Genomic DNA, 72,089 nt, shown 5'->3' with positions numbered 1-72,089 from the left:
ACAACATTTCCCCAGCGACAGTGGACAATACAGCGGATTTTCCCTGGATGTGCTGCAACCGGAACTTTACAATGTGTAATGTTTATTAAAATAAAACCCAACATATATTTTAACAATGGTTGTTTTGATTTTTTAAATGAATCTAGTGTGTCTCCATTGAATAGTCTTCCTGTGCCTTGTCTTGTCACACCACATGTCTCCGGCCAGCATCCTCCCTCACGCAGGCCGCCCAATAAATCATCCTTTTGGGCACCGGGTACAGAGATGGCCCCCTCTGGCCCGTGCCGCCTTGCCACCACAGGCCAGCCTGCTGCTGACTAACTGCCTAGGCATCCAGGGTCTCCAGGGTGAACTGCACCCATATATTCTCCTGGGAGGGTGAGGTATTTATAAACTCACCCCCTGCCTTCCATGTACTAGATCCTGCAGCCTGCCTCTTACATGCAGTTAGATGGCCTCTCCTTGGTGAGGCCCTGCGGCAAACGAGTCAGTTTGCACCGGGGTACTTGCGCTGGCAAGTGGAGCTGTCAGGGAGCGATAAAGGCCAAGAGGTGCCAAAGACCATGTACACTTCAAAGTGGTCTATAGAGCATGGGTTGTTGTTCCTATGTCTACCTCCAGACCCCGTGTCTCCTGGAAAGCACCCCCCCTCACGCTGGACGCCCCCCTGCAATCCACATAAGTGTGTCTCCATTCACGAGTCTTCCTGTGTCTTGTCTGCATGACCACCGCCCCAATCCACCCCCCCCTATCAAAGGCAGTTCGCACCGAGGTACTTGCGCTGGCAAGTGGAGCTGTCAGGGAGCGATAAAGGCCAAGAGGTGCCAAAGACCATGTACACTTCAAAGTGGTCTATAAAGCATGGGTTGTTGTTCCCATGTCTACCTCCAGACCCCGTGTCTCCTGGAAAGCACCCCCCTCACGCTGGACGCCCCCCTGCAATCCACATAAGTGTGTCTCCATTCACGAGTCTTCCTGTGTCTTGTCTGCACGACCACCGCCCCAATCCACCCCCCGCCCTATCAAAGGCAGTTTGCACCGAGGTACTTGCGCTGGCAAGTGGAGCTGTCAGGGAGCGATAAAGGCCAAGAGGTGCCAAAGACCATGTACACTTCAAAGTGGTCTATAGAGCATGGGTTGTTGTTCCCATGTCTACCTCCAGACCCCGTGTCTCCTGCCAAGCATCCCCCCTCACGCTGGACGCCCCCCTGCAATCCACATAAGTGTGTCTCCATTCACGAGTCTTCCTGTGTCTTGTCTGCACGACCACCGCCCCAATCCACACCCCGCCCTATCAAAGGCAGTTCGCACCGGGGTACTTGCGCTGGCAAGTGGAGCTGTCAGGGAGCGATAAAGGCCAAGAGGTGCCAAAGACCATGTACACTTCAAAGTGGTCTATAGAGCATGGGTTGTTGTTCCCATGTCTACCTCCAGACCCCGTGTCTCCTGCCAAACACCCCCCCTCACGCTGGACGCCCCCCTGCAAACCGCATAATGCCACGACATATACACGTCATTCATTCACAAACACACCCCAGTTTCGAATCCTTTATAACCCACTTCATATTTCTAATGAGCACTTCTTTGCGCTTTGCTAGTCAACCCGTGAAGGTGCTGGTTATCTGCTCTTCGTCTCTGTGAACTTCCGTGACCACTTCGAGGAAACTCCTCAGTTTGCAACCTGTGAACTGCTCCCTGTTCTACGACAAGAAACTACTCTGATCCCTCCATCTAACTGTTTGTTCGTCAAGGTAAGGCCATGTACCATAATCATTTTGCGTCCAATTTCTTTTCGTTCAAGACAGTACATGCAAGGAACTAGTCACATGTTCTGAGTTTACATTGGTATTCATAGAGAATTGTTGATCTTTACTTTTCAGAACTTTCCACAATGCCTGCCTGTTCCATTGGCGGTTGCCCTTCGAAGACCCATAATAAATCTGAAGGTACTATAATGCATGTTTTCCCTAAAACAATAGATCAGATAAGAGAATCGGTCCGATATTGCGGATATCCACCGTCTGAGCTTGAAAGTAGAGTCATAGAAGTCTTTGCGGACAAGAGTGGTGATACCGCATCTGCAGCAGGCACTTTACCTCTGACATGTACTCCACATCATTGCTAATAAAGAAGAACACACCGCGAGCGAGGCGAAAATTGCTCTCAACCGCTATTCCCACTCTATTCGTCCACATCCCTCCACTGGTGAGTCAAGTTTACGTATTTATCTCTCGGCCTTGCGGTAGTGTGTAGCATTAGCTAACAATAATTTCCCCGTTTATGTATCCACTCAATATGAAGGCGGAAGATTCTCCATCCGTGTCGTTATTGCAGTCATCAGCCACTTCAAGCGCCTATCGGGTAATCTTACTTGGCTATTCTGCCACTGACTTGTTTTAGGCATGTAAATCAATAGTTTTAATTTATCGTGTAATTATTTTACCTAATGGTACACCCTTGTACTCGTCCTCTAGTATTTGTTTTCAGTTATAATTATTGTTATCCAAAATAATGCAAGTACTGTCTTTCAGGGAGATGCTGAGGAGTCCAACGTATTGACGACTACCGTTGATGTCACTCAGATGCTCGAGGTACGTTTCCGGACAGTTCCATCGATGGAGATCACCAGATCTTGCATTCTTGTAGCGTGATTGTTACACACAATGTTTCTTTCGCTTTTAGCCATTGATATGTCCGTCTGTCGTCGCCCTCCTATGTGTCTTCTTTTTTCAATATTGTGTTCATTACTAATGAAAGTCCTATGTTTCAGGGAGTCGATGGAGCATTAGTCCAAGAAGAAGGGGGAGCATGCAGTTACGGGTCGGCGCAACAGCTTGCAGAAGTGTGCACCGCAGTTACATCGTCCCTTGATGTTCTTATACATTTCGAGGTATGGATACTGACAGTTCGATCAAGCGAAATCATATGACGTGATTACATCCGCTATACTTCCTTCTTTATTAACGCAAGTACTATGTTTCAGGGAGATGACGGACCTTTTTCTACAAGAACATCACCCCTAGTAGTTGATGCAGATCTCTGGGTGGTGACACTTCCAACGATCGAGCAAATCGAATCATATTTACATATCCATTATTTATTTTAGACAACTGATCATTTGTGCAGGTCTATTTAGATGAGCCGTTGACGCCTGCACAAAGTTTCTGTTTTTATCAAAATAGAAAACCATACTAATGCAATTACTGTGTTTCAGGGAGTCACTGAAGCATCATCTTCAATAATATCATCAATGGAAGTCTATGAGGAGCCCGAGGTATGGATCTTGACAGTTCCGTCTAACTAGATCAACTATGCGTGAATAATTGTCGTTTGAATGTTCTACACAAAGCGTTCATTTGTGTTTTGGTATTGAGATGTACGTGGGTATTGGGCCCCAAATACATTTTCTGTTTTCGATATTATTATACATACTAATGAAAGTTCTATGTTTCAGGGAGTCGATGGAGCGTCAGTGCGTGACGGATGTGCTTATCATGAAAATATAGTCGTTGCAGCGCAAGAGGATGGAGACGAGTCGGAGCAACAGCGTCCTGATGTTGAAGTTCGAGGCAAGAAAGTTTCAAAGAAAAGAAAGCAAAAGAAGGTTAGTGTCCTGGTCACTATATTATGTTGTTTTTCACTGTTAATAATTCAATAATGTAAGTTGTGTTTAAACTGAACATCCCTTTTCCAATCTGTCCTCTAGTTGTGAGTGGGTGTACGAACTAGATCTACACAGACAGTGAAGCGAACGAGAGATGTTGCTTGTCAAACCTTTTGGCAGGGACTTGAGACTGGAGATGCATCGTGCCAATGGGAAGAATATGAAGTGATTGACAACGGAGCTATACCACCACCAGCCATTCATAGTGAATGTCCTCCTGGTAGTTCGGATGCAGTCGGAGATCAATTCACAGAATCCACACCCGCAAAAGCTAAGACCGCGAGAAAGTTGAAGAAATTGTCTTATTCACCCATCGCCGGAGAAGGAACAGATGTTGCAATGGAAGGGAATGAAGTGGATTACAATGAAACACCATCAATATCACTGAACATAGCGGAAGACGATATCAGAGATTCTACCTTTCATGTGAGTGACATGTCCTCAACGTTACAGGCTGAACCAGCTGGGATGCAGAGTGACAGTATAAGGAAAGAGGCCAAATTCATTGTATTCGATAGTTGTTTGATTGATATTATTATTCGGTTGAAATGTGGGCATTCGGTAGGTGGGGAAGTATGTGGGGAGCCATTGATTAATGTGACTCGTGCAATTCGAGGCACTAACCTTAAAATACATGCCACCTGTACAAAATATCATCCTTTCTCATGGTCTGCACAACCCATGCTGGGGCAACTGCCAGCAGGCAATCTACTTTGTGCAGCGGCTGCACTTTTTAGTGGTTCAAGTTTTAAAAAGTTAGAGTCTTTCTTTCAGTTTGTGGGAATCCATTTCATTGAGAAAACTCAGTTCTACAAATACCAAACCGATTATCTATTTCCAGCCATTAGCGTAGCTTGGAGAATGGAAAAAATGTCTATTGATAGTACATTCGCGGGCAAACGGTTCAGGCTAGCCGGTGATGGACAGTGCGACAGCCCAGGATTTTCAGCCAAGTACTGCATTTACCACTTTCAGGACATGGAAAGTAAGAAAACTGTGAGTTCGGTGGTCGTGCAGGTGTCACAAAGTACATCCTCAGTGGCCATGGAGAAAGTTGGCTTTGTAGCATCATTGCAAGAACTACAATCGCGGGGAATGGTGATCGACCTGGTAGCCACGGACAGACACGTTTCAATTGCCAAGACAATGAGAGAAGAGTACAAAAATATGAATCACCAATTTGACGTTTGGCATCTTGCAAAAACAATCAATAAAAAAATGTCGGCTGCAGGTAAAAAAAAAGAAATGCAAGGTATTTCAAAGTGGTCCAAGTCAATCAGCAACGATCTTTGGTGGAGCTCAAAAACATGTGGAGGGTCGTTGGAAATTCTACTGGAAAAATGGCGGTCAGTAATGCTAAACTGTACCAACGTTCACCGTTGGAACACAAACCAACATTTCCACAATTGTGAACATGGCCATTTGTCCACAGAGGAGGCACGGAAGAAGAAGTGGTTGATTCCTTCATCACCCACTCACAAAGCCATTGAAAAGATTGTATTTGATAAAACTATAACAAGAGATTTGAGGGGACTCACGGAATTCTGCCACACAGGAGATTTGGAGGTGTTCCACAATATGTGCCTAAAGTACATGCCAAAACGATTGCATTTTGGCATGGAGGGCATGATAAATCGGACTCTTCTAGCGGTCTTGGCACATAACCATAATGTTGGCCGTCAACAAAGAAGGACGACCAGAACTTTAGGGACGCTTCGCTACAATAAGGCCTTCACTAAAAGAAGTAAACAATGGGTGATCAAACCAGTGTTTGAGGATATGCAATATGAGTTTATTGAGAGACTTATTGTTGACGTCCTAGATAGGCACATAAATGGAGTTGTGAACGAACCTGTGCAGGGGACAACTGCATTGCCACCCAACATTGCCTCTGTTCCATGTCCACCTAAAGAAGAGCTCATTGAGAAATACACATCACGGTTTAAATGATTGTAATTTGATTGTCTGTTCTCTCGAGTCTCCTCATGTCGCAGGCCCATTGAATATGTGTATCTATGTAATGTGTAAATAAAAGTGATTGCTCAGTGTACATGCAATGTGTCTATCCAACCTTGTTCATTTGCGCATTAAATTAAACCAAACAGTATTATAAATAATTTTTCAAAAAATATAGAATGTCTCCGTATTTATGGTTCTCTGGGGCTGCAAAGCACGCAGACAAAATGCAAAGATGGAGTGTAAATTTCAAGTCCTGTGAGATGGCCTTACACTGAATGTAGCTAACTAGGAATGTGTGCTCGTTCAAAGTGAAGGTCAGCTGCTTTGATTTTTTGCTCGGGTGCCGGAATGGCCCACGACTCAGTATAAGGTTCTATTGTTATTTGACCTTGACAGGCCGGGACCATCCCGAAAGACTTCTTTTTGGGGGTGTGGGGCAATAATGTAAGAAACGATAATGAACATAATTTCAGAAACGAAAGCCATTTCATGTTCGTTCATTAGAAGAAATAACGTCGGCATAGAAGGAGTGGTATTTAGGGGCTGCCCTACGCACAGACACAATGGAAAATGCAAATATAATGTAAGTAACTCTTTAGATGAGTTTATACCGCAATTTAATTACTATACAGTAGCTTTAAAGACGGGTTAAGTTGTACTTGTTCGTTCTATGTGGCATATTGTTTTGTACCGCGCACTATCTTGGGGAGAACCATCTCCTTTTACGGAAGCACCTCAAAACCTTCCTCTTTGCTTCTGCTTTCTCTCTCCCTCTCCCCTGCTACAACTGGTCCACTGTCTGCGACCTCGGTCCTGGGCCCTTCCACTCTCCACCTGCACTGCCTCCCTGTCAACCCCTGCACTGGGGGACTGTCTCAGTATCCTACAGCCCCCCCTTGACGTATAATACCCAGTTGCACTGTCCTAGCTATGAAATAATTTCCCGACCTAATATATAAAATGAATAATTTTAATAAAGATCTGATGGTGAGACTAATTTCATTTTTTATGTTTTTCAAACAGGTACATCATCCATTATTGTCTGTGTCACGAGTACCAGACACTGGCGGATGGGTTTTTCAACCGCCAGTTGCTTCTCCGCGTGAACAACGTTACCACCCTGACCATTTTATGGGACGATCGCCAAGTACAAGTATGCCCTTACGCGGTACTAACGGCTAGATGCAACATACAGACCGTTGTGGTGGCCTAGTGCCTCGTTGTTGGAACAGCCATACGATTATCAGTGCGACCGAAGAGCTTATTTTATCGGAAACCAACACCCTGTGTACTGCACACGAACATCGCTTGCCTCAAGACAAACTATTTTGGATCGAGAGCAAATAAAAATGCAAATCGCTGAATATTCTCAAAACATTTGATGTCAAATAAATGTACTTTGCCAAATGTACAATCTTGCCGTTTGCTTTTAAACCACAGTTTCATATTCCGAATTGTGGCGCTGTATTGTGAGCTGATCTAAGACCCGATGTACAGCAAAGGAACATCGTGTGCCTCGAAACGAACTTTTTGGAACGTGAGCAAATAAAAATGCAAATCGCTGAATATTCTCTAAACCTTTGATGTCCAATAAATGTACTTTGCCAAATGTACAATCTTGCTGTTTGCTTTTAAACCACAGTTTTTATATTCCAAATTGTGGCGCTGTATTGTGAGATGATCTAAGACCCTGTGTACAGCAAAGGAACATCGTGTGCCTCGAAACGAACTTTTTGGAACGTGAGCAAATAAAAATGCAAATCGCTGAATATTCTCAAAACATTTGATGTCAAATAAATGTGCTTTACCAAATTTACAATCTTGCGGTTTAATTTAAAAGTACAGTTTCATATTCCCAATTGTGGCACGCTGTGTTGTGTGAGCTCATCTGTGTTGATTTCCTGGTTCTGTGTGGAGTCGCGTAGAAGACGCCTGGGCGCGTTTGCCTACGCAGCACAGTCACGTCACGGATAGAGGCGGGGAATATGAATGTTTTGATCAAGTCTGTTTCAGGGGCGGGGGATTTGATTTAGTGCCGCAAAAGCAGGTGAGCCAGGGCGATGGGGGGAAATGATAGGATTATCATAAAATGGCGGGTGTTTTCGAGTGCGTTAATGGACGAAAAGTCGGGTAAGGTCCATAGGAAAGTTTTCTACGATCTACCGATTTATGCTTAAAAACACATGGCCGAACCATAGGAACAATAAAAAAAAAGTCCCGGAACACTCCTTTAATGCGTGAACAATGTAACTTATGTTGTTAACTGTGCGCTTAATGTGTGTTTTATTTTATTGTTTTTTCCTTTTTCTTTTTCTTTTGCTTTCGCTCTTCTCCTCTTCCTTTCTTCCTTTATTTGATGATTGACTTTGATGAACTTTTATTGTCTAAATTATTCTGTTTGCCGATTTGATAACCTGCACGAACTGTTCTAATTTTAATATAATGTACCCCTTGATGAGTGAAAATAAAAAAATGTGAAATTCGAAAACAGTTGAATGATAGCTAGGTAGACTAAAGGAATAGAATGTACACAACTTAACTCATTTATATCATTCCGGTTAGAGGAACTTTTTTTTGTTTTTTCGATTATGATTTTAAAAATGTGTAGTTGTGCCTAACTATGACATTTCACTGTTGTTCACTGTAGTATTTAGCTAATATTGGAATGCATAGTATGTATGTTTATTATTGCCGGTGTGCATTTACTGTGAACGTAGACTGCTGATTTAACAAATTGGTTCACAACTTCTCCTTGTCATGCAAAGCTCACAATCTCTGGGAATGGACACCATTTTGTGAACGACAATTCCTATTTTTTATGTTGCTAATCTAGGCTTCCCATTGGGTTAGATCCACGATCCACAGAATTTTTTGAAATATTGAATGCAATTCACAGATGTGACATGACCTAAGTGAATTCTGTGTAAGATATGCTTTATGTGTAGTATACATAACCACATAGGTAACACATAACGCTGTAAATTCTAGACTAAAATCACAGTTCAGAAAATCGCACATTTTCGAGCACATAGAAGCAAAACAACTGCATGGCGCTGACAATACACACACAGGTAATGTTCATTCCTGGAGACAAACAACAACCCCAAGCAAATCCGTCTGCCCATCTGTTTACAGGATAACAGTGTTCACATCGGTATCAATTGCACGCAGTCATACATCAAGATATCAGGGTGAAATGAATGTATATTTATAGAAAAGAATCTCATAGTTTACCGGAGTAATACGATCAATTTCATATTAATAACAAGGCAGCAATGCACATATGGGAGTTGTTTGATTATTTTATTTTTTGACAAAATGAGACACCCACAGTGTGCATATTAGCCATCCTAACATGATCTAAGATATTGCCTTTCCTGACTGTAATAGGTTCATGAGCATGAATGACATCCGAACTGCTGTCTGAAATGACAACCAATGCCACCAGGTGATAACAATCACGAATTTCCTGTCTGGATGCTGCACTGCACAATAAATAATGCATGTTTCAAGAAAGAAACCACCGTACATTTGACAACTAATGTATTTACATGGGATTTCAATCATCTTCCAATTATAAATGGGAGCAACAATGATATGTTCTAAATGCACACCTGTGAAATGCACACTTGAAAGTGTGGTGTAGGACTGAATGGCAGAATCTTTTGGATGTTGTCCCCAGAGCCACACTTGGTTTATTTACTTTTAGCACATACTGTTATTTATCTCCAGCATGTTCCATGATAATTTATTTCACAATTTAGAAGCCAGCACTGAGAATTCACAATCGTCTGCCTAAACTTTTTTTTTCATTTTTAATGTTTTTTTTAACATTCATATAGGGCTACGAACCCTCAGGCTGCTTATTATTACCAACTGTGTGTGATGCTCATTTATCGACCTTGGAAGGATGAAAGGCTGAGTTTGGCCCTGCCGGGATTCGAACCTGCGTTAGCAGGCTCTGCACAGATGTCAAAGCGAGCGCTCTACTCGCTGTGCTATCTGACCGACTTTGTAAAGTCTGAGAAATCCAGAGCTGATTCACAGTCATATCGATGATGTCGATCACGTGACACCATAGTGTGAGGTAATTCGGCGGCCAGAATCAGCGCGTCCCAGATGTAGGAGACTTAGGAGCTAATTTCATTAGAATACCGTTTTCAGGTGTAGGTTACAGCTGGCATAGGTTAGTGGTACAATGGCGTAAAGTACGGCTGAAAATAGTATTCTCTAAACTTCCAAATTAATCCACATGGAACTTCCACCTGCCAGAAACACAAGCGAGTAGTCTGTATAATTCGCAAAAAATGGCACACCTGTAAACCTACACCAAATTTCTTCTGAAGGACATTCCACCATCAAAGTGTAAAACAGAGTTCAAATGTGTAAACATAAAAACATAAAATATGTTTTGTCTCACAATAAATATTTGCCCACAAAATGTCAATTTACTCCATTCTACTGTCATCATGGAAATGTTTCACTTTCACATTCCACAGCCCACATTTCCACCACATGTCAGATGTAATTTAAGCAACACAACATGTTTTGGCAGGTGATACATGGGAAAGTAAACCTTTGTAGATGTTTAATCTTTTTCCACTGGTACCCAGAAAGTTAAACACACATTACAATAATTTTTCATTGAGAGCTGATGGTGCAAACTTCAAAATGTGGTGCATTATCCTCCATGACATTTGCTCAATGAACACTGATACCGATATATCTGACTATTACTCAGACAAATCCCTCTTACACAACCAGTCTGAATGAAGCAAAGCAATCACCCTGTATGAGTTCCGATTACCGAAGCCAAAGCTGCTTCCTGCCTCTAACACGAGCAAAGCCCTCTTTCAAGTAGTAAAGCATTGTACCAAATGATTACCCAACCCTGATGTAGCAGCAATGTGGGAAAAATTCCCCTTTCCAGACCAAGAAAGTGTTCAAGACTGCATGCATCATCTACAAATCAGTCACGAGTAGCACACCAGCGCACCTAGCAGCTAAGCTCCACATATCTGGTGGCTCCTCGTTTCAACAAAAGGACCAACTGGCTTGAATAACAACTCGTTCGCAAAGAGAGGACTTGGAAACAATCCTTCTGTTGTCATGCACCCACCCCATGGAACTCGATTCCCTTATCATCTCAGAATTACCCCAGAATTTGGCAAATATCTCAAAACATGACTTTTTCAACAACACCTGACCAAGGACCTATTATAATGGATGTACAAAGCAATGCACAGACCAGGGGAAGTGAACTACCAGCAGGCATGACCTGCCAGTAGCCTATCTGCTAGTGGCAGATAAATCACCGTAGCACCGGCAGCATTAACCATGGTGCCGGTGCATCAGTGTTCCCATTCCCATGGAGGCCTGGGAATGGGAAATTACCTTTCCGCCGCCCATAATGTTCTGGTATTACCAGGATATTGGGCGGTGGAAACAGTAAGCAGAGGTTGCCGGCTGCCTACGGGCAACATCATAATGAGGACCAGAGTCTTGTAAAAAATAGAATGAGTACCATGTTCAAGAAGATTCAAGCATACATTCCTTTTATCACAGATATTGTGAAATATAAATACCTTTGGCGATTCTTATGTCCACCTTATTTTTTTGAACCCACATACCACTTATGCGATTGGTGACAAAGTTCTGAAGTTACATAAAAGCGACCATGCTCTGTCTGACTCTAACCCCCATGCTAATGAAGTTCAGTCATGCTTTTATGTTAGCATGCACAGCCAAATTGTAGTCAATTGGTTGGCTGTCCAAGTTTTTGCTTTTGTAACCTGGTCACCCTATGTATATAGCCATCAGCAGCAACTGTATTCTGGGAACATGCCCAACAAAGTATACAGTAAAAGGTATATAAACATGTAATTGCATTATATCATAACTGTCTGTTCTTCCTAAGTCATTTTGGGCACCTTCTCCTCACCTGCTTCCATCACCAGCTGTGGTGTCCTCCAGGGCGCTAAACTCTCCCTTTTGCTCTTTAACACATGCTTTACTCAGCTGGCACTCCTCATTTACTCCTTCTCCGCTAACTTATCGTGCTACGCCATCGCTGACTGCTTATCTGCTATCCAGTCCTGGTGCACCTCCAATGATCTCTGCCTCAATGCAAACAAGACTGAGATTCTTCCCATTAGTACACCTCTTTTTTCCTCTCAGTCTGGCCATCCTCTATGGGCTCTCCCCCTTCATCTTGAGCAGGACTTCCTTAAATTCTGGAAGCTCCTCATGACATTCCTCTTCACTTCCTCTTTCCCTTCTTCCCGCCTCTTCTAATCTCACAGTTGCTGCGGTTGGTGGCCATTGCCCTTATGTATCCCATCAGGGACCTGGCCTCCCATAGACAATCGCCCCAGCCTCTGACTACCTCGCAGCACTTGCCTTGGCACTCACCACCCTCTGTCCTGTAGGCCTGCACTCATCTGCCCACTGCTGAACCACGAACACAGACATTCTAGCACCTACCCCTACTCCCACTTCCCTGCTTCTTGCTGCACTTTCACGCTCTGAATACTCACAATGCATAGTAGGTTCGTCTTTATCCTCCACTGTACTTATTGTTTTTAATCCCATGTTCCTTTCCTGTTGCCCTGTGGGCGCTTTGAATCAGAATTGACTTACTGTATAAGCGCCAAATAAATGCACAATAAAATAAAAATAATTTAAAAGCCTTTGTTAAAAATTGATAAAATGGATACATCGAACATTACTTCATCATGAGAGGTACATTCACAAATAGTAAGAGCATCGTGAAGTGAGGTTGCCCCATATTTTCGAATGATAGGAAAGACCCAACTACATCTCAGGATGCTTTATTTTGGGCATTCCAGTAAGAACTAACCAGTTGTTTCTTCAATTCTCTGGCAAAAGGGGTGCTGCTTATCACCTGCTGGGGACAAATTGTGACTAAAATCAGCTGCTGGAAGCACATTCAATCTGAATTTGAGATATAACACTCATTTAGAGACCGGATAGATTTCATTTAAATATCGTTCTTGAGATACAATGTAGCCTGGAAATCGAGATTGGCATATGGTTTCAAACAAACTAGTTTTCTAAATACAAAACATTGTTTACTTCTTACTTCATGAACAAGTTCTGGAGTAATTTTAGAATCACAATTTAGCAAACTGGTTAGGCCTAGGGTATCCAGTTCACTTCAGGAGAGAAAGAAGAAAAGTAGAGTGTTGTCTGTGTAATAGTGATGAGAGAATTCAAAAGAAGAAATAACTTAAGCCAGAGGAGATGTATAGAGGGATTAAAGAAATGGGCCAAGAACAGAACCTTGGGGGACACCATGAACAAGCGGAAGAGTTCCAGAAACTGAACCAGACCTAGAGACTGAGAATGCCCTTTGAGATAGCTATGACCTAAATCACGAAAGAACAGACACAGAGAACCCAAATCAAGAAAGAAATAGAGAGTGATCAACAGGATCAAAAGCTGCAGACAAGTCTAACAGAATAAGCAAAGATTAATGTTTAGAATAACATGCAGAGAGTGGGGAGTTCAAAAAAGAAAGAGGAGCAGTTTCAGTAGAATGAAAATGCCAACATCCAGACTGAAAACCAGGCAGAATAGAATTATCTGAGACGAAAGTAGAGACTTGAGAATAAACAAGTAATTTTGAAAGATAGGGCAGAAGAGGATAGTATGGAAATTATGGGGACAGGGCCCTTATACTCCTCATGTTATGCTCCACAACTTGTATTTTTTGGTCAAGATTGCTACTTATTTCTTACTTGTAGATAGTAATGCAGGCATAACTGGATATTTTTGGTTTGTGAAGGTTCAGTTTGCTTTGGTCTATTTGTGTGTGCCCCCTCCACAGTGGTGTCAGCTTTCCATTTCCCCATTTGACCAAATAGTGTCCTCACGAATAGTTCACAGGTGATCAGAATATGACCAGAAAACCCTCAGTCACAAATCTGGGGAGTAATTGGTGGAGGTAGCACCGAGAGGTAGAATAAATACATAAGAACATAGCAATTCTTCACGGCTTGAGGTGACTAGAAAGTGTCAGTACATTTCCAATGGCTCATATATAATGTGAGGGGGTCTGTACAGGATCCAAAAGTCTCAGCTGTAGGGGCGAGCTGGGGATTAATGCTTGTTGATATTGCACAGAATAGTGCAACTAGTGATTAGCAATTATCACATGAGCTATCTCATAAACAACCATTCCACTTCTTAGAAGCTCCTTACCAATACAGGAGTGTAGTGGTTGTTGGTAGCACCACATCTCGCAGTATTCAATGGTAATCACCTAGACAGGTTCCCCGGTTTGCTGAGCTCCAGTAATAGCCTGACACACTGCTGCAGGACTTGCTTGTCAATCAACACCTTCTCCGCACTCCCCAAGGGAACAGCAAGAAACAGCCTGCTCTGGCCCTGCTCTGCTTGAGCAAATTGCAGGTGCTTTTACGGGCTCTGGGGAAGGACCGTACCATCGTCACCATTTAAGCTAAATGTCTCCTTGCAGCCCAGCATGCTCCACAGCAGTGATATTAGCAGCAAAAAAGCCCACCACAAGGTCTGCCTGCCCCTGATCTCTGACTCTCTCAACGTTTGATATGGAGCTGCAGTAGTACAGCTGAGGATCGGACTGGGACAAGAAATAGGCCCTGTCACCCAAAACAAAGTGCCCCACCCCTCGCCTCACGACTCTTGACGTCTGATGACATCACCGGAAGTGATGTCATTTGACCCCACCACAAAGTGACACCCCGGGAAGCAATGAAACACGACCTTTCACCCCTTGACAAAACAGGAAGTGGCATCAAATGGCATTGTTCCTAAGTAAAATATTGTTATGATTTCACTAATGTGATATACATTTCATACAAGAATGGATCATCATATGTATCATTAATATCAGGGTGCATAGATCAATATTGTCAAATTACTGTGAATGCAAGCAGACGTCGAAGGCCAAATGATATGTTATCATATAGCACTTACTCTTAAGCTCTTTTCTTATAGAACAAAAATGCATTCAATATCACCCAACCTGTGTTAGTACTCATTTATCGACCTAAGAAGGATAAAAGGCTTTTTGAAGAAGAAAAAAAAGTGAAGACATTTTTTTTTTCAAATTTCTTTTTTTTCAAACCGGCCCAGGAGAGGCCAGAAACCGGCCTCCACCCCCCAGGGACGATTTCGGCCCGGCCACGGGCAGAAAGGCCGAGGGGCCAATCAGACCCTGGAACAGCTCCTAATCTTCTCCAAATCCACTCCACCCACATAAAAGAACATGTTGCCTAAGGGTGCAAAGTACAAAACACAAATGGGCTTAATGTGTCAATGTGCAAAGCACCACACATGTGACAAAGAAAAACACAGGGATTCTCGCAAGACTCCTAGAATGGCCAATCGTCTCGTATTACAAAAACAGTAAAAAATGGTCACTGAGCATAGCACTGCTATACTTATCAGGATCACACACATGGTTTCCTCCCTCTACAAACACTGCAAATCACTCTAAAACTACCAATGTATCAGCCAGCTCTATCCAGCCATACATTGACAGCCAAGGAAACCAATTTAGGAAGCAATTTGATCCTTGTAAAGGCTCTTGAACCTCCCCTCTTGAGTCTTAGGCCATGCAATTGAACGGCAGGGCTCAAACCCTGCCATGAGACTCACGGGGCATGGGTAAACCTTTAGCAAATCCTCACAGAGTACTGTGGAGGGAATTTAACTCACCCAAACATTTCTGTATAGCCCATTCTGAACCACACTTTATGCGTTCCCCATAGAGCAGGGTCTTCAGTCTTTTCTGAATAGGAGGAAAGAGGGGGGGGTATGTTATTCTAGAGTCTGGGCTTGCAACAAGGGAGGACTTTCTTTTGGGTGTTTCCTTCTGGTCTGGCAAAATGATTGCTTCTTCTGCTGTGGAGGTTCCTGAGAGGGTGAATGTTTCACCCAAGTAGTATGTAAGTTTGTTTGTCATAGTCATGTATGTGAGACCTTTCCGCCCTGCGATGCAAGCTATTTTCCATTTGCATTTTTAACTTTAGGCAATCCTTGGATGTTAGATTGAAGGCGGACATGAATTCAAAACAGAGTCATACTGGATGGTGATGTTCTATCTGTTCGAGTGGATGTATCAGTGAGGTTAATTGATTGTTGCATCTTATATATTCATGTATTGGGCTATTTATAATGCACCCATACAGCAATAGCTGTTTGAAGGCACAACAAGACAACAGAGGGAGGGGGGAACAGGGATGAAGAAAAACAAAACGGTCCTACTAGGCTTTGTGTCATTCGGATTATGCAAGTACAGCAACAAGAAGTGTGGGGGAGAGGGGAGAGGCTAGATGGGAGGGGGAAGTGCCAGTCAGGGCAGAAAGGGGGCAATGGGTTAGGTGAGTGCTAAGGGGAGGCCAGGTGGAAAAGTGCCAGGGGAATGCAAAGAGTGCAGGGGAAACAAGGTCCACGTACTAAGTGCGAGGGATGGCCCTGGAAGTTCTCAATGGGGGGGGGGGGGTAAACCCAGCCGGGCAAGTCTAGGGGGAGGGCACCCAGAAGGGCAAGTGTAGGACAGGGGGTGTCAGTGGAGACCAATTTCAGAGGTAGACTGCTCGTGGTAGGCCTTGTGGTAGGCCTGGTGCCCTGTAATAATCAGAAGGCACCAATCAGGCACTCACAAATAGGCAGAGGGGGACATTATCAAAACAGGGGAGAGGGAAGGAGGAAGAAAGAGGGTCTTGAGAAGTTTCTTCAACTTACGGAGATCAGGCTCAGGTCTGATCTCAGGTCTGAGAGGGCCATTGATACCATTCCAGAGGGAGGCACCTGTGGAGGGGAGAGAGTTGGAGCTAGAAGACCGAAGGGCTCTAGCAGGAAGGAATTTAGGGAGAGATGGATGAAGTGGGGTCCCAGGCCCCAGCGATGCAAAGGGTCTTGAAAGCCTGGAGCCTGTGGAGAGATGTTATGGCTGGAGAGGTGAGGCCCCTGGGCTTGAGGCCAAGGATAAGTCATGTAGTCCTATTCTGAATTAGTTGAAGGGGCGAGGGGAGGAATTAGGCAGATTGAGGAAGAGGTTGTTGCAGTAGTCCAGCCTGGAGAGGACGAGAGCTCTGTAGACATAGAGTTTCTGGGGGATGGTGAGGAAAGGGAGAATGCCTCTGAGGAGATGCAGCTGAAAGAGGGCCTTCTTGGCAAGGTCTGTGATGTTAGGAGATTTTAGAGAGAGGCGTCAAAGATGACACCAATGTTGTTTGCCTCACAGGAGGGTGAGGGTAGGGGGCCCATGGAGAGTGGCCAGAGGTTAGGAGGCAAGGAGGGTGCTGGGGTCCCAATGAGAAGGATCTCAGTCTTACTGGCATTAAGGCAGAGATCATTAGCAGACAGTCAGGAATGAGAGAGGAAGAAGAGGAGGCAGTGGAGGGAAGCTTCAAGGAGAGCTTTCTGTCATCCGCATAAAACTGGAAGCTAGGGAAGAAAGCAGGGATCAAATGGACTAGAGGGGCAAAGTATATGTTGAAGAGCCAAGGCGAGATGATTTAGCCCTCACGGACAACACAGGTGGAGAGTGAGATAGAGGAGAGAAAAGAGCCCAGTTAAACCAGAGCAGGTTGGTAAGACTGAAATGTCCTTTAACACATGAAATAGTATATTTACATTTGGTTTCATTAACTGAAGTACCAACTTCTTGAGCATGTTGCTGCTTCTATTCAACACATCAGAGTGGTCATCCACTGGCCATCTCTCGTACAACCAGAGGTGGGTCTTTCTGGATAGGACTTTGTTAGTGAGAAAATATGTTTTTTCTGTATACTGACCACAATACTGAATAATTCAGAAACTGATAAAAAAAAATGCACATTGTTATGTAGCAAGCAGATGTTGCCAGAGAGCAGCAATCAGTGACTGGCCCCAATGGAACCGTGAAATGAAAAGCAACGAAGGTGCGCTTTTCTGAATAGCAAGTGAAATGTCAACACACGATCTGGCAGAGGTGGACAAACGAACTGGAAGGGCGTGGTTCAAACAATACAACAGCAATGTTTGAATATTGACTCATACCACAATGTGCCGAAGATACATTTGTGTGGTTCTCCAAGACCTGAGGGTGTTGTTTTTCTGCTTGGGTGACACAGGAAAATGTACCAACGCTATGTGCTTGTACGTAGCAAGTGCACATTATTGGCAAATTATTATCAGAACAATTGTCTAAGCCCCAGAGAGCACAGGCACATTGTAGAAACACCTTATTCCTCTTCTTCCTAATGCAGACGTAAAGGGAATGGGTTCCCATGGAAACCACCTATTTTTACCACCTGCTAAAAGAGATCCCAAAGCAATATATTGGTAAATGATGTCTGCCATGAATTAATGGCAGGCAACATTTACATGCTCTTACACAATGGACAATGGACGGTACAATCAAGGCATACAGGTGATGTTGCCTGTTTACACGCTATGTTTTTACACTCCATTTAGCAAACATGGAAAATTGCATGAATGAACCCACCATCATTCCCATGTTCTGATTTAGGCGCCCGCTTCATGCAATGACCACTTTTTTGTGAAAGGATCCCCTCCTCCCTCCAAGTCTTTTTAGGGACATAGGCAAGCTGCTTGATGTTAAATTACACAGCCACCCCCAGTTGCCACGATGCAGCTCATCGCAAAAGGCCTTGCTACAATTGGGCTTGCACATGTGGCTTTGGACAAGTTCTTTGTGAACTGACAGAGTGACACTGCAGTCATAAAACATCTATTCTCAGTCTTGTACAAAGGTGTTCATGCCAAGCTAATAACCACCCCAGATGCCCGGTATTATTTTAAATAAAATTGAACATATTATAGCATTTTGCTCAAATGAATCCTCTCTGAATTCCCTTTCCGGGTATATATCACAGTGACGTCAGCACCGAGTGTGCCCCTAGATACATAAGTTCACATCCCATATGGACTCACTATACCCTTCGGTCATCGACTTATTAAATGCAATTCAATCTGTTGTAATGAAACCTATTATGACGCTGCTGAGAAGTCGGATGCACCTGTAGTCAACGTTTGAATGGGATATTATTATTACCTTAACCCTTGGCAACCCAATAACTTGATTAGGTGTCTTCATAATCTGTCAATTGCACAGCTTACATGACCTATTATCTTGTCTCCTTAAACTTAAAGCGATGTTTGATTGCACCGATGTGCAACCCACACATTTTGCAATAAAATAGAAAGGAAATTAATATGTATGCTAATTCACCCGGAAAGCATATTGCGAGGGAATACATAAGTGGGGGTAACATTTTTGAGGTTGTCAAAGCAGACACGCTTTTTGTGAAGCAAGGCCCCCAAGCAGCATTTTCCCTTAGTTGATCGTGTAAATATGAATCCTTGCCATTCAGGCTTAGACGTGTGTTGGAAAACGTGTGAAGAGGAAAGCGGGTAAAAGAGGTAGCCATGAAACACTGGGTGGGAGCACATTCGTTTGCATAATACACATTTGTTCGCAGCATTGAGACATTGTGGGTTAAATTAAGTAAATATCGAGGATTTTATTTGCTAGATATGAAATGACTAAAATGTTGTAGTCACATTGCAACTATTTTTCACTGCATTTCTTGAGATTAACTGATGTATTATTTATAGAAAGCCCACCGGTGAACACCTTCACTTGATAAGAATTCATTATAATCCTATGTCTATAATTTGTCCACCTCTGCCATTCTTTTGCATATCATCTCTTTTTCGAATTCTTGAATGTTATAAGTGGGATGGAAGTGGGAGCAAGTGGTCACTGTGGTCGGCCCCCTTGAAGATTGTTTACCCTCTCCATGCAGTGAGGAGGGGCATGTGTCCCGGAGCTCTGCTGCATTCCCTATAACTTTCCCAGTCTGGCGTGCAGAACGGACAGAAGTGGGAGCAAGTGGTTACTGTGGTCAGCCCCCTTTAAGTCTCTTTACCCTCTCCATGCAGTGAGGTGCAGCTTGTGCCCCGGAGCTCTGTGGAATCCGCTATAACTATCCCAGTCCGGCGTGCAGAACGGACAGAAGTGGGAGCAAGTGGTTACTGTGGTCTGCCCCCTTTAAGTCTCTTTACCCTCTCCATGCAGTGAGGCGCAGCTTGTGCCCTGGAGCTCTGTGGAATCCCCTATAACTATCCCAGTCCGTGGCATAGCGCGGCGGGGACGGAAGTGGGAGAAAGTGGTTACTGTGGTCACTGGTTGAACGCAGTGGAATGAATCCATCATAGCACCACTGTCTCTGAGCAGGTTGGTTTAAACTCTAAGCACGTACTTTTTCTTCTAGCAAGCTGCGCCCTATAAGACAGCCTTCTTGAGGAAGTATTGCAACACACCAAGGAGGCGACTGCGGGTCTCTGATCTTTGAGCCTTGGCGAAGTGTATTCAGGCGCTGCTTTATGAACACATCTCTATGGGGGAAGCACTGTTTCGTATTAAGGAGGTGACTGTGGGTCCCTGAGCTTTGAGCCTCGGTGAAGTGCCCCCAGGTGCTCCTACATGAACTTTACACATCACAGCAGCTAAACTACGAACCTGTGATCGCGCTGCATGCACTGGGGCACTTAATGCTGCACGCAGTCTGAAAAAACAAGCCGATAAGAGGCTGAGGCAACAATTAAAATCCACTCTGGCTGGTACCAACAACATCACTTGTTACTCAAATGTTATCAATCAAAGTGAACGAGGGAAGAGTCAAGAGTAAATCTACAACTGATGAGCCCAGCTTGTCTACTCTTCCTATGGCTGACACCCATAATAATTACACTACCTGACACTCAGGTGATGGACATAGCCATGAGTTTACAATTAGAGTGGAATTTTGAGGCTCAAACAACCCCTATAATAGGAAATCCTCATATATCCCCTGTCCCACATTATACTACTTTAACAGACCGGTCCGGCTCTGCTAATTTGACATTGATTGCAATGAAAGCTTATAAATCACTTTCATGTAATGAGGAGAGCTCCTCTTCCTCCGATTCTTCACGTAGAGAAAATCCCAGAACAGAGCCAGAATGTTTAACTATTTTAAATGCTCTTTTTTTATTTAGTAAAAGCAGGTATAATGACCAACAGCATTTGTAAAAGGAACTTGCTAAGGCAATTCATTTAATTTCTTCTACATGAGACATAGTGATACCAAATAACAGTAGGACGAGGGTAGCTAGCTGTCCTACCATAATCAGTCAGGTCTCACAAGACCCACCAAGAATCAGACCACACTCCCTAGACAAATCAAGTCTGCTGACAGAACACGATGATGGTGTGCAACCCATAACTGTTTGGGAGGCTAACTAATCATCAACAAAGGTTAGTAGAACCGCCCTCCACCCCATCCTGGTAAGAAACATTCTCATAAGACAACACATAGATCACCACATATCACAACCACTGCAATGGTAACACTAGTGGCACAATTACATCACAGACACTAGCTGATGACCTCCCCCGGAACACGATATGCCAAGAAACCACTAAAGGCTTCATAACAGTGGAAAATCCTAAATTAAAAAAAATAAACAACCAGGATATATACCTGGCCTAAGGCTAGCATCCACCAAACAGCCGAATACTAACATCTTAGGAGGACAAGATGCAACTAGAGAAAACTTGTTTTAGTCTCTTCAGTACACACAAGTCCATCATGCTGAAGAAAGTAGCTCTAGTGGAATGGAACTGATATTAGAGGCAAGGGATCGAAGTTGCAAGAGTACACTTCTAAGCCACTAGAGTTAAGAAATGTAAGGCAGGGATTAGAGGAAGCAGATGATTCATTGCACCTCCCTGTTGAAATGGTCCAATCTAAAAATATGATGATTGACCTAGATGTCATACTGAACAACACAAGTTTTGATCGAATAAAGATGACAGACCTATTTGCCACTACAGCTAGCCCTTTTTTTTAATTGATCCAACATCTTAGAATTAATGGTTAGAGAAAAAGAGGAACCTGGATACCTTGCCTTGTTCAATATTAGAAACACTGTATATTTTCCACACAGCTTTTTGCGTTTTAGTGCTTCATTGTATCAGGGTTTGTTTATTTCGTTAGGTTATAAACGCCCTTTATGGGTACAGTTGGGGTCCTTATGTCCCCATATGGACACATTTGTGTGTGGATTGTTACCTGACATCCAGTCGCAAATTATGACTTCTGAGAGTGCTTGGCAAGCAAAATCAACAAGTATTACATATGGCTCATTATTATGAAAACAGAGTCAATAATGAGAAAGAAAGGATTGAAAAGAAAAAAGGAGATCTGAAAACTAAGGAATTGTTACAGCAGATAGTCAGAGGATCTAGAGAGGGTAGTACACAGTTTAGGGGTCAGTATGTTCCACAAGGTAAGGTGCCGTTGGGTCTTGTACACGCAAACCAATGTGCCTATTGCAGACAAGAGGGTCATTGGCAAGCACAATGCCCAATCCCCCAGCAGAGGTCGAATAACACATATGGTGTCATGGGTAGATGACCCAGAGGCCGTCCTGGGGTAGGGAGTCTTGGTAGAAGTCAGTTCACTCAAAATTCCCCATCTTTTTCACAAGATATCCAGCAATGTAATGTAGATAGCACACATATCTTTGATAACCCTTCTGCTGCCTATCTTTCTGAATATCTTCCCTTTGATGATATATTGTTCCATTAGGACAGCCGAAGCAGGGTCTGGAACCAATGCCTATTCCTATTAATCGGAAAGGTCCCTATGTTGAGATGATAGTAGGAAATAGGAAACATCTATTTTTGATAGATACAGGAGCACATAAGTGTTCCATTGATCATTCACGGGTTCCAGACATTCCACTGTGAAGACTAACGTTTCTGTAAGGTATTCTGGTACGCCAGTGGTTGGTCCAGTTTCTTTGCTGGTACCGATCTCACTGGGTCCATTTACAGATCATTGTCCATTTCTTTTGTCAACGAACTGTGGAGAGAATTTGTTGGGGTTGAATCTGTTGAAGGATTTAAATGCGGTAATTCATTGTTCTTCGGATGGAGTGTGTTTGACGATTTCACCACAGCAATGTTCTACCTCACAGTTTCTGACTAGACCTTTGCCGCCAGAATTTAGTGACGTTCCGGAGTGGGTATGGCCAGTTGATGACAATGATGTTGGTATTTTACAAATTGAGCCTGTTAAAATCTTTTTAAAACCAGGAGTTAAGTTGCCACGATTTACATAGTAGAAGATTTCAGTTGATGGTGAACAAGCTTTGAAGTGTACAGTTTCTGATTTTGTACATTGTGGAGTAATTGAAGACATTGCAGGAAGTTTGTGCAATAGTCTGATTTTACCAGTGTATAAGAAAGGGGATAATGCAATTCCTTTTCATTTTATCATCGATTTACGTGCTATCAATAAGATTGTTGCTCCATCATTTCCCATTGTGCCTGAGGTAAAGACGATATTGACGATGATTCCAGCTTCTGCTACACATTTTAGCATTGTGGATCTTAAGAATTACTTCTTTAGCATTCCTATACACGAGGATAGCAGATACAAGGGTACACGGAAAGTCCAAGCATTTACAGTAGGGCTTTGAAAGAGCAGCTCGACACACTTGAGTTGCCTACTACTTGTATACTGCTTCAATATGTCGTCGATCTTCTTCTGGCTGCAGATTCAGAAAGTGCTTGTAAAGATGGCCCTGTGTTATTGTTTATTCATCTAGCAAAACGTGGACATAAAGCTTCACTGAAAAAGTTTCAATATTGTCGACAGGAGGTCTTCTATTTAGGCTATCTCCTGTCAAATGAGGGAAGAAGATTGACACCAGAACGAATTAAAATCATTTCTAGCATGTCTGTCCCAAATACACAGAAGGAAGTCAGAGACTTGATTGGAATGGCTTCTTACTGTAGACAGTGGATCCCAAACTTCTCACTAGTGATCAAACCAATGTTGGCTTTGACAAAGAAGGGCATTTCTTTGCCACTGCCGTGGAACGTGGAACACCAGAACGCTTTTGATCTGCTCAAGACTGCACTGTGTTGAGCACCGGTTTTGGGCACACCAAATTATGAAAAGGCCTTCGAGTTGTATGTGCATGAACGTGATGGATGTGCTTTGGCTGTGTTAACGCAGGAACATGGGGGGAAGAATAGGCCGTACGGTTACTTTTCCTCCACCCTTGATCCTGTTGCATGCGCTTCGCCGACATGTCTGAGAGCTGTTGCTGCTGCGTCTGTAAAACAGAGCGAGTGGATGGTCATGATTTAACCTTGTTGGTACCTCACTCTGTAGACGTTCTATTAAACAGAACGCAAACACATCATTTTACTTCCGCACGATTAACGAGATACGAATTGATCTTGTTTGCACCACATATCCAAATTAAAAGATGTTGTGTATTAAATCCGGCTGAATTGTTAACTCTTCCGCAAGATATTGCTTGCAGTGACGAAACGTCACATGACTGCCTTTATAACACAGAGCAAGAAACTAAAGGCAGGATTGATTTGAAAGATACACCTTTGAACGATTCACAAGGGGAGCTGTTTTGCGATGGCTCTTGCTTCAAACTTCCGGATGGTATATCCACTGCTGCTTATGCCATCACTACACTAAGCACGATCATGGAAACCAAGAGGATTTCGCATAACTCTGCGCAGGCCGCAGAGATTATTGCATTGACTCGGGCTTGTGAACTTTCCGAAAGGGCTTAGAGTGAATATATATACTGATAGTCAGTATGCCTTTGGGGTGGTTCACAACATCGGTAGACGTTGGGCAGAATGAGGATTCTTGACCTCACATGGAACGAAGATTCAATACGGTACCTTGATAGTTCAGCTAGTCTCAGTGCTTGCACTTCCCACTCAATTAGTGATTATGAAATGGACGGCACATCAGAAAATCATAGACGATGTAGGAAAAGGGAACACTTTCGCTGATCAGATAGCCAACAGACTGCTACTGATCTCTATTCTGAAATGTATACTACAAGGGAAACCATAAATGTCTGTCCTATAGATGAAGGAATTCAGTCCATAAAAAATATCCAAGCCGATGCCACTCTAGAAGAAACTAAACAATGGGCTGAGGGCTTGGCGAAGGTGGATGATGATGGGTGTTGGGTGGATAACTCAGAGGGAAAATGGATGTTGCCAGACGTGTACGTCACTATGATGGTTTCAATGGCTCGTGGTCCCACTCACATATGCGCTAGGAAAATTTGCAAAATGTTAGAAACTGTCTGGGTAAATGTTAACATCCCGAAAACTACTGAGCGTTTTGTCCAAAGCTGTATAATCTGTTTACAGCACAATGTAGGGAAGGGCGCTTCGACGCCAAGGGAAAGTTTTGTTCCACCTTCTGTCCCTTTCGAGGTAATCCACTTTGACTTTATTGAAATGGAGCGCTGTAACAAATTTAAATACGTTTTGGTAGTTATTTGTGCTTTTAGTAAATGGGTTGAAGCCTTCCCTGTGAAAGATGCCACAGCAATGACAATGGCGAAAACCATGCTTAAGGAACATTTTCCTAGGTTTGGTTTGCTGAGGGTCATCTGGTCGGATAATGGTCCACATTTTATCACTGCTGTTATTCAGAAAATATGCGTTTGATTATAGTTCGATAAACGGTTCAATTCGGCTAGACACGCTCAAAGTGCTGGACTTGTAGAACGTCACAATGGTATTTTAAAGAATAAAATCGCCAAGGTTTGCGCCGACACCAATTTCAAATGGCCGGATGCTTTACCTATAGCTCTTCTTTCAATGCGCATGACCCCACAGACCAGGACTGGGCTCTCCCCTTATGAAATAATTATGGGGAGGCCAGCTAACATTTGGAATCTGCCTAAACCTAGATATTTAAGAGATGTGTAGCACTTAATTCTTTCTTAGTATTGTGAACGGTTAACTCAAAATCTGTATTTGATTTATCAACAGGTGCAAGAAGCCCGCCCAGTTAAATACGACGGGCCAGGTCACAGAATTCGGCCCGGCGCCTGGGTGCTCACAAAGTCATTTGAGAGAGCATCCAGTCTCGCACCGCGTTGGAGAGGGCCCTTTCAGGTCCTATTGGCCATACAGACTGCGGTACGAGTAGCCGAAGAGACAATGGATACATGCAACGCATGTCAAGAGGATACCTTCCCCTTTGCCACACGACGGAGAAGATAAGGAGAAACTTACTTGCTCTGTTCCCCACGATCGATCAGCATTGAGCAGCACCGAGGGAGTTTTCGGAGACACTTCCTGAGCCCGCGGGGCCTGGGGAAATTGTTGCTTTGTCTCCAAACTCTTCTACACATACTTTTGCACCTTTGTCCGGTTCTGTTTCCAATTCATCACTTCCATCAGGAAGCAACGACGCACTGTTCACAGATCACACGGTACCAGAAGTCACAAGGTACAATCTGCGACCACGGAGCTAGACTACTGCACAGCACGGCTGTGCCCACAGGTGAACAACTACAGAGCTTGTCCTCCGCCACACCTTTTGCACCGAAGGAAAAATTAGGTGGCCAGGGGATAGTGAAAGACTAAGAAAACACGTGATCAGGAGATCAACAGCAAACAGACTATGGAGTTTTTCGCAGGAATCTTTTCGAGAAAGGAAAAAAGTTTCAAGGAACAATGCCTGTTATTGTCCCTACTCGTGTGGAACAAACAAGTGACTGTGTGACCAACAAAGACATTGGACGATCAAATACATGGTCTGTGAGGACATATTGTCTTCTCATAATTGCATTAACCAGTTTCACTGTATTGATTGCTTTCGGATTTTGGTACATGGAAGAAGTGCGCCCACTTGAAAAATGTTTGCCTACTGAGAATGTTCCTACTATGTCTACACCTTTCGTGCTCCTGCACACTCTATTTCCTAGGGACTCCCAACATAGACACAGCTATCATAATAATACATTACTGTTAATAATCAATGCAATACATGCGATTTTGAATAGGACGAATTGTTGGGTATGTTCTCATTTACCGCAACATGGGGAGAAAAGGGTTGGGCTGGTATATTCATCCTTTGCCTTTAACTACTGCATGCTATGCCTCCTTAAGGACACTATTCTTTGGCCAATGGAATGATAGCATCTCAAGGAATTTTGACGGGATGAATTTGAATGAGTTTGAAAGGCGAGTTCTAACTCCTGTTGGATGCTCACTCTTTGCGAATAGGAGCAAGCTTAATTTTGCTTCTATTAGACCTTCTGATAGACTGTCCCGACCTTTCCAATCACTCATTTCTTTCAAGATGGCTCCTGTAGGCAACAGGGATGCCATACCACTTTCTTATACTGTTAATCATAGCTCCAACTCTGTGTCTTTCTGCATACAAAGGAATAGTACTCATCCAATGGCCGATTTAGAGGGTTGTACCAATGTTGCAAACTTGACCAGTGAGAACAGACCTTTGTATGTAGGCAAACCTGTCTACTTCGTTTGTGGTAATGAGGCTTTTCCATGGCTACCTAGGGATTGGCAGGGAACTTGTTATTTAGGAATTCTGCTACCAGGGGTATATAGCCAGTACCACTGAAATCTCCAGGGCTCATCCAAGGCGGGACGAGAATGGTGATACTCCTTCACAAGTTCTGGGCGATGTAGCAAAATCTTTTGTACCATTTTGGGGACAGATTATGAATTCCGAGGATATATGGAGACTAGCAAGAGTACTGGAGAAAACCATCAACCGGACCACTGACATACTCTATAACATGACTCTAGAGCAAAAGGCAATTAGATTAGTGGCACTGCAAAACCGGATGGTGTTAGATGTCATCTTGGCTGAGCGTGGTGGAGTATGCAGATTAGTGGGGTCCGCTTTTTGTGTTTTGGTACCAGATTCCTCCCTGACCATATTTAAGGCAATACAAAATCTGAATGTCCTAAGTTCAGAAGTGCACGTTCCTGAGGGAAACTGGGATCTTAGTACTTGGTTCTGGGACTCTTTACGGTCTTGGGGATGGAAGCTTATCTCAGTCTTAATGGTTATCCTTGGCATTTTGCTGTTTTGTTGTTGTTGCATACAATGTCTTCCTGCCATATGTTCAGTGCTAGGGGGTTGTTGCAGGCAAACAGTAGTAGCACTAGTACCAAAAGTACATGCGCCTAAGAAAATGACTAATATATTTGTGATGAAAGAAATTACTGAGAAAGACTTAATGGCGATTGATATATCTGATGAATGTGATTCAGGATGGCTGGACATTGAAACGTGTAGTTATGAGTAAATTGACTATTTCTAGTAAAGCTCTTGGCTTAGGCCAAAAGGAGGGTTTGTGAAACTGTAAATATATAGTGCCTCCTTTGTGATTAATGTTGGCCTAAGCCTAGTGCTCTACGAGGAAAACCGCATTGCAAAGTTCCGATTTTGGATTGATTTTGCTGCCATTTTAAGATTCATCCGCCATTTTGATTTGTGTTCGTACGATTCTCTGTTCTAAAAGGGTGGACTGTGTTTTCAACTTGCAACCAAGCCTCCCGACCTGAGTCCTGTTAATGTTTAGGCTGTCCGAGAGCCGACTGTTTAGACTAGGTAAAGAGACCTTGCACTCCATATGAACTGCCATCTGAGTATTGTCTGCGCACATATGACTCATCCCTATATAAACGTTGGAACAATGTAAAATAAACCTAGACACAGGCCAAACTGCATTGTGTTGGAATATAGACTAAGGCTTACCGCGGGATCCGTGAATATACACTACCATTGTATCTTCATGGAAATGCAAATTTATGTAATCCATTTGCATATTATTGTATAAGCTGTATGTGAACTAGGCAAGAACTCTAGACAACGAATTATTAACATGAAGAGAGGCTGGACAATATTATTTGAAATTGTATAAAAGTACAAATATTTAGACGTCCAGCACTCTCTCACCTCTCATTGTCAGGCTGGTATTCGTTGCGGGGTGTTGAGAGCCAGATAGCTATCTGTGTTTCTTTGTAAACTGTGCAGAATAAAAGATCCGTGAATCTTTTCAGCCCGTGATTGGTGTATTTCATTTGTGGTACTCAGCCTCGATATTTCTTTCATTTTACAGAAGTTCCCTGCTCATCCATCATGGGATCCGAATTGGGTTATATTTCATTTTGTGTCCCCGATTCTTGTTGAAATTATTATGACACAGGTACCTAACTTCTTAAATCTTTATTTGTTAAAGTCACAAAATCTAAGGCCATGACAAACACAGTTAGCCCTTCCATGGGGTTGGTAACTCAACCATCTGAGAACTTAATAAAAGATATAGTTACCAGAGTCTGCCTGGTGATACTAACAAGAGATAGGCCACTTGTGTAACAAGGCAATTATCCACTAGACACTAACAACTTATAGGAGGTTGACTGACAATGGTCAGAGCTCTCTGCCCAACAGATTAAAATCAGATCCTGGAACACTAAGGGCTATGGCTCGTTCATGTCTAACGCTCTAGGTACACACCTGATACTTGCTGCAGACATTATTTGATTGCAAGAAACCTGGTTGAGGGATATGTTGTTCATAGATGGTTACTCTATATACCAAGTGCCAGCACAAAATAATAAACTTGGCAGGCCGTTTGGCGGCCTGATCACTGCTATCTCTACCCACCTGAGAGCCTCAGAGTTTCTACCGGCTAGTCGATCGGATCATGTACTAACTATTATGGTGGAAAAACCGCTGATGGAATGGAATGAGGTTTTTCTGCTCATAAATGTCTACAATCCCCCAGGAAATGGCAGCACAGAATCAGTAGTAAATGAAATCGATCTGCTGATTGAATCCTGGGTAATTACTCACCATAAAGGAAAATACTATATTGTAGGAGACCTGAACTATAAGCAGCCTCGTTTCCCAGATAGGCAGGTAGTTGTCCTAAAAGATCATTCATATATTAAACCTGATTTTTCTGTGTTGGCCATTGGACCAGAAGAGGAAGATACCATTACGGTAAGGGTTATCCTTAATCAGGAGTTGCCATCTTTACCAAATGATCAATGTGGACAAAAAGGATTTATACTATACCTTGTCAAATGGTTTTCAATCCTCTTGGATTGATCTGATATTAACAGATTCTATGGGTTTCATACAAATCAGCAGCTTTAGGCTCATTGGTAATAAACTCAGTGACTGTGTTGTCTAAGAATTCTCCTTATGGCGAAATAAGGGGTGCCTGGCTATTCCCTGATCTCTCCAAGTAATACATTTTTTTATAGCAAATGATCAGGGCAAGTCTGGTTCAACAAAAGGACCAAAAAAGATTTTATAACAATTATAACATAAACAACACATGTTCTAATTCATACATCTCAGTGATTACCACAGGTAACAGAACTCAAAACATTCCAAACTGTACACTTACAAGAAACATATAAAATCATATTGACACTTGATACATATTTGGAGTGTAAAACATTTCATCAGTGCATCCCATCATGCTAAAGAGGGGAATTGTATTAATATTAATTAAAACAGTGAAAAATGTGTGCCCAGTGAATATTGCAGACACTGTGTGGTGTAAAAAGTCAACACAACCTGTGTTTCAGCCTCAAGCCCATTCTGGTGGCTATGAGTGAGACGGCCTTCATCAGGACGAGGAATTGCTATCTGGGTTCAGATGAAATCTCCTGTGATGTAATTTTACAAAAATAAACGAAAAGTGCTAAGTGTGGGTCCTTGTCTGGGGTTTAGTTATGAAAAGCTCAAAAAGTAGCGAGAACCATGTCCCACAAGGGGAACCTGCCATGCCTGAATTCCTGTAGCACGAAAACTCAATAGTAGAACCGTGCCTAAAGCTGTGGTGGTATCCGTCCAACCGGGGGGGGGGGGGGGGTTTACAGGATTTGAGTGTTAATCTCCTGTTCCAGGCCCTGAAAAATTGAGGAAGGCCATAACTATAGGGTCCCTCCCGGCCAAGACTGATGACACCCGCCTCTGCGTCCTCCCGGGGATGGTGGAAAGTACTTACCGCACTCGTGGGTGGTTGATCGTGAACTCTGTTGTATTAATGCAACACATGGAATCTGCTCCTGTAGTGGACCCATTCTCCTCCTTCAATGGGTGAGCCTAATGAGAGTAAGGTTAAACAAGTGGTGAATCGACATCACCCTTTTGCAGAGGGATTCCTTGGAGTCCAAGTACCAGAGTTCGAAATTGACATCTACCAGAAAAGATCATCTAATTCACAATGGGTAAACAAGTCATGCCAGTAAGTGGCTGTCTCTGTCCCCCATGTAGCAAAAGACCTGGGGGAAGTACCATCTACCATATGTCCTAGCCACCAATATCCGCCATGTTGCTGCTGTGCCTGTACCAGAGACGAGCACTACTAGAGTGCAGACACTTAAGTCGTGCAGTCCCCTGATCAATTATACATGCTGTTAGTGGACAAATCCCATTAAATCGGAGTACGAGGCCATCATAAACGGACCTTACCTTAGTGATGGTCTGCCTGGCTCACTGATGAATACGGAGTCGGAGGGTCTCGGAGTCAGAGTAGCCGACGTTGTGATTGTGGCTGCACCGCACCGAAAGCCGTATGAACAGCTTACTGGTTGGGCCTCATGGCGACCAGGCGCGATGGAAGTATTCCATTACAGGTTGCTTGTGGAGGGCGACCATCTTTTAGTGGCCCCCTCACTGAAATAAACAGGCCCCCTAAATAATGGGAACACAACCCCTGTGTTGTACCCATTTTTCTTACGTTGTCTATATATATGTATATACAGAACCACAATGTATGACTGCAGTGTGTGGTGCACATACAAATGTAGTTGTCTATATATATGTGTCTCTCTCTATATATATACAGAATCAAAATGTATGACCGCACTGTGTGGTACATATACAAATGTTGTTGAAGCTATATGGAATTAGAATGTGTATGTGTCCGGATCCTGTGAACTCTCTCACTTCATTCCCTTGTGTGGGGATCACTCCCAAAATGGACTGTCGATGGGTGCATACTGTGAGGCCTCATAGACAAGCATGTTTAGAACAATATAGAATCTTGATGTTTTTCAAAAATATATAACGAAATTAATAATGAGACACATGTTATAGAGTGACACACGAGAGTAGGAGCAGCAAATCCCTGAGGGCAGTTGCTCAAGCCGCATTTTTATTGTATTTTTATTTTTTACATTTGTATAGTGCACATACAGCCCTTGGGCATCGCAGCGTTATGATATGATATGACATTTATAACGCACCTATACACAAGTGTTTGTATATAATTGTTGTTTTTGTTACTTGTGATTAGCTTAGTTACAGATAGAAACATTTGGATTTGGGTCATAAATACACTACATACAGTTGAATAACATACATTTTAGTGTTCCGATCTTGCGGGAATAGAACTTGAGTTAGGAGTGTTTTCACCGCTTTGTGGAATGCCCGATGAGACATTTCTCAGCATGCTTGCATGACTTTTGTGGCAGAACGAAACAGATTGATCATGCAAGGAGATGCCATGGAGTCACTCTCTCTTGAAGTGAGTGGGCGAGAAATGCGCCATCAGGTGACTTTTGGGAGGTGGAGCAGGAGGAACAGGAAATCCCTGAGGTCCGTTTTCATAAGAGGGAAGTGCTTGCCTTATTTTTGTGGGGGAAATTAGCTGAGATTCAAGAGGGTTGCAGCTACAATTCAGTGAACAGCACATTTGCACACAATGGGCCTAATTACGACTGTGGCGGCCATGGTATGAACGGTGCCGGTAAGGGACCGGCACCGTTCATACCAGGCCGCCACATTACGAGCTCTGCAGCGGGTCTCGCTCTGTACGCCTGGCCTGACCAGACGTGCAGAGCATCACCCGCTTGCAGAACAGGATGCTAACAACGGACCCGTCATTATCGGGTCCGTTGTTAGCATCCTCCCCATTCCCATTTGAGCCCTATAGGGGCTCAAATGGGAATGGGGACGTACCGGGTCTGGGTCCCGCGAATGGGAATTACCAGGCCCACAAAGATCGGAATGGCCCGGTAATTCCCATTTTGCGGGACCCGGACTCAGACCCGAGTTTGGGGGTGGCCATGCCGCTAAAAACGGCATGGCTACCTCCAAACTCGTAATGAGGCCCAATGTCTTGAGCTCAGAAATGAGTCATGAGCAGGAGGTAAAACCTTCCTGGGGTCTTTTCACATCTGCAGGGTCACTTACTCATAGAACTGAAGATGCAAGAGTTGCACATGGTCAAGTGAAGATATCAACACATGTATGTTCCACATTCCAGTTACATGTCACTCTTGATTACATCCACCTGCACACGTACCTGCATGTGTAATGTAGCACCATCAGGTACGTCCACTGAGATCAATAGAGGAGGCAACACCTTTATTTCTATCCACTCTTTCAGGGGCAGAAGAGGGAGGAGTGCAAATCTCACCCACTGAAAATGAAGGAAAAATAACACAAGTGCTTGGACATAGCAAGTCTTTCTCTTTGCCCCATGTACTGCACATGGTCAATAATCAAGATAAAGATTATGATATCTGTGAGTCCAGGTATTGCTGTTTTCCGGCATTGCTGTTGGAAAACTGTGACAGTAAAAAGGAGACACATGAAACCACTGTTATAGTGGGCATAGCAGTAGTAGTGATAGAGTCGTGGCCCCACCTGTGAACATTCTCTTTTAGAATCAGCTTTCCTGTCACAGGTCAGAAAGTACATCACCTCACTACATGACATTTAGTCCACCACCATTGCCAGAACCATCATGCACAGATTAGCACAGCCTGGGTTTTGTCAGCCCACAATGAAAATTTAAGGTGGGACTGTACTTCACTCAGAATGAACAGGTACTGAATATAGCCTCGTGTACAGTTTGGTGGAACAGGATGACCCAAGGTGAAGACATCCATTTGGTCCCACGTGCAGACATGGAAAGAAACAAAAATATATGAGGCACAACCCTCCTGATACCATCGGAGCAGGATCCCACACCAACCTGCACAATGAGTCCTAAAATGACTGCGACTATGTCATAGCCTGGGAAACCAAGTGCTACATGTGGCAGACCAGTGATGCTTAGCAGTGATGCAGGCCAGTCTTGTTGAACTGCTTGAGCGGGGACCAACATATAATAGGTCCCATGTCAGACAGCTCTTTCTTGAAGCTAACCTGCATATATTGTTGTCAATTTACCCTTTACTCTGTTTTTTTGTGGACACAGCCCTGGATTCCTGCATCTTATGGGAAAAGGCAATCACAGCTTGGAAGTTCCCAGGCACTGTTTTTTCTCTTGCAAGGTGGTAAAACTACTATACACTATGGCCAGAGGGCATGCTTACTACAGCAGTCCATTGGCCAAACAATCTAGTTCCTCATTAAAGTGTAGAACAGTCGGTCAGATCGTTGACTACATGGTAATCACAGCACACTTGGCGGCCTTTCCTTCCTCTACCAGCCAGGGGGTGCCACAGAGCAAGGCAAAGGGGCAGCGGTTGTGTGCAGTTGGGCACCAGGCAACGGCGTGCATGCAAAGCTTGCAGGGCAGAAACCACAGTGGAGTTCACATCTGGAAGAACATGGAGAAGGTGGAGGCACAGTGCCTGAGTCCTCATAATGACCATTTGATCGTGTTTGCACTGCCAATGGATCCAATGCATGTGTGCTATGTCCTACAATGTGCAATGGTTCTCAGTCTCTTGACACCCTTTGCAGACTTTCTCTGCCCTAGATAGAAATGCTCAGTCATGCAATCATTACCTTTTTGATATTTGCATCACAAACAGTGTAAAATGTGAAATGATGACTTGCAGTGTCCGAAATCAAAGCTCCCCCTTTCCCCGGATGAGCAGGAGGGTTACCCGTCTTCGAAGGATCAGTTTGCCAATGTTTACCTAGATGCCGGGTTCGCACCCCGCTTAAGTATACATGGCCGGACTGGCTACTGACCTCTTGCACCTGCCGCCCAATCATGACTTTGAGTCGAGAAAAACGAGAGGCCAGACTGTGAGGCATGGCTCTTTAAATAAACTAAGCTTTTATTTTTTTTTTGCCTATGAATATGTTTTTAAATGATTTTGGAAGATTATGCATATAAAGTATTTTTATCTTAATTGTGATGTTGATGCATGTTGTTTTGTAAAAGGTTTGTTAAACTAAATACAATAAAAAAATAACAAATAAAAATGTTTTTGCCTATTTTTCAAATGTAAGCCAGCATATGTGCAAAGCAAGACCGTTAAAGCGTTTGTGAACAATATTGCAATATTCATTGCAATATACATTTTAAAAATGTATTTACGCAATCAGGAACAAGCTAACACTGTATTCTACTCAAAAGATGATTAAACAATTGCAGAGCATTGCCCTGCCCCCTTTCGGATGACAGCTGTACCAACCTCTTATTGTCACGTGACCTACTCTGCATAAGTGAAACAAGGGGACACTCATTGAATTCATGTTTTGTATACCACGGCATCAAATATTTACAGCATGGCATGCAGAACATCCAGAGAGGGTCTGAGTGTTGGCACATCCTCCGCAGGAGACTGGCGCCGAGAGCTCTCTGCGTTCACACCTATGAATAGACGCTGCCGAGGCTTTTGAGTCTTAAGTGCGCTGGGACCTCCACGCGCACCGCGCCATTCACTGAAAAGGAACATGTGTGCCTATTACTCTCATTGAAATGCGCGCGGCGTGGGATGCAATTTCAAATTAATTTTTCAGCTGCAGATGAGCTTTGACAAAATTTTCTGCCCAGTAACATTGGAGGGAAGAGCGCCTTTTTGCCAATTACGGTTGACAGTAATTATAAAAAATAAATTGTGGTGCAATAATGCCACAACGCTTGGGGTGCAAACATGCGAGTGAACATGAATAATGCATAACAAATTCACACCTGAAATAGCCTATGGGTAAACAGCACATTGATGGAAAGTAACAATGGCATTGCTTTCTTGTGGTGCAGAGACAGCTTGTAAAATGTGAGATGAATCGGCTGCCTTGAGCAAAAGGAAATGTAACGTCACGCAGAGACATCATTCGGGTGTCGCCAGGGGACAGGCCTCCCTTGCTACCCCTGTGGTCTCCCTTGCTACCCCTAAACAGAAGTAAAAAAGAAAAGAAAAATCTCCCCAAACTTTTTTTCTTAAATGGAAGCTCCTGGGCTGTGGTCAGTGCCATGGGGCTCTTTGCTCCTGGAGTGACTGGTTTTCCCTTTCAGGCCTCTTAAAAATACAGGGGGTTCCAAAAGTGTAACACTTTCAGCAGTGATCGCAAATAAGAAAGACTAGGAATAGCAAATATTTATTTCTAGAATTCTATACAATATTTGCTATTTATTTGTTTATTGTATTTCTTATAAGGCACTGCAAGCCCATAGGCCTCTTTCTAGGATGACAGTATATATTGTACCAGTCTTCTACCTTTCTGCAACAACGGGAATTGTGTTAGCCCTGTTCTGAGAACAGGTGAAATTGCACCCTTTGTCCATGTCGGCACTTCCGTCATTCACACTTTTTTTGCAGGTAAATACCTTGACCTGCTTACATATGGTATTTCTTGTTCTTGGCTTCTCAAGCTCATCTCAAGACTTTCAAAGGCGGAATAGGGCTGGGTGGATACGAGAGAGGTAGGGACCCACTCAGGGAACCTCAGGGCTACTCCGCCACCAGATTGGTTGGGCTGAGACTTGTAGAGGATTGTGTAGCCATCATGAAGAAGGGAGGTTTTGAGAGGGGACAGAGAGGAAGATATCAGTGATAGTCTGTCTGGAAGTAGCACTGATGCGTAGGTCAGCAAAAGGTAGGCCAGGATTAGAGGACAGGAGATATTGTTTAACTTTTTTCTTCCAGACCTCATGAGAGAGGGAGGATAGTTGAGAGAGTAACAGTTAGACTAGATGGGGGAGATGGAGAGCGCCACAGAGGTGGGAGAAAGAGGGACAGATGGAGAGGCTGAACAGTGCAGACAAAATCACCAGGTGACCTAACAGACAAGGGAGGCAGGTGGAGCTAAAGCAAGGCCTTAGGCCGGTAGTAGGCCATCTCTCAAAAGCACAGCTAGGTGCAACGTTTGTGCAAGTCAGACAGATTTTGAAAGCACACCCAAATGTGAGTTTCACGAAAGACACTACAATACCGCATAAATGGTGGATGCAAAGATTTAGAAAGCACACCCATCCAGACCAAGAAATATATGGGAAAGGTACAAACAATGCCTGATGGACAAAGCTGAACATGATCACTCAGGCTCAGAAGGAAATTGATTCTGTATAATGTAATGAAGCAATGTTTAATATTTACATGCATTTACATTACCTGTGTGCAAGATAAGTTAAGTCTTACAAAAAATGTCAAAAAAATAGAAAGAACACCCAAATGCGAATTTCAAGCAAAGCACTGAAATAGAGCAGAAATGGTGGATGCAAAGCTTTAGATAGCACACCCAAATGCGAATTTCAAGCAAGGCACTAGGAAATATTGATTTAATTCAGAGCAAATAGCAGATTATCAAGTAGTGCATGATTAGGAGCAACTAGACTAGAAGCAAACACACACATGAAAAGCAGCGTCTGAATGTAGTGGCAAATAAAATAAAGGAAGATTATTGATATTGATATTGATATTTTAGTTCTGAAAGATAAGAGGGACACAAGGCTGTGTGATCCAATGAGATATATCGTGTTCCTGGCAGTCGCTATAGCGGAGAGAAGGAAGTCCATTGGGCTGAGGGTGCATGCGATGTGGTGAAGGCCTGCAATGGGCATGCATGTCGTGGCAAAGCGCCACACAAGTTAAAGTCTGGAATGCAAGCTCAGAACGTCAGTTGCACTTAGTCAGACCGGGCCTGGTGGCCAATTAGAGGTGGTGGTGAATGTGGGTATCCGGTGCATCAGTGGTAGGACAAGGCGTAAGGGGTAGAGCACTTACCCTTAGTTCTGCTACATGGCGATCAGCGGAGCAGGGTCACAGTATGGTGTCCTCTTGGTCCTCCAAATCCTGGCCAAGGGCCAGAAAGGGTGAGAAATCGACCTCAGATGTTGGCCCTTTAGTGGGGGCCAGCGATCATCTGCCGGCTCCCAGACCAATTGGCTTTTGTCTGCACAGGCATCAAATCATCCAGATCCAACGAGGCTAGTCTGCCGCCTCGGCTGCACGCTGAAGACGCAGTGACCATGAGAGAAGGTCCGGTTCAGTGATGAAAAATGGACCCCTCAATGGTGGCGGGCCTCCAACATGGCACTTTCCTCAAGTGTGGAAGAGGGAATCTCTGGTTCCTCCAAATCTGATGAAGCTACTTCTCTTCCTACATGCAAATACCTGTAGACAGGGCTTGTGTAGCTTCCTATTCCAAACTATTCTCATCATCTTATTCCTCTGATGGTGTTTCTTCTTCATCCTCTCTGTCCTCAAAATCTAGTCTTCTATTGGGATCTATCCCATAATCCCCACTCATTACCTCTTCCAGTACAACCCTGACTTGCAAATACCTTCCCCAACACACTCTTACACTTGTACCATCTCTTTTTCTATATAGGCTGTCTTTGTTCCTTCTAATAATGAAATCTTCTCTCTTGTCTAAAAATGTGTGCCTACTCACAATGTCATCAACTGCCTTGTCGTGCCTCATTAAACTTCTCTCCATTTCCCTCTCTTCATCATTGTCTTTCACTTTTCTTTTCTTCCATTATTTTCCTTTCTATTTCTCCCTCTTCCCATCTCTTTTCTCTTTCCCCATCTTGCTCTCATTGGCCCTGTCTTTCCTTCTCCTCTTTTTATCTGTACTGCCCTCTTTATTTTTTTATTTTGTGTTTTATTGTTTAAAGTTTAGACCTAGCTTGAGAGCAGTGGAGCTCTGTGCAGAGTGTGGGTAGCCAACATTTGAACTGGCATCTTTTAACATTAGAGCAGTACTGTGAGGTCTGTGCGTCGGTATGTGGGTCCTTGGTAAGGCGTTGTTGAAAGAACCACGTTTTGAGAGAAGTGTGAAATTGGAGACATTTTGGGGGCATTCCCGAGCCAACACTGGGATCGAGTTCAGAGGGTGGGTGTCAGGAACCCCCAAAAATGAAGCACGAGGGACACCGGCGTGTTCACCCACCTCAGCCCTGCTTTGTATGCCTGAATCAAAAACCGGTACAATAAAATGGCCACCGCCGTCCCCATGACAACCAGCATCAACAATGAGGCTAATACATTCAACACCGCCAGCCCGGATTGGCTCCGACATCTCCCCAGCTGCAGCAACGCCTCCATGAATGCGCAGCGTACCAACCAACAGGTGAAGCCATGCTGGGAAGGCCTGATGAAAAGGCTGACCCTCTGTGAAGCTCTGCTGGGAGCTTTGCAGCACCAAAATCCACAAACCCCCAAAAACGAAGCACGAGGGACACCAGAGTGTTCCCCCACCTCAGCTTTGCTTTGTAGAACTGATTCCGAAAACCGGCATAATAACATGGCCACTGCAATCCCCATGACAACCGGCATCAACAATGAGGCTAATATATTCACCGCCGCCAGCCTGGATTTGCTCCAACCGCTCCCCAGCTATAACAACAACCCCATAAATGCGATGCGTACCAGCCGGCAGACAAATCTCTTCTGCACCAACAGCCAGGAACCCCCAAGAATTAAGCACGTGGGACAACAAAGTGTTCCCCCACCTTTGTAGGCCTGAATCTGAAAATCGGCATAATAAGATGGCCGACACCATCTCCATGACAACCAGCATCAACAACGAGGCTAATACATTCACCGCCGATTGGCTCCAACAGCTCCTCAGCTGCACCAATGCCTACATAAATGATCTGCATACCAGCCCATGGGTGAGCTGTGCTTGGAAGGCCTGATGGAAAGGCCAACGCTCTCTGAAGCCCTGCTGCAAGCCCCGCAGCACCAACAGCCAAGAACCCCCAAAAATTAAGCACGAGGGACACCAGAGTGTTGCCGCACCTCAGCTCTGCTTTGTAGGCCTGAATGCGAAAAACGGCATAATAAGATGGCCGTCGCCATCCCCATGACAACCAGTATCAACAATGAGGCTAATACATTCACCGCCGTGAGCCCGGATTGACTCCAACACCTCCTCAGCTCAGCAATGCCTCCATAAATGGGCTGCGTACCAGCAGACAGGTGAAGCCGTGCTGGGACGTTCTGATGGAAAGGCTGACACTCTCTGAAGCTCTGCTGTGAGCCCCGCAGCACCAACAGACAGGAATCCCCAAAAAAGAAGCACAAGGGACACCAGAGTGTTGCCCCACCTCAGCCCTGCTTTGTAGGCCTGAATCCGAAAAAATGGCAAAATAAGATGGCCGTCGCCGTCCCCATGACAACCAGCATGAACAATGAGGCTAAATCAATTTACTGCCACGAGCCTGGATTGGCTCCAATACCTCCCCAGCTGCAGCAACGCCTCCATAAATGCGCTGCATACCAGTCAAAAGGTGAAGCCATGCTGGGAAAGCCTGATGGAAGGCTGATGCTCTCTGAAGCTCCGCTGCAAGCCCCGCAGCACCAACAGACAGGAAACCCCAAATAAGAAGCACAAGGGACACTAGAGTGTTGCCCCACCTCAGCCCTGCTTTGTAGGCCTGAATCCGAAAAACAGCATAATAAGAGGGCCGCCGCCATCCCCATGACATCCAGCATGAACAATGAGGCTAATACATTTACTGCACAAGCTTTGATTTGCTCCAACACCTCCCCAGCTGCAGCAACGCCTCCATAACTGCGCTGCATACCAGTCAAAAGGTGAAGCCATGCTGGGAAAGCCTGATGGAAGGCTAATGCTCTCTGAAGCTCCACTGCAAGCCCCAGAGCACAAACAGCCATGAACCCCCAAACACGAAGCACGAGGGACACAGGAGTGTTTCCCCACCTCAGCCCTCCTTTGTATGCCTGAATCCGAAAACTGGCATAAGAAGATGGCCGCCGCCGTCCCCATGACAACCAGCATGAACAATGAGCATTTTACCGCCAAAAGCCTGGATTGGCTCCAATACCTCCCCAGCTGCAGCAACGCCTCCATAAATGCGCTGCATACCAGTCAACAAGTGAAGCCATGCTGGGAAAGCCTGATGGAAGGCTGATGCTCTCCGAAGCTCCGCTGCAAGTCCTGCAGCACAAACAGCCATGAACTCCCAAACACAAAGCACAAGGGACAGCAGAGTGTTCCCCCACCTCAGCCCTGCTTTGTAGGCCTGAATCCGAAAACCGGCATAATAACATGGCAACTGCTGTCCCAATGACAACCAGTATCAACAATGAGGCTCATACATTCACCGCCGCAAGCTGGGATTGGTTCCATCACCTTCCCAGCTTCAGCAACACCACCATAAAATTGCTGCATACCAGCCGGCAGGCAAAGCCATGCTGGGAGGGCTTGATGGAAGGCTGACGCTCTCTGAACTCTGCTGCGAGCCCTGCAGCACCAACAGCGATGAAACCCCACAAATGAAACACGAGGGACATCAGAATGTTCCCTCACCTCAGCCCTACTTTCTAGGCCTGAATCCAAAAACCGGCATAATAAGATGACCGCCGCCATCCCCATATCAACCAGCATCAACAATAAGGCTAATACATTCATTGCCGCAATCCCGTATTGGCTCCAACACATACCCAGCTGCAGCAACGCCTCCATATATGTGCTGCGTACCAGCCGGCAGGCAAAGCCATGCTGGGAAGGCCTGATGCAAAAGCTGATGCTCTCCGAAGCTTTGCTGCGAGTCCTGCAGCACCTACAGCTAAAACCCCAAAAACGAAGCACAAGGGACAGCGAAGTGTTCCCCTACCTCGGCCCTGCTTTGTAGGCCTGAATCCGAAATCTGGCATAATAACATGGCCGCCGCCATCCCCTTGACAACCAGCAACAACAATGAGGCTAATACATTTGCCACTGCCGATTAGCTCCAACACCTCCCCAGCTACAACAACACCTCCATAAACATGCAGCGTACTAGCCGGCAGGGGAAGCCGTGCTGGGAAGGCCTGATGGAAAGGCTGACGCTCTCCAAAGCACTGCTGCGATCCCTGCAGTACCAACAGCCAGGAACCCCCAGAAATGAAGCACGAGAGACACTGTAGTTTTCCCCCACCTCAGCCCTGCTTTGTAGGCCAGAATCCGAAAATTGGCATAATAAGATGGCCTCATAACAACCAGCATAAACAATGAGGCTAACGCTTTCACTGCTGCCAGCCCGGATTTGCTCCAACTGCTCCCCAGCTGTAGCAACAACCCCATAAATGTTCTGCGTACCAGCCGACAGGCAAAGCCATGCTGGGAAGGCCTGATCTAAAGGCTGATGCTCTCTGCACCTCCACTACGAGCCACACAGCACCAACAGCTAGGAACCCCCAAAAACAAAGCACAAGGAACTCCAGAGTGTTGCTCCAGCTAAGCCCTGCTTTGTAGGCCTGAATCCAAAAATGGCATATTAAGATGAACGCTGCCGTCCCCATGACAACCAGCATCAACAATGAGGCTAATACATTCACCTCTGCAAGCTCGGATTGGCTCCAACACCTCCCCATATGCAGTAACACCTCGATATATGCGCTCGTAAGTTCCGACAGGTGATACCATGCTGGGAAGGCCTGATGGAAAGGCCAACACTCTCCAAATCTCTGCTGCGAGACCCGCAGAACCAACAGCCAGGAAGCCCCACAAATGAAGCACAATGGACATCAGAACGTTCCCTCACCTTAGCCCTGCTTTGTAGGCCTGAATCCGAAAACTGGCATAATAAGATGGCCTCCGCCGTCCCTATGACAACCAGCATCAATAATGAGGCCAATACATACATCGCCGCGAGCCAGGAGATAGGGCTCTCTTTACCAACAAACTGTCCTGAATCCGGATCATCTTCGAATGTTTCACCCAATCCATGGTCCTGTGCTTGTGAAAATCACACACCAACTGAGTCATTATGAATTTGGGGAGCACATGGAAATTTGTACTTATGAACTCCCTAATATTGGTGTTCGCCCGCCAAGAAGTTTGAGCAAATGCATGCTTTACCTCCATCACAAACTCCCAAGGTGCTTGATCCTCCCCACATTGCAAGTTATATGCTGCCTTACGGGCCTCCTATGTGTTTCTGTGTGAGGAGAAATATTTTAAATGGCTGCTTGATATGTGGACCATTTATAATGATCCTTGCCCTCCAGTCCTGCAGAGAAACTGGAGTACTCAGGTGAGGAAGTCAATTTAGCAAATGCTATACAGTTCACATCATTCCTGATTTGAAATGATGCCATCATCTTCTCATAATGTTAATTTTGCTCCCATACCGCATGCTTGACATTCTTGGGGTATGGGGTCAGGCAGCTCTTTATGGCCTTGATTTGTCTTATTGGGTCTTTCAAAAAACCCTTGCTCTGTTTCTCTGTCTTTTTCTTCTTCTGCACCGGAGTCCATTCACCTTCTGACTCATAACTGCTAATGGTATTCTCTACCCTGTCTTCTAGCCGCTCCCTATTTCTATGAGACTGGGATTCTCTCCCTGAACCACAGGGTCTGGACTCCTCTCACCTGGGCAAAAGTGAACTCTCAGGATCTCTCTCCCATTTGCTACTTTTAGTCCCAGCATAGGACCCATTTTCCTCATCCCTCCTTCCAGGGAGTCTGGGTAAAACCTCCCTTTCCGCTGAATGTATAGATATTTTTAGAATGCCCCTCCTGGACTGAAGCATTAAAGGTACCTCTCCAGCAAAGCCACATACGGGGGTCTTATTATCAGCTAACTCGTTGACTTTCTCATCATTAGAGTTTTCATGGTCTGAAGTACTTACAGTATTGTTCCTTATTTCCCAGGATACACTTATCCGGCCACTTTCCATTGCATGTGGTAGAGATGAATACTCATCATGATCAGACAGGGATTGGCCTTCTGGATCAATTGTGCTATGCCTTGGTAAGTCTAACTGCCTCATGTCACTGTGTTCTTGATAGGTGGCATGCATGAGCTTGGTTCCCATATGTACATGAGATGTTGCAAATGACAGGCTTTAGGCCCCTGCTGGGAGGGGTGCCTCACCTTGATCAGTTGGCCTTTTCCCATACACTGATTGGTCAGGATGCCTCAGGGCCTGTTTATAATTTTCAATTTCCTTGGTGAGACTATCAAGCTTGTGTCTCGCTTTCCTTATTTCCTGTTGGTAGACAGAGAGCTGGCTTTTTAATTCTGATGCTAAGGCCTGATTAATGTCAAGCACCCTGCTCAGAGCTAACAACCAATCTTTTGATTGCTGCACCTCATGCTGAAGTGATTCATTCTCCCTCTGTGAACTTTGTATGCTGTGTGTATATTCAAAGCACTTTTCCTTCAGGAGAATAATCTCTTTCTCTTGCTCATCCATACAATTCAGCTTGTATTTGTCTCACAAGCTCTACTAGCTCATTCCTTTCTTCTCTAATTCTAGTCAGTTCCGAAGACCTGACTGTTCCTTTTCTGCATCCACTTTCAGACTGAATTCATCTTAGTCTTTGGCCAGTTGTAAATTACATTGTTTCAGAATTGTTGGGTGTTCTGACCCACGTTTGGACTATTATGCTACAACATTTGGTGCTGTGGGCTTAGGAAATCCAAGATGGCCGAAAAAGCCCACATGTGTGCCAGAATCTATGAAAACCGCGCAGTTTGTGCGCACACCAAAATGGTCGCCTGACTTGCCACCCCCCGGTGTGGGTGTGCTGGGTCAGAAGAGCCATGAGTGAAATGGGGTGCCAAAGTGAAAAACAGCAGTGCCTGTTCGCTAGAAAGCACTTTAAAAATCACCCTTTGTTTCTCTGAAGGCAAGCTCAGAATGCCCATTTCAAACATTGCAGAATATCCAACAATCTCACTGAACACCAGCAGACATTTGACAGAATAAAGTCTTGTGGGCATACAAAATCTGGAAAGAGGATGAGCCTAAAATAATGTTCATAGCAAAACTGGCTGAGCTGTGGATTTCAGCAGTTTAAGTAAATTTGGACTGAAAGACACTAAAAATCTAAATGTTTAAAAGAAATGAGTGACCTACTTTTGAGTGTCACATAGGTTGCAATTGTTTAAATGTCATAGTTTCAAACTTAGAATCAGCATTCTAGCTGCATGCGTAAAAATTGGAAGTTTCATTTGGACAGGAAAACTGGCAGCCAAAGAGACATTTAGCTGAGGCCTGGCTTAAAAAGAGAGGGAATTTTGCCCACCAGCTACCCCCGACAGGAGTTGAGACTTGCACAACAGCTGTGTTCCCAGGCCTAGCTGCCTTTTGCTGTTCCCACCAAAAGGGATATGACACTTCTCTGATTGAATTACCTGGGCTCTGCAGGAAATTGAACAAAGCCCTGTCCTGACTCAGGCAAATGTTTTATTGGGGGGTCGTAAAAGTGGCTTCCTCCTGGAAGGAAAGGGGAGGAGCACTGCATGTGAGAGCAAGCTGGCTTGGCAGAACTGGAAAAACCAGAAATTCAACCTTGTGCTGGGGGGAAACCACACCCCTTTGGGGCCAGAACATAAATCTAAAAAGATGGATCATTCATAGAGCGGACTTGTGAACATTTTATAAGTGATATCATTATTCTTGTGATTTTTCTGTGCACATTTGAAGACGTGTTAGGACCCGGTGGTATGTTCAGGGGGGTTTTTAGCGGAAAAGAGGATATTACTCTAAATGTATGTATGTTAAAAATCTGACACTCCACCACCTAATGCCCACATGCTTTGCGAACATTTGTGTAAATGCGGGGACAAATCCAATATTGGTAACTCGACCAAAAAGTGAAATATGTTGCCATTTTTGAACCCAAGCTCCTAGAAACGACAGAATTGCAACAGGGGCTACCATCAGTAAATGCATGATGTGTGTATGCAATGCCAAACAACTGTCTATCGGGGAAGTATGTATTTGGATCAGATATAGATTTGGGTGTAAAGTTGACAGGGGTGGGTTCTCTGTATCATAAACAGACCTCATCATGATGACACTTCATTTCATTCCCCCAATCAAGGGGAAGAGGAGGAAGTGGCTAATGACAAGTGGAGAGGGGTAGGGCCTAGAAAGCTAGCCTCTCCACCCACTTTCAAAACACATAAAAGCAGACAGTCAGGACAGATAGACATTCTATTCCATCTGCTGCGGGACGCTCTGCCGGGAAAATCCATACTTTACCTCCATCAACCTCCAGAGAGCCAACACAGAGACTTCAATCTATCCACCTTCAGAGACCAAGACTTTACTTCAGAATTTGTAGCGGAGAGGTCAACTACAAGCTAAATCCCTCTTTAGCAGGCCTCAATTCATTGCAACTATTCACAGCCAGGCGAGCTGTTTGAGTCTTTGCAAGAACTCTTGCCATTTGCCAGAAAGCAGTGTTGTATCCAGAGAGAGACCATCTGAACCGGAGACCACGGTATCCGGACCCACAGACCTGATCAGAACCAGAGACCCAGACCAGACCAGCAGAGTAGAGCTGACCCAAACGCTGTGTGCAGAGACCGTCCGTGGCGAGTGAAGAAAACCCGCTGACCAGATCGTGACGAGGCCCAGTCCTTCTAAAAATTAGGAGTGAGTATCCGTCAAAACTGTGCAGAACCCAATCTATTAGTTAAAATAATCTAATGCAAGCTATTTTAATTTGAGTAGAACTGTCTCCTAGAGATCCTGTCACCTGTCATTCTTAAGCTGCGAGCTGTCATATGTAATTCCAAAGTTGCACGCTGTCACTTGTCATTTTGAGTTGTTTTAAATCCGAAAATCTACCTTTACTAAATCGTTCATAACTCTGGAACCGTTTGGGTTAGGAACGAAATTTAACTTCCATCTGGAAGCTGAGATCCTAGGCTATCATAGGATCCCAAAACGATAGTGCTACTTCTTGTAGTTCCTCTGTAATCACGCCCGTCGCACTCGGAAAAATCTGCCGCGATTTGACATTTTGCCGCGAATTGAAAGGTTAGCTCACGTGTAAAAATCTGCAGCTGCTTGCCTTCCGTTGCAAAAATTTGTTTGCAACCTGACAACTATTCATAGAGCATTGCCAAAGTGATCCTGAACTCATTCAAAGTATCTATCACTCACCCTGAACCTTTAGAGGGAATTAAAAGCATTTTAGCATATTTTTCACTTCCTTGCAAACCACATTCAAAGCATTTTGGGCTTGTGTTTAAAACTCCGACCTGTTTTCCTCTAAGCTTGCTGGGGTGAACTGAATTACATTTGATTGCATTTCTGAGAACGGTGTGCTTTCCTTCCATTTCCTTGCATTGCATAAAGGGGGGGAGTGGATTGCCAGAGGAAAGTGATTACATTGTTTTGTTGAAATCATATTGAGTATTTCTGTACTGCATTTTCATTCCACCTTGCATCCATTTGAAACCATAAAAGTATTGTTGCTATCTTATCCATCCTATAACCACTCATCATTGATTATAAAGAAGTGTGCTAGTGCCAGACTATCCATTATTGATTACTGCTCAGATTAAGTGTGATATTCAATTATTAATTTATTATAAAGTGTGATATATATATATATATTGTTTAAATTCTCAAATAAACCTTTTAACTTGCAAAACAGAACTACTTCTTGGCTCAGTGGGGTCAGGGGGATTCCAAGAGAGGGGTGTTATATAGGGGTAGTCATCCAGAACTCATGAACTGGACATAAAGATATATCAATAAGGGTTTCCATTCAGTAGCCCAGACTAGGCATTGACTTAGCTGTAGTGCTGGATTGAATCCTCTTACAAATTGGGGGCTCGAGCCGGACGTTTGGGTTAGATCTATCACTTGTGCAGATTAATACAGCGTGCCAGCTGACCAGATACACATATCCGGTCGGATCACCACGCTGTGTTACGCTGTAAAGCACTCCTCAAAGGAACGCTCTAAGGAAAAGGTCTGTTTTGCAAAAATAAAATACAAACTTCTGTAAGTCAGGACAGAGACCAATCGCTAGAATGACGACCTTAGTAGACATGAAAATAGCCAGAGAGCACTTCTTACATAAGTTATTTGTGAGAGGTGAGTGGACTCACCAGGACCGCATGGTCTGGTTGCAGGCCATCACGCAACAGGTCACTGAAACAGGGTCAGATACATGGAGAGATCAGGGTCCCTTACATGTGGCCCTGAGTGAACTATACATGGCTCCTAAAGCTAAGGATGAACAAGACAAGATGGTTAGGATAGCGGCATACCTGTACCTATATATGGGACACATGCAGGATAAATGTACTAAAAGCCAAGATCTGGCGAATAAGCGACAGATGGCGTTAGAGAAGGTCAAATCTGACCTGGTCTCTTCTGAGCAGAGGCTGCAGGAGAGCCAGGAGTCAGAAAATGATAGTAGGCAGTATATCATTAAAATAAAAGAGGACATGGATATACTGCAACAGGAAAAGACAGACCAGGATACCAGAATTCTGCCTTTGCAGAAGGAATGCAAAGACAGTTTGGTCTCCCTACTGCAGAGCCAGAAAAAGCTGGAGCAACAGATCAATTTCAACAGGGCATGCACAGAGTAGGTAGCCACCCTGTAAATCCAACTAGACAGAGAGAAAGAGGAGAGCAATAAACTGATCCTAAAAGACCTGGATACCCAGGCAGAGTTTGATCAGGAGCGCCAGAAAGCTGGTGCCTTCCAAAGGCAAAGGGACGACCTGGCGTCACAAATTCAAGCTCTTGGTCAGGAAAGGGTCACCTTAGGCCAGGAAGTCTGCCACTTAAGAAGAAAAATGGAAGAAAATCACCTGGCCCACCAGGACTGGGTGACCTCCAAAAAGAACACCAGGACTTGCTAGAGCACACCAGGAGGATGGAGAAGGCTCTGCCAAGACAGGAGCAGGCCAGTAGGGAGGGGACTCAGGAGGTAACCCTCCTGCAGCAAAGACTGGCCCAGTGCTCCAGGACCAATCAGGAAACGCAGAGAGAGAATGAGGCTCTCTGCCAGCACAATGATAGGCTCCAACAACAGGTAGCGATGGAGGAGAGACTGGCAGAGTCTAGTAAGGCCTTAACTGAGGAACTGAAGTCGCAGGCTCTTGCATTGCAACAGGGAGCAGGGGCGGATAGAGACCAGGTTCGCTGGGAAAGGGAAACTCCTGAGCATAACCTCAGGAGCCCTAGTACCAGAGGCCTTTATCTCTCTCAGTCCCTGGACTCTGCCACCCCCATGTCCCCTGGCGCACATGAGCACCGGGCCACAGGGATGGCAGATTACTATCCAGCCAGAAGCATGGGGCTCATAGGCTAGTACCACCCAGGTATGGAGGGGCGGGCATCTGGTATGGGCACCCAAGCACAGTGCAATTTAGTGGGGAACCCCAGGAGAGTAGGCCCATTAAGGGCATCCTGAAAACCTCTGCCCAGTTAGGTCAGTGGGGGGGGTACCCATCAAATCCTGGCAGCGAGGAGGGATCTGAAGACTCCTCTGAGCGGTACAGGACACAGGAGACCAGGTCCCCACATTCTGCCAGCCACTCCCAGGCTCGCAGAATCCGGGAAAACCTGGAAGATCAGACAGGAACCTCTGGGAGCAGTGCCTCTGAGTCAGAGGATGAATGGACCAGGGTTACCCGAACCAAAAAGGCCAATAAGGCAAAAAGGGCCTTGCTTAAGGACCCATTGAAACAGATTAAGGCAATCAGGAGTGTCATCACGCCTTATCATAAGAACGCCAAGTACTCTGTTTGGGAACACTTGGAGCTCTATGAGCAAATGATGGAGACTTTTCATTTGAAGGACAGCCAAAGCTGTATCCAATATGTAAAGTGGACATTCTCCCCAGAGTACTCCAGTTTCTTTGCGGGGCTGGAGGACCAAAATCATTCAATGTGGTCCACCTATAGGGCGGCCATATTAAAACATTTTTCTGTTCACAGAAATCCTCAAGAGGCTCGCAAGGCGGCCTACAATTTGCAATGTGGGGAGGATCAGGCCCCACAAGAATTCGTGCAAGAACTAAAACGTGCCTTTGCGCAGACCACCAGAAGGGTGCGCACAGACAGCAGAGAATTTGTCAATACATTTTTCCATGCCTTGCCCAAATATATAATGACCCAGCTCGTGAGAGATTTTCATGAGAAAAGATCTTTAGACTGGGTCATTGAACAGGCTACCCGGATCGATGAGGTGCAGAAGCCCATAGAAAATAAAAGCAATACCCAGAAAAATCCCAAAACCAATAGCACCCCTGCTGCTGCTAAGCTGGCAGAGGTAAAGGTCACCCCCGTTTTAGATTGGGAGATGGGGGGGCCTAAAAACCTACCTGCACCTAATAATTCACAGCTCAGAAGGCCCTCGGGCCAGTCACAGACAGGGAGTCGAGGAGGTAGTCCCACAAATGGGGTCCCCCGCTCCCCTGACTATGTAAGTCCCCGCTATAAGGGAAACCGACCAATCCTGGGTTATGTGTGGACTCCTCCAGCCCAAGGGGGGGGGATCTGGCCAAGCACCTAACCCAGGGAACTTCCCTCCCAACTTCCCACAGGAGGGCAGAAATTCTCCAAATCCTAGACAGAACATTTTCCCCAGGTATCCGCCCAATTTCCAGCCCCAAAATCATCCATCCTTCTTTCCCCAATTCCCTGAGCCCAGACAACCTAATCCGGGAGAGGGGAGGCCAAGGGTGGAGGGGTACCAAAATCTTCCCAACCAGGGGTACTACCAGAGAAGGGATAGCTACCCTTCCCGGGATCAGCCCAGGGGAGAAAATAGAGCCCCGTATCAGCCTGAGCGGGTTTCCCAGTTAGAGCGCCAGGTCCAAAATATGGCACGGGATCTGGGTCACATACTAAGGGCTCAACAGAACCCTCAGATGAGCGTGCCACCGCAGAATGCCCCAAACTCTGGACCTGGTACTCCAGAACAATGACGGGGGCAGCACCCCGATAACACACCGGTTCCCAAGGAGGAGGCACAAGGGGAGGGGGGGTGTAAAGCTTGGAGGATGCTTCCTTCCCAACTTGTAAACAGCCCCTGGAAAACCAGGAACCGGAAACAAAATCTCCTACCCCTGAAAGTCTGCCACCCAAGGAGCAGAGAGGAGGTAGGAGAAACAAAGGACCCAAACAGACCCACTTTGTGGAGGAGGTACAGGTCTTCCAATTTGAGGGAGATGGATCCTCAGAGGATCCTGGGAAAAGGATCTTCTCCTTCAGAGATGGGGGAACTCCTCCCAAAGAAAAATGGGTCCCAAGGGATGTCAATTCAGACTGGGGAGATATGGAGACTGAGCTACCTCTGCCCATCATCTCATCCCAGAACCCACAATACCAGAATCCCCTGGTTCAAACCCATCCGGATGACTGCCTCCAAAAAGGACGGGGCGGCCCAGAACCGGAACCAGGGGAACCCACAATGGCTCTGATCTCCAGTTGCTAACTTTTTCTTTCAGATTCCCAAGGCTCTCCACAGAATTCTGCCCAAATCTCTTCGCTAGCAATGTCCAAAACCAGAAAGTTAGCCCACCAGTTGTCCAAAAATGTGCATTATCTGTGCCCCCTTGAGGAGAAGGAGGGAAGATACTATGCCCCGGTACAAGTACAGGGGCAGGGTACAAATTTGGCACTGGCGGACACTTGATCTCAAGCTACCCTTCTGTCCAAAAGGGCCTTTGAGGAACTAAATGCAGGAAGGGGGAGAATTACCGAATTCCTCTCACCTCTCTTCCTGGACAACTGCAGAACTTTGACGGGAAGGAAATTCCCGCTGAGGGCACTGCAGACTTGGACATTAAAATTGGGCGACACAAGGTGAGACACCCGGTCATAGTAGTGACTCCAGAGGGCACCCCTTGTTTACTAGGGAATGACTTCCTGAGAAGGTTGTCACCCCTAATAGATTGTGTAAACAAGGTCCTCTGGACCCAGTGTCAACCATGTTAGTTTAAACAGCACCTGCCACATGGTTGAACAAAAATCTGACCAAGTACAATTTCACTTCCAGAACAACCAAATTCCAGATGTGACAGTAATAGCAGTAGGACAACAGATTGGTGATGGAGGGTCCTCTCTATTTCTGAAAATCAACCTTCCTTCCAGTTTAAAGTGGTATTCCACACTGCAAGGAAACACCCTGAAATTCTTTACTAATCCACAATCAGAAACTCCCACTCCTATAGTCCAGAAAGATGTGAAATCAGCTCAGAGCCTGGCTGATATTCAGCAAATTGGAGAGCAGTTGTTCATCCCTTTTCAGTTAAATGATGGGAAGGGCTCTGTTCTCGCTCGAGTGTGTGTGAACAACGGTAAGAGCTTCATCAGCGAAGCCATGTTCCGCCAACTCCCAAAAGATCCAGCCATTCCCACATTCAAACTGATAGACAAATGGGAAATGGACCTGGAAGCACCCAATTTCAAACATCTCCTGCCAAGCAGGTGTATGCTCAAAATCTCCTTTGGCAACAAGAGCATAGTCCACAATTGTTGGGTCATGCGAGACGCCACTGCCGCTTTTTACTTAGGCAGTGACATTCTTAATTGCTTTGCCATTAGTTTGGACCTAATAAACTTCAAAGCTTGGTCCCGATTAGCGGATAATCCCAGGGGCTTTGATGATCTAGAAAAAGCATTTAGGTCAGCTCAATTGCTACCTTATGCAGTTGAAATTCAGATCAAAGAGGAAGTCACCATCCCAGAAAGGACCCGACAATTCTCCCTGGAAGTGAAAGTTAAAAGAGGACAACATTTGAAAAACCCTGATGCTTATATACATCTAAATGCTTCTCTCCAACAGCAAGGGTTGGGGGTAAACCCAACTCCATTAGTCAATATAGAACATGACACCATTCCAATAGAGGTGGACAACAGCGACTTAAAGAGTATTACTCTAGCCGCAGGCATCATTATTGGAATGACGGTTCATGACCGATATTTTTCCATCGATTTAGGAAATGAACTGTTAGGACCAATCCCCAAGGACTGTTTTGACAGTGACAGTGATGACAATACAACACCAGACAGGATTTTTACCCGGCATGGGGGGAACGTCCTGGTGTACACTTCTTGCCCCTATGGTAAGGAAGATGTGACTTGTGACTTCAGGAGGGATGAGGTGATTTTCCAGGTCCATGAGGGTTGCCTTTCCCACCTGAGGCCTCCAGTCCAAATCAGCACTCTGACCAGGGACTTCTCCACCCAGCTGGAGGAGGCCGCTGAGATAGCCAAACCAGAAGTCTTTCCAGGCTTCAGGCAGATGGTGGAAGAGAGAGTCAACCTAGCTGATGCCTGTGTGACTCTGGAACAAAAGCAAAAGTTGAAACAAGTTTTCTTGGATTTCCAAGATCTCTTTGCGGTAGACTCATATGACTGTGGCCGCACCGACATCCAAACAACAACAATCCCCACGGACCCTGGAATGACTCCAGTGTTTGTGAAGCAATATCATTTGCCTCTCGCATCCATGGAGTCCCTTACTGAAATAATTAAGAACCTTGAGTCCCGGGGAATAATCCGTCCAGTCCACAGCATTTTCAATAATCCGGTGCTGGGAATATTGAAGCCAAACGGCCAGTGAAGACTCTTTGCCGACCTCAGGGAGCTCAACAAACGGGTCCATACTTCCCGATGGCCTCTGCCCTACATTGACCAAGGGCTGGCCCAGATTCAGGGGTCACAGGTATTCACAGCAATAGCCCTGACCAATGGATACTGGACCGTGCCTGTCAGTAGGGAGGACCAATACAAACTGGCTTTTACCTTTGGGGGCCAGCAGTACACATGGACCCGGACTCCCTTCGGATACCTCAACTCCGGCAATTAATTCAACATTTTCCTACATAAGGCCATGACCGACCTGGGTGCGAAGGGTAACCTGGCTTATGTAGATGATGTCCTCATCAAAAGTTCATCTGTGGAGGAACACATAGCGGAGATCCGTTATGTTCTGACCCAGTTGAAGGCCGCCGGAGCAAAACTTTCCTTTCAGAAAGCACAGTGGTGTAGAACCTGTGTTAATTTCTTGGGGCATGATATTACTCCTCAGGGTCTCTGTCCCCAGGAAAAGAAGGTGGAAGCACTCCAAAAACTGAAAGACCCCACAACTCTGCGGGAACTAAGGAGCCTCCTTGGACTGACTAATTACAGCAGAAAGTTCATTGAGGGCTACGCAGAGATCACCAGACCCCTGATTCATCTCCTGAAGGGGGGGTCCAGTGGGAATGGGGTCCAGAACAAGCCGAGGCGGTAAGACAACTCAAAAGAAGCCTCTCACAAGCGTCCTGCCTAGATAACCCAGTCAGAAACAAGGAGTTCTTCCTGGAGACAGGGTTCTCTAATACGTGCTTGACAGCAGTATTATACCAAAAGCATGACAAGGTCAATAAAGTAATCTCCTATGCGAGCAAAACTTTATCCTCTGTGGAGGAAAAATTCAACGATTGTGAGAAGGCACTCCTGGCAACGGTGTGGGCATTGAAGAATTACCACCCGTTTATCCGGGGGGAACACATCATAGTGAAGACTCCACACCAGCCTCTGCAATATCTCCAAAGTGATAGAATCCGGGCCGGAAATGTGAGTAATTCCCGAATTACTTCCTGGATTCTGTCAATGCAAGGCTTTCCTGTGGAGGTCAGATATGGCCAAAACAAGAAGAGTCCCCTCGCGCAAGGTCTGGCTGACTTGCATGATTGTGCCAGAGAAAACTGTCTCGAGGACGAAAGTCTAACAATCAAGGACAACACGGAGGCATACCTTAATTCCCCACACAAAGTCTTTGAAGAGGACAAGTGTGAGGGAATGCCCACTGTCTATGTGGATGGATGCTCTTACCATGTTGACAATAACGGGGAGAAAGAACTGGTGGCCGGCCTAGGGAATGCATGGGTGAATGAGTCCCCAGAACCTTCCGCTGGATACAAAATTGGTCCCCGAAGTAGTCAGGTGGCAGAATTGATGGCTGTGCATTAGGCCATCCTCACTGCTGTCCAGCATCAACTCCATGAACTGGTCATAATCACAGATTCTGATTATGTACGGAACGGGTTCGTGGAGCACCTGGTTAATTGGAAAACCAGAGGCATGTTATGTGCTAACAACAAACCCTTGAAACATGGGAAGTTGATCCAAAACATTGATGATCTGGTCACATCGAATGGGATGAACATCTACTGGAAAAAGATCAAGGGTCATTCCAAAGTAGAGGGACCAGACAAAACTGGAAATAACTTAGCTGATCAGCTGGCCAAAATCGGGGCCATCCAAGGGGATCTAATTGAGATTGAGTCCCTGTTGGGGGAAATCCAGGTCACTGCTATCACTAGGTCCCAGACAAATGCTCACAATGATCTTTCAACTGCCCAAAGGAGCAAGGAGACCCCTGATGCTGATTTGATTACAGCTCAGAAGGGGGATCCAATTATTGGTAAGTTTTACCAACACCTTGAGGACCCTGAGAACTTTCCCCTGTTGGATACCGATTACATTGGGAAAGAGGACCTAAGAGTGTTGATGAAATATCCAAAAAATGTTCCGAATCCAAGACGGTTTGCTGGTAAGGAAATCCAAAGCTGGCCACGATCAGTGGGTGGTTCCTACCTCATTCCGAAGCCTGATGTTAAGTCACGCCCATGATGCGGCCACCGCCGGTCATAGGGGGTTTCACACAACACTGGAAATCTTAAGAGAGGTTGCATACTGGCCACACATGGGGCAGGACCTTGACCAATACTTGAAGGGGTGTCTTGTGTGTGCACAATTTCAGCCATCATCCCTCACGCACTGTGCACCACTCCAAAAGAGGGGGATGACACTGCCATGGTCAGATTTGCAAATTGACTTTGAAGGCCCTGTGATTCGCTCGTCTAGAGGAAACAAGTACATGTTGACCGTTACATGCTTGTTTACCAAGTGGGTGGAATGTCTCCCAGCCCCAAATTGCAAGGCAGAAACAGCAGCTGCCCTGATGATTAACCACATCTTTTCCCGTTTTGGTCTACCTCAAAGGATTGAGTCCGACAGGGGTAGCCACTTCACCAGTGAAGTAATGACAAAGTTGTGGGAGATACTGGGGGTCAAGAGAAAGCTACACATTGCTTACAGGCCAGCTTCTTCTGGGGCAGTAGAGAGATATAACCGAACCATTGTGAGCATATTAAAGAAGTTTGTGGCAGATTCTGGGCCAAATTGGGATATCCGATTACCTCTGGTCCTAATGGCCATCAGATCTACCCCTTCATCTGCAACCAAAATGTCACCATTTGAGTTGATGACTGGACGCAAGATGGTGCTTCCTCAGCATTTGCTCTACAGAACCCAAGAGCAAACGTTGATAAATGCCTCTACAACTCATGAGTATGTGGAGAATTTAAGGAAACACCTTCAACATGCTTTTGCCTATGTTCAGCGGAATCTAGAAAGATCAGCTGAGAGTATGAAGACCCACTATGACCTGAAAACTTCCAGGAAGGAATATCAGGTGGGGGACCAGGTCTATTTATACAATTTCCAAAGGAACCAGGCCAAACAGCGAAAATATTTGCCTACATGGAAAGGACCCTTTGAGATTATAGACAAGATCTCCCCTGTGGCCTACAAGATCCGCATCCCCAAAGGAGGTTTGGCAGAGGGGGAAGACAAGTGGGTCCACATTAACAAGTTGAAGTGTTGCCATCCCAGGCACACTCTGCAACAACTGGAGGAATCCTCTGGAATCCTAGAGGGTACTGTCTCAGATTAATTCAGTTCTAACTTAAAATATCCTACATATCGCCTATCAAATTCTGATTTTCTCAATGTGGGTGTTTTCATTTTTGGATGCAAAAAGAAATGTGCATGTTCATATGTTTTGACTATAAATTTATATGCCACCCCACTATATCAATGGTGGGGGAAAAATGTCTATGAATAGGTATTGCCGCTCTTCCTTTATCGTCCTAGGAGAAAGAAAACCTGGAGACTGGCCAAGGAGGACGATCCGGAGACTGGGAGGACGATCCGAGGGGCCCAGGGTACCGCCCAATATTCCCATCAGGACCGGCGAGGAGAACCGATCAATCAGTACCGGATGGAGGAAAAGATGCTGAACTGTGCCATTTGCAGAATTGGAAGAAGATTATGCGGACAGACCAGTGCGTGGGTCAAAACCCTTGTGCACCCGACTCCCCATCGACTCAAATTCAAAGGGCAGTCGGGCGGGGGGGTTTGTTGGGTGTTCTGACCAACGTTTGAACTATTATGCTACAACATTTGGTGCTGTGGGTTTAGGAAATCCAAGATGGCCGAAAAAGCCCACATGTGCACCAGAATCTATGAAAACCACGCAGTTTGTGCGCACACCAAAATGGTCGCCTGACTTGCCACCCCCCGGTGCGTGTGTGCTGGGTCATAAGAGCCATGAGTGAAATGGGGTGCCAAAGAGAAAAACAGCAGTGCCTGTTCGCTAGAAAGCACTTTAAAAATCACCCTTTGTTTCTCTGAAGGCAAGCTCAGAATGCCCATTTCAAACATTGCAGAATATCCAACAATCTCACTGAACACCAGCAGACATTTGACAGAATAAAGTCTTGTGGGCATACAAAATCTGGAAAGAGGATGAGCCTAAAATAATGTTCATAGCAAAACTGGCTGAGCTGTGGATTTCAGCAGTTTAAGTAAATTTGGACTGAAAGACACTAAAAATCTAAATGTTTAAAAGAAATGAGTGACCTACTTTTGAGTGTCACATAGGTTGCAATTGTTTAAATGTCATAGTTTCAAACTTAGAATCAGCATTCTAGCTGCATGCGTAAAAATTGGGAGTTTCATTTGGACAGGAAAACTGGCAGCCAAAGAGACATTTAGCTGAGGCCTGGCTTAAAAAGAGAGGGAATTTTGCCCACCAGCTACCCCCGACAGGAGTTGAGACTTGCACAACAGCTGTGTTCCCAGGCCTAGCTGCCTTTTGCTGTTGCCACCAAAAGGGATATGACACTTCTCTGATTGAATTACCTGGGCTCTGCAGGAAATTGAACAAAGCCCTGTCCTGACTCAGGCAAATGTTTTATTGGGGGGGGGGGGTCGTAAAAGTGGCTTCCTCCTGGAAGGAAAGGGAGGAGCACTGCCTGTGAGAGCAAGCTGGCTTGGCAGAACTGGAAAAACCAGAAATTCAGCATTGTGCTGGGGGGAAACCACACCCCTTTTGGGCCAGAACATAAATCTAAAAAGATGGATCATTCATAGAGCGGACTTGTGAAAATTTTATAAGTGATATCATTATTCTTGTGATTTTTCTGTGCACATTTGAAGACGTGTTAGGACCCGGTGGTATGTTCAGGGGGGTTTTTAGTGGAAAAGAGGATATTACTCTAAATGTATGTATGTTAGAAATCTGACACTCCACCACCTAATGCCAACATGCTTTGCGAACATTTGTGTAAATGCGGGGACAAATCCAATATTGGTAATCCAACCAAAAAGTGAAATATGTTGCCATTTTTTAACCCAAGCTCCTAAAAACGACAGAATTGCAACAGGGGCTACCATCAGTAAATGCATGATGTGTGTACGTAATGCCAAACAACTGTCTATCGGGGAAGTATGTATTTGGATCAGATATAGATTTGGGTGTAAAGTTGACAGGGGTGGGTTCTCTGTATCATAAACAGACCTCATCATGATGACACTTCATTTCATTCCCCCAATCAAGGGGAATAGGAGGAAGTGGCCAATGACAAGTGGAGAGGGGTAGGGCCTAGAAAGCTAGCCTCTCCACCCACTTTCAAAACACATAAAAGCTGACAGTCAGGACAGATAGACATTCTATTCCATCTGCTGCAGGACGCTCTGCCGGGAAAATCCATACTTTACCTCCATCAACCTCCAGAGAGCCAACACAGAGACTTCAATCTATCCACCTTCAGAGACCAAGACTTTACTTCAGAATTTGTAGCAGAGAGGTCAACTACAAGCTAAATCCCTCTTTAGCAGGCCTCAAATCATTGCAACTATTCACAGCCAGGCGAGCTGTTTGAATTCTTTGAAAGAACTCTTGCCATTTGCCAGAAAGCAGTGTTGTATCCAGAGAGAGACCAGCTGAACCGGAGACTGCTGTATCCGGACCCACAGACCTGATCAGAACCAGAGACCCAGACCAGCAGAGTAGAGCTGACCCAAACGCTGTGTGCAGAGACCGTCCGTGGCGAGTGAAGAAAACCCGCTACCAGATCGTGACGAGGCCCAGTCCTTCTAAAAATTAGGAGAGAGTATCCGCCTAAACTGTGCAGGACCCAATCTCTTAGTTAAAATAATCTAATGCAAGCTATTTTAACTTGAGTAGAACTGTCTCCTAGAGATCCTGTCACCTGTCATTCTTAAGCTGCGAGCTGTCATATGTAATTCCAAAGTTGCACGCTGTCACTTGTCATTTTGAGTTGTTTTAAATCCGAAAATCTACCTTTACTAAATCGTTCATAACTCCGGAACCGTTTGGGTTAGGAACGAAATTTTACTTTCATCTGGAAGCTGAGATCCTAGGCTGTCATAGGACCCCAAAACGATAGTGCTACTCCTTCCTTGTAGTTCCTCTGTAATCGCGCCTGGCACACTCGGAAAAATCTGCCGCGATTTGACATTTTGCCGCGAATTGAAAGGTTAGCTCACGTGTAAAAATCTGCAGCTGCTTGCCTTCCGTTGCAAAAATTCGTTTGCAACCTGACAACCATTCATAAAGCATTGCCAAAGTGATCCTGAACTCATTCAAATTATCTATCACTCACCCTGAACCTTTAGAGGGAATTAAAAGCATTTTAGCATATTTTTCATTTCCTTGCAAACCACATTCAAAGCATTTTGGGCCTGTGTTTAAAACTCCGACCTGTTTTCCTCTAAGCTTGCTGGGATGAACTGAATTACATTTGATTGCATTTCTGAGAACGGTGTGCTTTCCTTCCATTTCCTTGCATTGCATAAAGGGGCGGAGTGGATTGCCAGAGGAAAGTGATTACATTGTTTTGTTGAAATCATATTGAGTATTTCTGTACTGCATTTTCATTCCACCTTGCATCCATTTGAAACCATAAAAGTATTGTTGCTATCTTATCCATCCTATAACCACTCATCATTGGTTATAAAGAAGTGTGCTAGTGCCAGACTATCCATTATTGATTACTGCTCAGATTAAGTGTGATATCCAATTATTAATTTATTATAAAGCATAATATATATATATATATATTGTTTAAATTATCAAATAAACCTTTTAAACTTGCAAAACAGAACTACTTCTTGGCTCAGTGGGGTCAGGAGGATTCCAAGAGAGGGGTGTTATATAGGGGTAGTCATCCAGAACGCATGAACTGGACATAAAGATATATCAATAAGGGTTTCCATTCAGTATCCCAGACTAGGCATTGACTTAGCTGTAGTGCTGGATTGAATCCTCTTACAGAATATTTACATTCTGCCACATTTTATCAAACTTCCTTTGTGAGCCAATCTCTTTAATGATGGACTTACTATTTTCCCTTTCCAATTCCCTTATTTGTTATTTGAGGGCCACAATGTCATCTAACAAACCTGTATTATAAATATTCTGATCATTTACCTTGTGTTGCACTGTGCGCAAATTGTCTATTCACTGTTTATGTGCATCTTACAGTGCAGAAAACTTCATTTTACGCTCTGCATTCTCTTGCTGCTGGGTATTTAACTCAGATCTGAGTTGCTTTGCGAGGTTTTCTTGTTGTATCTTGGACGTATAGCTCTGCTCTGCTTGATCTTCTGAATAATTTCAATTATTTCTGCTCCTCATTCAGAATCTTAATCTGACTCAGCGCACAGGCTTCACTCTTCTGCACTTGCTCTTCCACTGACTGCAAGTGAACGTATAGACAAGCTGTGAGCTGAGCCTGTGACTCAGTACTTCTTGAGCATGTTGGGTCATATAAAATGGCCTCTCACGCTGTGTATCATATCCTACCTTCACACGAAATATAAATTCCTTCTGATGTGACATATTACATACATTTAGCCGGCCAGCTACCTACATCCGCCTCTGTCCACTCAACATGAATGAACAGCTTTGTAAGAAAATGTTTCCTGGCATCATTTAATTCAATTGTATTCATTTATTTAATGGATTTTTTGCACATATGTATAGAACTTTCTCTGCACGTGGGAAAAAAACACCCTGTTGCACCTTGATTTCCACTCACTATACCAAATCCAAATCAGTTTCTTTTTGTATTCAGTCTTAATTTTTCACCTCTACACCTCCGTGGAACTTAGGGGTGAAGTCCTTACGGCACTTTAACAAAACAAATATGACTTTCTCTCCACCATAAGGCAATTGCATCTAAATGAATAGTCTGTCACAATGTGCTTGTCATGAATCAGAAATAGCCAGCAAATCGTTGCCACGAGCCCCCAATTTGTAACAGTTTATTGAGAGGCCACCCTCAACACAGGAAGTCCTTCCCTCCCTGCTCAAGGTGTCACTCAACAAACAGTTTAATGGATTCTTGTATTCAGCCCTATTTCAGATACATATTATAACCCTTGGATCCCTCCCACTGAGCTACCAATGAGCCAAGGACCAGGACGGTGTACAGGAAATATATTCATATTTATTTGAACTAGTTGTTACAAAACTCACACTGCAATGTCAAAACCACTTTATCAGTGGGACAACACAAAGTACTCCTCTCAACATAAAATAAATCACACAAGTGAGTTGAAATGAACACAAATCACAATTCTTTACTTTCTACAAATATCACTTCAAAAAAAATTAGTGCTGGTCAGTGAACACAATTTACAAATGTAGTGCTGTGCAATTTCGATTTTCCTGTGTGCTTAAAAGGCTAGCAGTAGGGTTTCTAGATTAGTACAAATGCAAATAGAAATTATGATTTCACCCACACTTTGGGTGATTCAGCTGTGTGTTTTTACACCCCTCTCCCTACTTTGGTCTGTGTTTGGGAAGACGGACAGAATAAAATTGGAATGATTTGGGAATTTTGGATGTTGAGAACTCCCTCCATGTAAAGGCCTGTGTTGGGCAAACTGGATGTTTTAGGGATTTTTTAGTTTAGGGACAAATACACCCCTCTTCCTAAATAAGTTGGGTTCAACAGGACAACATGGATTACTCAATGAAATTAGAGGATACAGTTTGTCAGTGCACACTGCGAAGTGAGCTTTGTTAATTTCGAATGTTAACACAAATCACCCTGTAGGGTTCTACCAAAGGGAATGAATTCAATTAATATGTTTAGCTAAATATGCTAAGGATCTAGACAGTTTTGTCCCACCACTATAAAAGACACAGGATTTAAGGCCAGCAGATTCCCACACCTTTTCTTTCGCAGGAATCAGTTTAACTTGCATAGAAAGCCTCTGTTTAAAGTTCAGGAAAGTCAGCTGCATGACAGGACGCCTTGGAAAGATAGGGCAGGGGTTTGGTCACTCAACTCTCAAGGATGGTCCCCAGCTCTGCAACTTAGGCCCCAGTCAGCTTTTAGGCCTTCCCTGAAATAGACATCTCCACCCAGATGCACTCTCAACAACGTCCTATGGTGTTTCCTTGCAGCTTTCAGATGGTAAATTTCAGCAGCTCTCCCCGATGGTAAATTTCAGCAGCTCTCTCTGATGTTAAATTTCAGCAGCTCTGTCCCTTCCTCATAGTACATCGCCCTAATATAGCAGCTATGAAACACCACCAAGTTTCAAATATTGGGGAGTACTCTAGAAGAGTTCTCACAAATAGGATTGGACAGTTACCTTCTTCCTCCTTCCAACTCCTGCCTCTCTCTACAGATTGTTTTACGAGTCTGGAGCAGATTAATTTGCAATCCCCATTTGTTCTCATGTCAAATGTTGGCAAAATTCTAGTTATGTGGTAAAACTTCATAATGTTACTCTCAACTGTCATTATATATATATATATATATATATATATATATATATATATATATATATATATATATTGCGATTCATCTAATCATGCTAAATTAAATGAGATGACAGCAAGGTCTGCACCATTTTGCATTGCAGTTTGGCAATTTTCTGTCATTTTCACAAAAAGCATAACCGCCAGGAACATGTAATTTATTCCCCATATTCCTAATTTAAACCTCCACCCGTTCACCGTTCACCAACTCCCAAATTTGGAACATTTTCAGATCAGCCAGAAACCCATTTGAGATGGCCCTTACATTTCTCTGAGTCATGGGTGGATGAATTGTATATCATAAATGTCGCCTGGACATTACCTAAAAAATTACAGATAAATGTAATCAGTACGACTTTTGGTTGATGAGAAAAAGTCCTAAGTTAGAATAGTCATTTTAAATTAATAATAAATCTTCATGTTGGACAAATGGAAACTCCCCTACCTCCAGGCCATTTGTTCTCACTGGGCCAGCCTGTAACCAGGTTTTTTTTTATTAGTCTATTTCTGTTTGAAGCTTGCTCTTTGAAATTGGAATTTCACCCTCCCTTAATTGTAGCCCCTGTCTTCATCTCTACATTCTGGGGATGCACCAGTCAGGGCCATTTGTCTCTGCACAGAGCCCTTTCAAGGACACTACATCTAGAGAAAGTATTTTTTCAACACCTCTTAGAAGCCACACTTTAATGCAGTTGTAAAACCGCTGGTGGTACGTAAACCAGGTTTTACGTGGGAAAGTTCTTTGTGACTTTTGTCCCTCAGCAAGCAAACAGGGTCTGCCTTGGGCCTAAGGAACTTTTTCATGGAAACAAAGTGTGCTTTTCTTTTTCAAATGTGCTGGTATTCTGCATGCAAAGCATAATATACATTATGTTTTTGTCAACACGCACCATGTCTTTTCCTGACATTTTTATGCTATCATGGGCACATTTTTCTCATGTCTTGCAAACACATATGCAAAGCCGTTTTTGTGTTAGTGTTTAAAAATCCTGTTTTTCATGTGAAAGAAAGCTTTCATTATCTTCTATCTATGTGAATGAAAATGCTGCTTTTCCTTTTGTAATGCAGGTAGGCTTTTTCACATGGCCCTTCCTTATTTTGCTTGCAGAAACCACACATAGTCTGCCTTGATAGGCCCATTTCTGGTGTGAATGTTTTGTTATAAATGCTGGCAGGTTAGTTTCCCAATGGGCTCTTCAGTTCAGTTGGTTCGGGTCCTTTGATTACACCCCACACAATCCTTCTCTTGATTATCACCAAAACTGGTGTGCACGCTTCAGACCCCTTTTCCTGGTCCACAACATCAAATTACATTGTGCATTTGTAATGTTGTACACCTCTGTAAAGCGCTCAGTTATGTATCTGTATTGGTGTATACCTCTGTAAAGCATGCTGTTGCTTCTCAAAACTAGAACAGCACTCAATAAATACAATAATAATAATAATTAAAACATGTATTCATCAGAAAATGAGATTAATCTGTGACCTGTTTACACCTTTTGTGCTCAACCAGTCTCTGCAAATTAAACCTGAAGTGTGGCATTTCAAACCAAGGATGGGATATTTTAATGTTGTGCTGGATTGCCACAATGTAAGCAAATAACCTACATTCGGCATATTCTCTGCGTCATATAAAGTAAAGCCATTTTGAAGTTACCAGTTTGATTAGGTTCCCCTTTTTGTTAAATGTGTTTGCATTGTATGCAGAACGTTGGTGTAAATCCGGACGCAGCATCAGGAGTGCTGCATTCTATCTAAATTGTGCCCATATTTGCCTGCCTGCTCCCTCCTCCAGCAGCACTGGGAGCGCTGGGCTCTTGTTGCTTAGAGGGAGGTGGAGCTGCCGAGGAGCACGTGACCGTGTCACGTGATACCGATCATCGCTTCAATGTGTTTTTTTTATATCAAAATATACACAGAACAAGCAAATCATATCTTATTTTCCTCAACCGGATTGTGATACTTTAACTGTTCATTGATTTCTAAAGTTAATCTTGTCCGTGCCATTGTGTTAGTGAGCCAATCAGTGCTATTGTGTTAGTGAGTCAATCAGTGCTATTCTGTTAATGGGGCCATATACTATCATTTATACTTTGTCCACACAGTCTTCCTTTAAACCTTGATTTACAGCTTTGGCATTTATCTTTTCTATTCAGTTGACTGGTAAATAAACCTGGTTTCAGATGTTCTTCATATGGAAAACGCACTGTTCAGAAACCGATTGAATTTGCATCATACATTTATTACACTTGGATAAACAGGACAGCCTATGCAAACAAAAATGTTTAGCCAGACATGAAAACATCTGGTGATGTTGGAAGAGTCTATAGTAAAACCCTATATAAACATGTAATGCCCTTGATATCAAGGTCATTTTAAGATTCACTTGTTGAGGGTCGTGGTCACAGCTCCATCTTTTCTCGTGGCTATAGATTCAGACGGGGTGATGTGATACCTGCAGAATGAATCCCACACCAGAATATTTGGAAATAAAGAGACACCCCAAAGAGGGAACCTCACTTCCATTTTAGTGTCTAATTTAAGAACCTTTAATTTCCCCATCTCAACTAATGGTGTTGTGCTCGGACACAAGGAATACATGGGCTTGGCAAAAGTCAGGGAAAACCAATCACCAAAACGGTTTCCAGTGCTAGCCCTAGAATTCCCAAAATTCGACTTTAGAGAGGTTGCAAAGGTCTGAAGAAAAACAATCAAACTATCCTGGAAAGGAGACTAGGAAGACAGAAGAGAAGCGCAGTAGAGCATGAGCTGTGTAGTCATCTAATCCAGAGTGAGAAGAAATCCTAACAGCGTGCAATGTTGTCAGAAGGTGGGGTAACCCAGGGAATGCCTAAACTGACCGAGAAAGGGAAGACTTTAGGCTACAAGTCCGGAATGGGAGGACTACCTCACTTGGTATATAATGTCGTAGTTGTCCACAGCGTTGGATTGGGTCTCTATTGCATGACACCAATAGTCTTTGATTCTGCTTAATGTTTTTTCTTCAAGCATTTGCCCAAAGCTGCCTTTACTGTAATCTCCATAATCAGATGCAAAACAGTATTTTATGAGTCACCCGCTATCAAGTTTGAAATGTCTGTTCCACAGCACTGTTGTTGCATGCCCCTAAACTTGATGGGAGTCATTTCAGGTAAACGAATGTCATTTTTAGCCAAACTACTGACATCTCCGTGTGAATGTAAGTACATTCACAGCTGACCTAATTAACTTCCATGGTAATTCCCTGGTAAAGATTCAGCTGCATTATACTGATGAAGCTTTGAGTGCTTGCTTTTTTGTCCCCTAAGGGCAATAATTGGGCTAGTATGTGTTGATATGCAAATGAGGTTTGCAAAGACTGATTTTCAGTTTAAACCTACAATCACAGGAATGCGAACTGCCACTAAAAGGTGTAGCTGGGGTGCTTGTACAAAGGGGTTGTTGGTTAGGAGGTGGCTTATTACCAATGGTAATTTTGAATTTTATTGGCAGATGATCACTCTTTACCAAGTGATCTCTGCCAGGCACTTCTTGTTGTGCACAACTGACTCCTTGGCACTTCCCTCTGTGAAACCGTATAACCCCTATCACTCACCCCCACCCCTTTTGCTACTCTCTCTCCCTGCACGTACACATTCTGAATTCTGACAAGGCCTAGTAGGACTGCCCCTTTCCTGTTCATCAGTTTATTCTATTTGGCTTTTGCTCCTATGTTCCTTCCCCTGTTGCCCTGTGGGAGCTTTGAAACACACATTTCTTGATGTTTAAGTGCCTTAAAAACGCACAATAAAGAAATAAGTACATATATAAATATAGATTTCAGCATTTGAGAGGTATTTTTACCTGGCTGAAAATGAACAGGAACATAATGTGATTCTTAATCCTCCAGGGGTATACTGGCATCTTCCTTCACACTGTTCCTCTTCCAGGACCAGAGAAGGATCCTCTTCGGCCTTCATTGTGGTTCATGTTCCAAGACTTTCTGTGTGAAAGTGTCAGCCTTGATGGCCCTACTTTGCAGTCACTAGTTATGTATAATTGACGTGCAAGGCATTCCTTTGAACACAGTCATAGTATATACTCACACTGCCTAACACACCAAGTGATTACATTTGTTAGTCCATGGTTTGGGGAGCTTGCTTTCAGTGCTTTCTATACAAAAGTAATCATATGACTCTTTTGGTGTAAAAGCTCTTTCCGTGCATTGAGTTTGCTAGATATTCCCTGGTGCTTTTACCTTTTGCAGGAGGTCTTTGAAAGGTATGACTCCACATTTTACCCTGGGGATTGTTCTTGTTCCCTAGTCTCTTCTTCCCATGAGCATTACTCTGACATTTCTGTTCACAAACCGACCTCTTGCAATTTCTAGCATCTGTTTGCTGTGAATTGATGAAGGTTATGTGTCCGGTAAAAATGGTGAGAGTCTGACATGAATTTCTATATTTTTATATAGACGTTTTTGTCAGATTCCCACCACATTCCTGGCCTGTTATAATTACTATTATTATTACCCAATGTAATGATAGTTCGATGTACAGACCAAGGAAACTCCCAGGATATAATGTTTCCATGTGAGCCATTTAATCTCCTTGGTAACCAATTTGTATTTGGCCATATTCCTTTTCTAAGATAATCACATCATTTGCTAGCCTTGCTTCATGGTCCAAACGCCTCGCTTCTTACTCATTCTTCAATCATCCAGCCTTACATTTATTTCCATAAATATGGTATTCTTTTTATCTTATTTTAGTGTAATCGGAGAGAAGAGATCTAACCTTGCAAAGACAATGCAGGAGGCTTCACCCCCTGGCAAGTCACTTAAATCCAGATTTGTATTTACAGTCAGTTCTAAAGTGAGATCAAACTTTTGTCTGAAATACATTTCCTTACATTTAACATGAAGTGCAAAGAGTTCTCGTGAAAAATAACACTGCTGCATCCTCTTATTACCAAAAAGAATTGGTGGGAAAAAGGGTAAATGTTGACACACTACAATTATCCTTCAGCCACACCTGTAAACACGGTTTAGCAAACAAGTGATCCATTCCTACTTCCTATTGTTCTGCCTCATAATTTCCCTGGTGGGACGGAAAGATCATTGTGCATCCTCTGTTCCTCAATGAATGGATCTAATTTGCTGTACTCACTGTGGCCCTTAATAGATTTCCTAAAGTTGGGCTCAAGGCTGAGACACAATTGATATGTTTTATAATATTCTGCATTTACTGGGAAAGCTCAATTGGTTGTTATACCTTGCAACCTTCACTAGATTGATTTCCCAAAGATTCTGCACAATACATGGCTTCTATTGAAGTTTTTAATATTCGTCAGTAACTGTGACTCATAATCGATGTCTCTATGGTGCCATCACTAATCAAAACCCCAAGATGGTCTCCCTAACCTGCTGCACATCTCCGAACTGACAGGAGCTTGGTTGATGTGGCATGGAGGAACATTTTGCCTATAGGCATATATCAAGCTATAGGAAATAGTTAACGAAAGAACTAAGTAGTCCAGGCATGGAATGAATCTTTAAGCAAAACACAGAAGTCATCCTTGTTAACAATTCACTGAATTCTAAATTACAAATTAAACAATGTATTCAAAACAGTGATTTTTGGGCAAGGGAATTTGCAGGAAAATGAAAGCAGGGATGGGCAATGTCTATGAGACAGCCTACTTTCAACAATCATGTTTGAGTATCCTACTGAAACCAAATGTGAAATGACTTTTTGCATTGGCAAGGGAAGACAATTTGGCCTTAGGTAATAAAATGAAGGGATTGTTTTGCACAATTTATTCAAGCAGCAATGATGTCAAGAAGCGGATGAGGCTCTAGTGCATTTGTTGTTGTTTTGGCCAGGTTATAATTTTCTACGATCCAAAAGAGTTCTCCCTTTACTAGATTGAGAAGAGATGCTGGACGGTGATAATGGAGCAATGATGCATCTCTTTGGGGATTTTGATCACCAAGATGAATGCTTGTTTGCTTTCTGGAGCTTGGAAAAGGCATGAGAGATCTGAACCATAACTGCTAATAGGGAAAAGCACTAGGTGAAGTACAAATTCAAGTACGCTGGGGGCAATGAAGGCAGGCCTAATAGATAAATCATTGCCACTGACCCGAATCACAGGCTGCAGTGGGTTGATGAAATTAAATGGGGTTCATGGTACTCTGTAAATACTCAGCCATGTATGTTTTGTTAATTCGGTTGTAGAGAGGCTGCGTGTTATGGTGCAATTGTATCTAGAGTGTTGATATTCATTTTGCTCTATCACTCTATAGAATGTTTGTATTTTAGGGCTGTGTTTAACCTTGTTTTAATGTTTGAATGTTTTAACTGCATTTGATTGTTTTATTTTTATTTTCCCTGTCGTGAAAGGTTTAAGTAGATGAAAATGTGATTACATCAAATCTAAAAAACTCTGACTTTCAGTTAATACATTATACAAGTGTTTCTCTGACAACTGAATGTTATTTAACATATTGCAATTGAGGGTGCAGTAGTTTTTGAGGGTCAACCTCTTAGGCCTTACACCCTTTTAGAGGTGCAATTTGCAGGTGTCGCATTGGTGTGAAAGCAAGAACGGAGGAACCACTACCCTGCCTCTGTGGTTTTAGTAGAATTTTTAAGGGGTTTTCACACAATGACAGCACCACGCTTGTTAGTTGTTGAGTTACAAGATTCTAATTTTGAATAATGAAACAACCTGAGTAGAAGTTCAAATGATAAATCTCCCGTGGGAGAGCCCATTTTTATTTTTATTTGACCACCACTTTTGGGTCCCTGCAGTTTCTTCTGGCTCTAATAACCTCGCCTGTTGGTACATTCCATTTTACTGGTTTATGGTGGCAGCTTGTTGCAAAACGTGTTGAATAGACCTCATTTCTTTCAGATATGTTTTTGAATTCAATACTCTGTCTCGGACGAAGATTGTTAAATCCAAAAAGTTGATCTTCGAGTTACTACTTTGGCCTGTGAATTCCACACCCAGTTCATTATTGTTCATTCTGACTCTATATTCCTCTAATTCCTCAGCTGTGCCATTTCAAATTAGAAGGACATCATCGATATATCTGGCCCATAAAACCACTTGTTTGTTGAATGATTGGTCCTTGTATACTAGTTGATCCTCATACATGCCCATGAAAAGATTAGCAAGAGTGGGGGCGTATTTGGTGCCCATAGCGACACCTCTTCTTTGATGATATTGATAATGATAGTATTTATTGTCAAAAACGAAAATGTTGTACTCCAATGTGGCTGTCAGAATTTCTTTGGTCATTTGTACAAAATGGTAGGGTGAAGCAGAGTCATTTCAAAATGCATAGTCAATCGTCTGTACTGCTGCGTCGTGTTTGATTATGGTATAGAGGGCTCGTACATCTCAGATCGCTAAGAGATATGATGGTTGCCAAACAATTCCATCAGTTATCTTGATCGTTTGGGTGGTGTCTTTGATGTACAGTTTTAACCTAGGCACCCTGGGCCTTAATACTTGATCAATATATTCTGTAAGTTTCTCTGTGGTCCATCCTAGGCCACTCACTATAGGCCTTCCTTCCAGTATTTTTTCAAATGCCTTGTGCACTTTAAGCAGAAATTATATAGTGGGAATGATAGCCTGTTTAACATGCAAAAAATTCCTTTCGACATGTTTGTAAAGTATTTAATTTGGCAAACACATGTGAGAATTGACATGCAGTTAATTTGAGTCACATGTGTATATATCTTTTTTCACTCTTTATTTCATTACTTCCCTTAGAATCCTACCCATCACCCCTCCGTACTCTCTATATATGTCTATAACATGACATCTTTGGTTTGTGCAAATTTTTGATCAATTTTGTTTAATTTTGTTTATCATTGATGCAGTGATTATGGATATGCCCTGTTTTGAGAAAGGCTCGGTGTGAGCCAAAACATGTGTACAACAAAAAAGGGCTCTCCCGCAGGAGGTTTATGATTTGAACATCTACTCAAGTTGTTTCATTATTCAATATTAGAATCTTTCTAACTCAACAACTAACAAGTGTGGCACTGTCTTTGTGTGAAAACCCCTTAAAAATGTTATTTAACATATTGTGTGCTTCTGTTGGATATATTTTCTGGAGGAGATACACTTTGAAACATACTTACTATAAACACCCAAAATTGACGTCAGGTTTTACCACATGTGGTAAAATGAATTAGCACCTGTGAAAAAAATTGGGCTATTCCTTAGAAACTCGCAACATCTGAGCCAGTGAGTGCATTCATGCACAGAAAACTCAACTGAATTGGTTTTAGATTTGTGATAGTTTGATATACAATGATATTCATAGCTCTTCAGATAAAATATTGCATGCGGTGTAAAACTTGTATACAAAAGCAAACATCTAAATCAGTTACATTTCACAACTCATCCTCATCAAGAGGCTCTTTCAACTTTATCTTACCATTGTCCTTGAAGGCAAATAGATTTGGAAGCAAATGAAGCTTGAGAGAAAGAAAGAAAAAAATAACAGCAAAACAAACCCTTTTTATGACCGTTCAAAGCTGTGTTCGTTTCACATTAAGGAACATTATGCATGAAAGAAACATGCTGGCACTGACTAACTATAAAAATGCATCCATGCATCCATACCTCACGTATGACTCATATTCACCTTAGAAATTAGCAAGGTTCTTGCGCTGCAGGCTCTGGAAAAACCCCTCTTTGTTGGCTTGACTTGGCTTGGCAGCCCACAAGAAGGACACAACGTGCATGCCTGGATCTCTGCTTCCCCAGTCTGCTTCCCGTCTCCTCGAACTCAGCCTGCCCATCTTCCAAGAAGTTTCTGAACCTCTGCACTGCACATCTGAACTCACACCCACTCACAGCGTCTTTTATAATCTCACCCTGTCAGTCAATGGAATCCCTCCCCCTTGACTAGATCATGCCACTGAACCCCACGTGGTATTACTGTTGGACAACAATAAGATACATTTAACTTCCTTTGGTTTCCTGACTTAACAATAGTGTTTTTCAGCAGGGCATATTCCATCTTCGCAATTTGTGCCATGCTGAATGAAATCACACAGCCAGTAAGTGCTTGCACGTTTTAATTTCTTTGCAGAAGAGCACTCACTTTCAGTTCATCTCATCTGAGCCCATTTCGTACTAATTTGTTAATTACAGGTTACAAGTTATTGAGAAAGGTTGTTAGTTAGCTCATACTAGTATTTATATATATAGTGCAAACCGAACAGATGACATATTACCCTGAACTATAGCATATTTAAAACCTGTGCTCACTACCAGAATATGTGCATTTCATGTATAATGAATCTTTGTATTTCTACATTAACCCACTACCTATACAAGAACCCCTGCACTTCACTGCCACCAACTATCCTACAGTACCCTATTCTACTTTTTTTGGTGGCAGCATGACCATTTGTGTTTTACTGAATGTTTCTCAGCTTGTACTTTCGCCCGGGAACAGCTGGGCATGTGGGCAGACGTGGTGCAACCTTCATTTCCATTTTAACACACTTTCCCTGTATGGCAAGTCCTTTTTTCTATTAATAAAAGGAATTGAAAGAGCCAAACAAAATGCAGTAGATATGAGAAAAAAAAAATGTATCATAAATGCCTAGGAAGGGAAATATCAAGTAGAGCGAACACATGGTTATATCGTAGTTACAACTTTCTTCACAATCATTGGCTCGTGTGAGAATATATGTATTTCCATAC

Source organism: Ambystoma mexicanum, chromosome 5q, assembly GCF_040938575.1.
Source record: "Ambystoma mexicanum isolate Mex_15411 chromosome 5q, UKY_AmexF1_1, whole genome shotgun sequence".
Lineage (NCBI taxonomy): Eukaryota > Metazoa > Chordata > Amphibia > Caudata > Ambystomatidae > Ambystoma > Ambystoma mexicanum.
The sequence above is the reverse complement of the archived record's forward strand: the minus strand, read 5'-3'. Positions refer to the sequence as shown.